Below are 60,948 nucleotides of genomic sequence, written 5' to 3' on the forward strand. Positions count from 1 at the left end.
ATAAAAAATATTTAATTGATATATGGAACAATAAAAAAATGGGTATGGGTATGGGTATAAGAAAATACCCGTTACCCGGTGGGGATGGGGATGGGTCAAAAGTTGTATACCCGTTGGGTTTGGGGATGGGGATGGGGATGAATTTTTATTATGGGGATGGGGATGGGATCATGATACCCGTACCCGCCCCGTTGCCATCCCTACAAACACAGTATAAAATCCAACCATGTTTTAGTTTAAAAAAAAAAGTTACAACTAAAATATCTATTCTACCACTATATTATAATAGTATAATTTAATAATTGATGAATAATATAAAATTGTCATGTGTATGTTTAAATAAAGTGTAGATAGTGTTTCTTCTAGCTTTTATAATCATAAGGAGAGATGAATGGAGAATAATTTGATGAACAGAATCCTTTCCATGTCCATGAATTTTTTTTTGTGACAGGTGTCATTTTTCTGTTCACTAAATTGGAGATCTCCCTCTACCGCAAATGAAGAGATCCGGAATCCAATCAGAATGGTGGTTTCAATAAAAACAAACATGACAGAGTTTGATAGGCACAAAGACAATGATAGCAATGTCTATGGTGACCGACAAATAATAATGACAGTGCTGTATCGATACAGATAAAACATAATATGCCGGTTTCTGTACTCGTGGGATGATTTAATGTTAATAATAAATTACTTTTTTTCATTTTCTTGATAAATTTTTAAATTTTTAATTGAATCTTTAATAAAATTTTAGGATTAATTAAGTATTTAATAAAATTATATATTTTAATTAAATTTTTAATGTTTAATTATTTTGTTAATTAGGTAATGCAGTAATTGTTATTTTATTTTGCTTGAATTGTGTGTATTTGTATAATTTTATAATTTTATAAATTTATTAATCACCAACTCACATAACTAATAAAAAAAAGTTAAACAATAATATTTCAATTCAAAAGTATAAATATTGTAATTGTTCCTGTGATAGAGATTAAGTATGTCGAGTCATAATGAAATCGTGATGTTTGAATTTGTGTTATACTCTTCAGTAAAAAAAGTTGTAACTGGATTAATGACTATAACTCTTAGTATAGTAATGAGCGCTTGATCCTAACAATCGGTACCAAAATCAATATCACTAATTCGACTTGTGTTTAAATTATATTAGTGGTAAGCTCGATCCTAACAATAAATTTATTAAATAACTATAAAATTTTATTAGAAACTAAAATAAAAACTTTTAAATTTATTATAGATTTGAAACTTAATTAAATATAAACACACACACACACATATATATATATATATATATATATATATATATATATATATATAATTTTGATTAATTATATTTGAATTAGAATAATAATAATAATAATAATAATAATAATAGTATATTAAAATAATGATAATTAAAGATAAATAAAAAATTAGTATATATATTTAAATGAATTACGCGTAAATATTTATTCAAAATTATCTGACATATGAAATGTATTATTTTTAGTCATCTTATACAAAATAAATTATCTGTGTGAAAAAAATTATTAATTGTAATAATCAATTGAATATCTTTACATAATAAATAATTACATTTGAAATAATTATATAAAAATTATTGTAATATAAATGACAATCACTAATTATTTAACTCAAATACACAGTTGTATAATTGGGAAAACATAATTATGATAATTTATAAAAATTGATAAAGTTTAGCAACCTGCATAAATCCATATGCTCTTTTAGAACAAAATTGTAAAAAAATTCTAACAATTTTGTCATTACATTTTGTTGGATTGAGTTTGCAACTATCAACTATACTTATATAAAGTCTAATCTACTTAAATTCATGTTATCTTAATATTTAATCTAAATAAAGTCATGTTATCTTAATATTTAATCTAAATAAACTCATGTTATCTTAATATTTAATCTAAATAAAGAGAGGTATTTTAGGTTAAGAGAATGTTAAGTTTCAGAGAAAAAAATTATTAGTATATTCACTGCTTCAGTCAAATTTTGATTCTTGCTTTTTTTAATAATTAGATTGAGTTGAAATTTTTACATTAAGTTTCTGGCATTGATTCTTCATCTTAATTATTGAAATTGTCAATTGGAACTTTTTAGTTAAAAAAATCAGTCTCGCACTATTATTTTATTTTAAGTTTCTCTTTTTTTTTTCACATTTGAGAATAAAATTGGACATAAAAGATATATTTCAACTTTTTAAATAAATTAACATTGACTCCTATTAATTGTCGTGACAAAACCTAAAAATATTGAAAATTGCCTACTTTAAAATTTGGAAGGTAGTTCACCAAATTTATTATTGGAAAACTATATTTTAACCTATGATAACAATATGTTTGCCCAAATCATTAACTAACAAACTTTTAAAAAAAATAAATATATTTATTGTATAAATTTAAGTTTATAAAAATATAATTAAAATTTAATGAAAATATTTTATTTTGTAAGGTTTAATAATAATATTTTATTATAAAAATATATTTAAGTTATTTTTTTAGTGAAATGCCTTTTACCATACAATTGTGTACAGTGAATAATTTTACATATTATGAGAATAATAATCATATATGTTATTTTGGTGCATAAAAATAAATAAGTTTTATAAATTTATATATTAGTCTCATATGTAACATCCCAATTTCAGCAGCTTAAAACTAATAAAAATAGGGAGTTTCATCATAGTTCCAAAACAGATAATCAGTCTTACAAAAGGTATGACTATAAAAATATATCACTTATACACTTAAACTAAACTAATAAACTCTGTACTACTGACCACTGCTAAAGCTCTCACTGGAAACCTCCTCTTCAACATTAACACGATGGCTCTTCATCCTCCAGAAGTGCCTTTGACACTGCAACCACATCTGCTCCCACCGAATAGGTGATCATCGCAAAAGGGAAACATACAACACAAGACAGGAACACAAAAAGCAAGGGTAAGCTAATCTGATTAAGGAATCATGCAGTTCAATTATAAACAGAAACCACGCAATCTTTCTTATTATCACCAGAATCATATAGACCACCACAATACATTTACATGACTCTAGACTCAATATCCGGATTATGTAAGCGACATCGGATCTCTTGGTGGCTTGCACCTGCGATGGTTCCCAAACTCTGCAGAGTTTGGACACAAGGGATTATCACCCAACCACTCCCAAGGTAAGTCCCATCACCTCTATGGCGGATCGGGGTCCATAGACCAGGACCTCCTGCTACTCCCCCCGACATAATCCATCATACTCTACATGAGTCTTAATGGTTACTAGGAGCGTCAGGATACCAACCAAAATTGAGTCCTTATGTCCTTACATACACTAAAACATTCCTCTTAGAATTTCCCTTGAAATCCTAGTTCAACCACTTCTTCTCATATTCCAACTTCATGCAATTTCACCGCACATATTACCAGTCATAACAATTCATGCATATCATAACTAAGTTCATATTTTAACATTCAAACATAACTTCATCCATTAGAAACAAAGAAATAACACTCAACTGCAGGGGTTCTCGCCCAAGCTAGAAGGTCTCGCCTAGGCAAAAAGGCTCTCTCGCTTAGGCGAGTCATTCTCGCCTGAGCGAGGCTCAAAACAAAGAACAACCCAAACTCTGGGCGAATTCTCGCTCAGGCTAAGTTGTCTCGCTTAGACGAGAGTGACTCTCGCTCAAGCGAGACTGGCTCGCCTATGCGAGATCTCGCGCAGGAACAAGGGATGAGTTTCTGGTGTTTTCGCTCAGGCGAGAGTTGCTCGCTTAGGCGAAAATACCAGATTCCCAATTTGTTCTCACATACAACAGTAAAGAAATCTAGCACAATCCAAGCATACACTCAATTACACAATTCAAGCACTCATACAACAATCAATCATGCAATTCAAAGTCATCATAATGATTTCTAGTTGAAATTCAAGTAAAACAGTTAGCTTCCCTTACCTGTTATCCTGTTTAGACAACTTTATAAACGTCAACGCCTTAAAAACGTCAACACCTCTAACTCCACAGGATGCTCTATCTACACATAGAAACATCACAAGAACGATCAGGACATACCGTTATGATCACTGATCAGCAGAGACTCATATTGATGATTAAAACGTCGCATGCAAGCGGAAGAGGGCCTGCATGCAACAGAAAACAGAAAAAGACTAAAATAAAGAGCGAAAACTCAACTTACGCGAACGGAGAAACTGATCGGTCCAATTTGAAGAGCTCGCCGAGAGGATCAATCCTACGGTCTCGGTTCTTCAATCAGATGACCAGAGAGACAGAACCTCTAGAGAGAAGTCAGAGAACTCTAGAAAAGTGGTTTCTAGAGAGATGATGTGTTTTAAAATAATGAAACTCGTTTATAACAATTCTATTTATACTAAAACCTTTTAATATTAAAATAATCGAGTCTCACTATTTTTAAACCACTATCACTTTTAAAACGCCATTTTCTAGAGTCTTACATTCTCCCCAACAAGAAAAATTTTCGTCCCCGAAAATTCACTCGTCAGATAGAAAGAAAACCATGTTATCCTCATGTTCTCTAGAACAACCACCTAGACATGACTAACTTAACGATTACAACAGCTAAACTGACTGAAAACTCTGCCTCTGTGCTAAGCGATATATGTTTAACAGTATAGATTGGATTAGTCACTACTTTCAAAGTAACTTTCCACCTTCCACCTTAAAACTTGAATGATCATTGACACCTAACCAACCCACTTACGTCTGATATGCTGACCCACCTTCCATATGTTCTCCACTACTTCTAGTAGGTGTTTACCAAAATGTAAAGATTTGCAACCGATCTCAACCTAGAACGCGATTGTTATCACTTCTCATTATCTAGTTTCTTCCTTGAGGTACCACTAATCTGACTTGGTCACACACAACTTCATAACATTCTTGACCACCCTATCCACCACCATCCTCATGACATCATGTTTCTCATACTGACTTTGACCAGGGCAGCAAAGTCCATAATAATGCTATCCCACTTCCAGAGTAGACCCTTCACTTGCGGCAACAACGACCCCAAATTCTGATACTTTCTCAGCATTTTATTAAACCCTTTAATCTTCAACCATCTCTCCACCAATTCTTACTCTTCATTGTCGAACCAACCACTGCAATTCCCTTTCCGCTTAAAACATATACTAGCACTTTTCCACTTCTACGGTGATAGCACAACTCAAAACCATAACTTGATTTTGCTCTCTCGTTTCCTATCCATTTCCCTCTATGCAACTTCATACTTCTAGTTATAATAATTGAACTACTTTAATGTTATTTTTGTAATTCTTTTTCAATAAAAAAAAAAACATAAATTACAATGGAATGGACTATTCACACCTTTCAAAGTTGCTTTGATATTTATAAATTATAATTCTCTTAATTAACCATAAATTTGGTTTCAATTAGAACCTACTTAAAGAATTTTGAAATAGGTATTTTGATAAAAATTTTGGTATTTAAATAGAAAAACTTATATGTAACAAAAATTATGTTTTTTTTATTAAAAAATAATTATATATAAAAAGTTGTCCTATTTGAAATTTAAAGACAATTCTACATCAAAAGAAATCAAATATACTTGGTATATATATATATATATATATATATATATATATATATATATATATATATATATATATATATATATTATAAGATAATTATATCATTGTTTTTTCTTAGTAACATAATATTTGAGAACAATTTATTTTATTCTTGGGAATGATTGCCGCGCTTCCCTTCTCTCATTCAATTTATTTTTTGTTTTATTTCAACCTCTCTATACATGTTTTTATCTTTGTTCTTACTACAATTTTTCTTTCATATCTCATTTTTTTCAGAATCTAATCACACCTTACACTAACTGAGAAATAAAAAACATTTTTACCCGATTATACTTTTAGAAAAGAAAAAAAAACATAAACTACAAAAGTAATTAAACTTAAATACAAATATGAAAAAAAAAATAAGAAAATTGAAACACGACAACGGGAGGAGGGAAATGATGCATGGTGACCCCAAGAAAGACTTGGTAGTTGAGATGCGTGATAGCAACAATAAAGATATGGGTTACATCCTACACCAAGTACATTAAAGGAAGAAAAGAATCTTAACTATTATTGAAAAAAAAAAATGAGAACATGAATACTCTTAAAATATTATAAAACCACACACACACACATATATATATATATATATATATATATATATATATATATATATATATATATATATATATATATATATATATATATATATATATATATATATATATATATATATATATATATGGTTTTTAAAATATTATTAAAGAATAAATATTTAATTCAATATTGATATATTTTTCTTTTAGTATATAAAAAAAATCAGTGTTGATAAAAAAAATTTAATTTCATTCATTTTGTTTGCACTTTATTGATAATGAAGATAATTCATGTGTTTGTTCTTTACTATTAAAGTGAAAATTAATGTAAATATACAAGGTTCATCTATAACAATATATAATCTTGTATCTATATTTCAAAATATTAATTTTACCCTTTAAAATATAATTATTTATTAAATTTTTGAAAAGTGACCATTACTTTTACAAACTTTTTCATAAAATTGTCTATCTCTACTTCTTCTCTACTTTTTTTATCAACCCTTATTTTCTCATCTTTTCTTATATATTTCACTTTATTTTTAATAAATATAATTTTATTTTATATATTAACTTAATAACATTACGTTATCATCACCTACTAATATAATATCAAATATATTTAAAAAGTGTATACACACATACGCGACAATGCTTGTATATACGATAATTATATAATAAGGCTAATTACTTTTCATTAATAAAATTTCAATAAAAATAATAAAATTACTATTTTTTTATTAAAAGTAGATTTCTATTTATTGTACTAAAAATAAAATATGCAAATACTAATTTTATTCTACTAATTATTTTTCCATTACTGAAATATTTATTTAATTTAAATTTTGACGTTTTAAAATTTAAACTAATAAAAATCAATTAGATATTATTTTCTTAAAATTTAAACTAATAAAAATCAATTAGATATTATTTTCATTCAAATGCAATCCAAAATGTTAAAAGAAAGAACATGAAATTATTATTTTTTATTGACAAATCTTAATTATTAATATTATGAAAGTGTGAGAAGTTGAACGCACAATCTTTTACATTTTCTTTTTCAATTTCAAAGTCAAAATAATCTTATAATTCTTTCACTCAAAATTAGAATAAGTTTAGAAAAATGGTTGTCATACATTATTAACCTTTACTGTAGGTATATATTATATATATTTTTTGTTATAAGATCTTTCAACATACTGATAAAAAAAAATATCTTTCAACTTGATAGTATTTCGTTATAACTCAAAATATTATATTTACTTTTATTATTGAAGAAATTTACAAAAGAATATTGTGCATTGTTTGTTTACAAATAAAGCTAAGGAGTAAATGAAGGAAATGTGTATATATAGAGAAAAGGAAAGAGAAGTAAGAAAGTCATGAAGAATATTTGAAAAGCTGTTACAGAAAACATTGACCACAAGATGTATATATAAAGAGGGTGAAGGTGAAGGCATTAGTGAGGCAGAGGAAGACACCTTCCACGTCTTCATTCACAAAGACACCACTTGTCTTCCTACTCTATCTACTACACCTTCTTCTTACCTACTAATTTTAATCTCTATATTCCGCAAAATCTATAATTTTCGTTTATAATTACTTTTATGCAATTTTAGTCTTTAAAATTTTTAATTAATTATAATTCTTAACTACTTTTTAATTATTTATAACTTTACTTAATTTTCAATTCTAAACGTGATATTTATTCAATGGTAAAATTATAACCTTATGTTTGGTGAAGAGATTTCAACGATTTCAATAAATTAAAATACTTAGTAATTGAATAATTTGTAATTGGATTCTCTTTATTTTTTAAATAATTAGTTTGAATGAAGTAATTAAAATATTTTAAATTTTAAATTTTTTTGGATTAAATAATTTAATTATCGTATGGCGAACTCAACTATACCTTTTAGCCCAACTTAATTCTACCTTTGAGTCTAACTTAATTTAGTTTGACTTTCAATTTGGTATAACTTGTCTTGACTTTTGGTTCAAGTCGCCTTCGACTTGACTCGACCTTCAGCTCGAACCAGCTCAGTTTGACATTTTGTTCGACTTGACTCGACTTGTTGGACCTGAAGACTTTTTTTGTCCTAACAAATAAACAATTTCACAATTTGAAAAATTGAATTTTTTTTGAATGAATTTCAAATTCTACTACTTTTATTATTTAAAATATCCTTTTATAAATTTTCAATTTCAAACTTCTATTAATTTTCTTGTTCAAACATATAATTTTTCTTAAAAAAATTCAAATAATTGTGAAATTTAAATAAATAAATAAATTATTTTGTTAAATTATCTATCCAAACATACCGTAAATGTTATAACGTCAAACTCACTTGAACAATCGATCTATCATTAAGAGAGATGTTTAAATATTGTAACTAAACCAAAAAAAAAACTCTATTGAACCAAAACAAACTCTTTTCAAAATATCGTTTTCTATTTAAATTTCAACTCAAAATAAATTTGTTTGAATCCGATTAATTCGATTTCTATAAATCTAGTCAAACTAAACACCAAAACCTCACATGTAAACAAACATTTCATAAATAATTGAGACAGAAAAAGATGTGTTTGTAATAGTGGTTTATATATATTGAGGCCACCAATTCACATCTATGTTGGTAATATCTGTTTGTGATGATTTGATGCAGGAGACATTGTTCCATAACCGGTATTAAAGTGTACGAATGGTAGTTATTTGGTAGAGATATTGGATGTTTAAGATGGTGACTCCGTGGTCTCTAGTAAAGTTTTGTGTGGTTGTAATGATCCGTGTTTTAATTTGTGAATAGAAAAGTGACACGTGTCCCTAAGGAAAATTAGTGTCACATGTTAATATCAATACAACATAGACCAAAACAGATAAAATTATTTCTTTAGGCTTCCAAGAAAAAAATGTCTCAAAACAAAGAATTTTAGTACTAATTATTTTTGGACTTTTCAAGAAAAAAGGGTTCAAAATATTTTTTAGTACTAATTGAGCTTCTAAGAAAAAAAGTCTCAAAAAGTTTTAAAAATAATTATGATAAAAGTGTCTCATTTTTAAGTTTGCCTTAAGTTTCTCAAACTCGATGAAGGGTTTTGTACTTAATTCAATTTATATATTTATTTTTTTAATCAACTGAGTCCTATTTTTTTAATTGAGTAATGTTTTTCTTCTTCAAAAGGAAACAAAATTAGTAATTAAACATAATTACAATTTATATGTCGATGTTAATTTATTTTAATTTATATATCAAATCACTATAAGACTAAGGGCCTGTTCGTTTGTGATGATGTTATTATGGAAACCGATTAGGGAGCGCAGATTCATGAATGGCACTGTGTTCCATTGTATGGATTCAAACCGATTACGGAGAGCGGATTTGAGGGATGTGTAGATTTTTTCATCCACCCTCTGTTGAGCAGATTAGAGAGTAAGGAGGGTCTTATTCCGATTTTGCCCTCGCTTTTTCACTTGGCTCACATGCACACTGCAGTGCAATATTCGTCCTTTGTGAATGCACCGGCGTGGGCACCGGTGTTGGCAGTGTTGCAGGGGCAGCCGGTGTTGGGGTGGTGAGTGGATGGCACATGTGAGGGTGGTGAGCGAGGCGGTCTGTCGCGGTGGTGGTGAGGTGTTGGGGTGTTGGGGTTGGCACTGGTGGCACCGGTGTTGTGTTTAGTGTGGTGTTGTGTTTAGTGGAGTCATGGCACCGGTTACGAAACTGGTGCCTTGTTTTTACAAAGGGCGACACCGGTGTCGTTGATTTTTTATTTTTTTTTATTTTTTTTTACGTTTTCCTTAACTTCTTTTGACTTTTTTTTTAATTTTTTTAACTTTTTTTTACATTCATAAAAAATTAATTTTTTTTATTTTAAAATTTTATATAATTTTAATATTTTTTTAATTCGTATTAATTAATGATAATTATTTTTATAACATCAAATTACAAAATCATTATCTTTTTTTACACAAGGGTATTATGGTAACTTAATAAATATATCTACTTTAACATATAATTTTATCTATCACATCAATCAAATCTTTCACTAACTTTCATAAAAATTATCTCCTAATCCACTCACTTTATCCTCTAAATCCACTAAAAAAAACACAAATATCCATCCACCTAAATCTACACAAATCCATCTTCACACTCTCCCCCATATCCATCTACACAAAGGAACACACCCTAAGTCCAATCATACAAAGCATTGACACCACTCTCAACCCAAAATCTTAAGACAATAGGTTTATGAGTTTTCATTCTTATACAACACTCTACTTTCTCATTCCTAGTCAATGTGGAACTTAGACTCATACTTAGATTCTTAACAATCTCTCCCTCAAGGGTGAGTTCCTTTTATATTGGTACACTCCCCCTTCAGCGGAAGCATTCAAGTACCCCTTCTCGTACCACCGTTCTTCTTAACGGGACACGCTTACCTGGAACCCTTTACTAGGAAGACTTTCAATACAGGGGGGACATTGTACTCGTCTAAGTTGGTCACCAAGACTAACCATGGGCTCTAATACCACTTGTTAGGTCTTTCGAGGAGGAGGTTCATTGGGGGATACAATACCAATGAGACTTGAGCCTAACCACAACCACTCTCAACCCAAAATCTTAAGACAATGAGTTTATGGGTCTTCATTTGTTGTTTAACGACAATAAAAGTGCTATTTGTCTTGCTAAAAATCTAATTTTTCATTCTAGACGCAAGCACATTCAATTGAAGTATCATTCTATAAGAAACTTGATAAATGATGGAGACTTATTTTTGTTAAAGATTTTAGGTGCAGAAATCCAGCCGATATGTTGATCAAGACTGTCACAACAACTAAGTTAAGGCTTTGCATTGTCTCAATTGGCCTTCAAGAAAATTGATAATGAAGACATTACACTAGGTGGTAATGTAAATCAAACCCCAAATGGAATCATTATTATGGTGTTTGATTTAGTTCTACATCTGATGATGAAGACATTATAGTAGGTGGTAATGTAAATCAAACCCCAAGTGAAAGAATTATTATGGTGCTTAATTTAGTCCTATATCGTCTAAGATTGTGAGATGTCCAATTTTGCTAAATAAGAGACCCTTTGTAAAACTTGATACACACCAAACTTTACAAACCCCAAGTGAGAGAATTATTAGTATTATAGTGTTTAATTTAGTTCCACATCGCTTAAGTTTACAAACCCCAAATGGAAGAATTGTTAGTATTATGATGTTTGATATAGTTCCACATCGTTTAGGATTGTGAGATGTGATTTCTATTTTGCTATATAAGAGACTCTTTGTAAAATTTGGTGTGTATCAAGCATCACAAAGGATCTCTTATATAGCAACATAGAGAACCACATCTCATAATAAGTGAAAACCACATCTCACAATAAGCGATGTGAGAATAGATCAAACACTATAATATTAACACATATTCTATAATCCGAAAATCAAGTTGACTATTTTAAAATTTTTGATATATTTAAAAAAAATAAAATTGTTATAAGAATTTTAAATTATAGAATAAATAATAATTCAAATGTAATAATTAGATTTTAACAATCTTATTTTAATAAATTTGAAGTTGGAAAAATTCCATATCTGAAATCATATCTGAGTTATATTAATATTAATCCATTCTTTCATAGATCAAATCAACATCTAGGTAATTTCTCAATATGATAAATCTAATTCATCTTTATACATAGCCCTATCATATTTAATTATTGCATATACCTAATACAATTAATTACATAAAATAAAACAAAACTTACTCTATGAATAATGTGTATTTTTGAGGAACGATAAGACACTAGTGCAGTAAGGGCTTTTTGCCCCGGTTGTTTTTCTCATTTTGCCTCGGGTCTGGAACCGAGGCATATTGGGACGAGGCCTAAAGACACCCCTTTTGGCCTCGGTCGTTACCCGAAGCCATAAAATTCCTTTTATGCCTCGGTTCTAAATGAACCGGAGCCATAGTGTTCTGTAACCTCGCCAGCGAAAAGCAGCAGCCACCACCATCTTCTTCCACCGTGACCGCGAGTTCCGGCACCGCAACAACAGCCAGCGTTCCGCAATAGCAACAGCATTGTCTGGACCTGCAACCACCAAGGCAGCACCTGCAACGTTCACCATCAACACAGATCCACTGCCTGCACGCGAGCCAGATTCGAACCATCATCAACGCTCCGCAGATCTGGCAGATCTGAAACTGCGACCAACGCCTCCATTGCAGCAACGTGAGCAAGATGCATTCTTCGCAATGCTCCAACACTGATATGCACCATTAACGCTCACGCAAAGCTTGATTGCGCCGCGACACACAACCTGCAACAGCAGCGTCAACGAGCCATGGAACCTGCACTAGCCACCGCAGCTCCACCATCTCCGTCGCACAGCCACATCACAGGAGAAGAAGAAGCACAGGCAGCAGCGCATCCAACCATCACCACTGCGCCTGGAACAACCATGCCAGAGGGAGAAGAGAAAGGGTACTGTTGCAGAGAGGGGCGCGGGGAAGAAGAAGAGAAAGGGGGCTCGCGAATTTGGTGCCCTAATTAAACCATATGGCCTCGGTTATTAATTGAACCGAGGCATATAGCCCTATTTGGCACCGATTCAGACCCACCCGAGGCCAAAGAGGTAACGACTAGTGGGTTTTTGGCTTCGGGTCTGTGTAACCGAAGCATATGAGCCTCCTTTGGCACCGGTTTTTGGCGAACCGAAGCATATACATCTCTTTTGCTTCGGGTTAAGCTGAACCGATGCATAAAAGTTGTCTGAAATTGCAAAAATGCCACCGCGCCATTATATGCTTCGGTTCCTGGACAACCGAAGCATATAAGGCGAGGTAAAAATCAATTTCTGCACTAGTGAGAGGTAGTAGTATTATTTCTTGCTAAGTCGTAGTTTAAGCTATAGGGATGGAAAATATTACTTGAACAATAACAGTACTTGGTCTTAATAATGATTTCTAAAATTGATGATTCAACCACTTTAGACAGAAAACCGATAAACATGACAAGTACATGACTTCTCTTTTTTGTTCTTCCGCAGTTTATTCATGTACCTGCTCAATTATATTAATGTTTGTCTTTCTCAGTTTTGGTTCCACATCAACCACATTAAAAGGTTATGTATTTTGGAAAATTATTTTTTAATGAAGTTTTTTAGATAAAATTTTAATAATGTACTTGTGATAAATAGATAAAAAAAATGTTTGATGTAACTTGAAAAAAGAAAATAAAAATTAATATATGTTAAAAAATAAAATTTATCAACTTTTATTAAAAAAATTTGTCAAAATATTATAATTCACGTATTTTTTTGCTATGAAGATCTATCAAAAATAAATTCTATAAATTAAAAATATAGGTGAAATATTTTTAAATTTATTGTAATTATTATAGTCTGTCGTAACCGAACACTTCCTTAAATTCAAGAGACCGCAGCAGAATCAAATATCCGGAACGTAGTGAAGAAGTGGTAAAGCTTTGAAACTAAGATTAATCTCAGAAGAAAAAAACTAATAATAATAGTTTACCTCGTAATTTCAAATGATAACTTTAATTATTTTATGGCTAAGAAAATTCAAGATTAGAAATTGCTAGCTCCCATAATAAAATTAATCATCCAAAAGTTTCATTATAAAAATCTGTATACTAAAAACCTAACTGCTAGCTTAATCTAGAATAAAAATATTATTCTTCAATTGATTTAGGAAGACACAATTCAAAACTCAAATATGCTAAGGAATATAGAAAATCACATGTGATAAAATCCGATCAATACTATGATTCACCTAACTTAATTTATACTCAAAAGTCTGATTGTTAAAAAAGATAAACAACCAAATCTAGAATTTTAAAGAAAATAATTGATAATTTAGAATTTTAAAAATACGAAGTTCTATAACAAATAAAATATAAAATATTATAAATCTATTTTTCAAAAACTAACTCCAAATAAGTTCATAAAAGGAAAGAAAAACATTCATTCTCCATTTATGTTATCTCTATTCTTTAAACTAAAAAGACAAATCTTACCATGGGTTTCTCAGTTTTCAAACTTGAGTTTAGTTATTTTCTTTACTCCATCAATCTATTTATATCGGAAAATAGACTTGAATTTTTCTTTTCGCGTTGATTTAACTTTTAATTTTGTAATTGTAGTAGGATATATTAATTTAAATTAATGACATTAATGTTACTTTAATATAATTTTGACAAATAATCATATTTTGTTATTAAATACTAACATTTTATTTACTAACTGATTCTATTTTATAGATATACTTAATGTCTCAAATACACCTAACTAAACTAGTTGAAAAATAGATGATCTATGGGAAGCCCACTTTCGTTTTAAAAATCTTTGGGTCCAGTTGATTAAAAAGGGCCAAAGTCATTCCACTTGTTTCCTATAAGAAATCTCTTCAGTTTTTTGCATTGCACTTCTCACTAAGTCTTCTCATTCACCATAACAGTTCTTTCACTTTTGCTCTCCTTGGAACAGAAACCGAACGTTCCCTCCATGTAAGTTGAACACCAAAATTTAGTGTTTTTTCTTCTTTTTCAGTTTGGTTGTGTTAGTTCAGGTTTAGGACCTTCCTTAGAGCCTCATTTCAGGCACCTTTGTCTCTGTTTTCAGCTCCTTAAGTTGTTCCAAGTTTAGGTGCTTTTCCATTAAGGATTTTCTCCTCTTATAGTTTTACTTTTGGTTTCGAGGTAAGGGAAGCTAGAGTATAAAGCTTTTAAGAGTATTGCATGTCTGCTGGTTGTTGAATCATATTTTTAAATGCTTGTTTGACGTTTGTGTTGATTGAAAATATGTTGGGTGGTGTTGTGCTTGAGTTTCTAGATCTGCATGTGTGAGCAGGTGAGAAACCTGCTATTCTCACCCAAGTTAGCAGTTCTCACCTAAGCGAGAGTAGCAGAAACTCACTTATGCCTCTGCTCGAGTTGTTGCTCAGGCGAGGAGCTTTAGTTTTGAGCGAGGAGCAATCTCGCTCAGGCGAGAAGGTCCCGCTTAAGCGTGAACTTGCAAAAAACTCACAGTGCCACTGTTCGAGCTCTCGCTCAGGCCAGAATGCCTAGCTTAAGCGAGAGAACTTCTATCGCTCAAGCGAAGGCTTCTAGCTTGAGCGAGAATGGTGCATGGATATGTGCTATTACTTGCTCTCTTCTATGATTGGCTACTTTAGGTATGATAAATGATGTTGTGCATGTATTGTGTGGTATTTGGAACTATATTTCATATGTTGGGAATGAGATGATAATGTCATGAGATAATATGTGAATTATGTGTGGAAATTTCATGGGGAAATCCCTTTTGATGATAAAGTAGTGTGTGTGGTGACTTAAGGATTCAAGTAAGGTTGCATCTTGACACTCTAATGAATCGGTCAGACTCACATAGAGTAGACCAGTTCATGTGGTGAGAGAAGCAAGAGGTCCTAGTCTTTTGCAGGATAATGACCTTAGATGATCGTGAACTAACCTTGTGCGTGATAGGCAATGACTCTGCAGAGTAGTAGAGGCCAACATAAGTGCAAACATCTAGTGAATCCGATTTCACTACATGTATCAGATAATTGATAATTGAGTTAGAGGGTTGTTCATTGTTTGTTATCACATGTTTTGTGTGATTACTGATTTGCCTGTTTATAATATGCTTGCTTAGTTATATGTTAAAATTATTTTTCACTAGCTTATCATTTCTCTGTGTCTATTTCTTGTTTGGCTTCTTCCTTTTTGCGATGATCACCAATGTTAGTGTGAGCAAATGTGAAAACTTCTGGTGATCGTGCAGATGACAGAGATGTTGTTGTTTAATTTAGGCATAATTGTTATACCTATTTCAAACACCTTTTGGAACTGCTTTTCCCCTGTAATTCCTTGCTTTGTGAGTAATCTTTTGCGAAATTGTTTTGCTTTATGAAACATGCTTATGGCATTTTTCTATGCCTATGGTACTTCTATCTTGATATATTTTGAATAGTTGTAAAAGGTTGATTCTTATATACTTTATGTCGATGCTCTATTTCATATATTATGATTATGTAATGTTTTGTTTATTAAAATTTATCCATTAAATGGGATGTTACAATCTACATAACTTGTTATACAGAGTCCTAAATCTTGGAAACATGTGTTTTTAAAAAGTATATACAATGTTTATATACCAAACCAAAAGACTAGTAGGATAATTAATAATCCTCCTAGCTTAGATACATATTTTTTGTTGTTGCTACTAGTAGAGTTAGTTGCTTTCATGTCAAATATAATCATAACTTCACACTAAAATGATATAATTTAAATAACATCAATCTCACAACACAATTTTATATTCACATCAAAATTTCATCATTCACATCTCATATCTCATATCTCACAGTACTAATATTGTACACACATTCTTACATTATATAACAAACACAATAAATCACTCATTCAAAATATTAGAATTTTCAATTACATCTCAATTATTCAAAAACAAATTCATTACGTTCTACGTATTTTTTAAGATATTTCACCAGAGACTAACCACTTGACTCAATCGTCACTACAATCAAAGTGACCTAAAGTTTTTATGTTAATGTGATCACTTACACCTTTCATGATAAGCTGTTATACAATAACTCTCTTCATTTTCTCACCACTTTATGTCTTATTCATGTGAGTACATCGTCACTAACATATTTCTTTTTGTAGCATGTTTTATATTTAACATTACAAAATACAATCCCAATTATCCTCATTGCATACTCACAAACTGACAACACACCAACAAATACTATATTATCACATTAGATATCTACATACAACATATACATCATTATGTATATCATATAATTACATATCACATGCATTACAATTATACATTTCTCTATGTACATAACATTATAAATATATTTTCATATTACTTTGAAGATGATATACATAATAGAATAATATCATAAAGTACTTAAGAATTTTATAAACACAAATCCCTTGTACTAGTTGACACATAAAATATAACACGACTTATCATTAAGAAGACACAACATATCTCACATCATTAATCAATAACATATTTAAATATTCTTGTTTATTATATATAAATATAATTAACATTTATCATCTGAAAATCATATCAATTTCATTCTATAAAATTTATTTGAGCCATACCATCTCACTTAAATGAAATCCAACAACAAAAAGGAAGATTGGCTTTTGTTAGGATTTCTAGCTTAAACAATAAAACATCAAAGAAAAGATTGTGTTCTCTACCTCTATTGAGGGATTTTTTTTCCCACGTAAGGAAACTCCATATAACAAGTCTTATGTTTCTATCTTATTTTTGTTTAAATGAAAATTTCTCACTTGAAAAAAAATAAATCAAAAACCAAAGTATGTAGAATTGTAAAATAAAATTCTACAATAATCAATAATTTTTTTTAAAACATTTCCCTCAAGAAAATAAAAAACACCACTATATACACATTTTACCATTTACAACATCAATATAATATTGCAATCTCAACAAAGCTATCTCTAACTCCAAATGGTTACTCAATATATAAGTTCAATACCAAAATAAAACCAACAAACTAACTTATTTCAAGTTTTGTCAATTTCAAAACTCAATCAACTTCTAATGTAAAACCTCAAAAAATTTATAAATTCACGTCTTTCCTCCAAACTGATTATCTTAAATTCAATCGAAACATAACCACATCACAAACTAAAAGTAGCTAGTTTCTAAACTCTTATGCAATATTATGATCGTATTTACATATTTCATTTCCAACCAAATGTTAATATTTACTGAATTCTCACCGCAAGAAAATTATTTAATAGCAACTAAATTTAGAAACAAAAAATAATTTGTCATTATATTGACTAAATTAGAGACTATTTTACAAATTAAAAATTATTAGTATCTAAAATAATTTCTAATATTAATAAAATATTATAATTGATTTGTAAATTAGAGTAATATTAGCTACCCAATTTCAGTTACTTAATATAATTAATTCTAAATTAGTCTCTAACATTAGTTGTCAATGTTGTAATTTAGAACCAAATTTACAAACTAACTATTATTATTTATTGGGTTAAATATATTTTTGTTCCTAAACTTGAATGTAAAATTAGAATTTGTCACTGTCCCAAACCTTGATACAACTTGATCTTCAAATTTTAAAAATGAATATATATATATATATATATATATATATATATATATATATATATATATATATATATATATATATATATATATATATCAAACTCTTTAAAAATAAATGGACATAGACCTTCGAACCTAATTGCGTGAAACTTTTTTGACATTTTAAACGACACTTTAGGTTGACATATAAGTTTATTACACCTTTTGACACTTTCCAACTCAAATGTCAACTTTGAAAACCTTTTAACATGTAAAAAAAAATTGATATCGTTGAGTTAAAAAAAACTACATTCTTTCATATTTGAAGTTTGAAGACCACCAAGATGTATCAAAATTTGATGCAAAGACGAATTTCAATTTCGCGTCCAAGTTTAGGGACTAAAACATATCTAGCCATTTTTTATTTATAATAGAGAGTATTTTAGATACTAATAATTTTTAGTTCATGAATTGGTATCTAAATTAGTTAATATAGTGACTAATAACTTTTTGTATCTCAAATTGGTTGTTATTGAATGATTATCTTGTAGTGACTACTTGTTATTATTGATTATACTCAAAAAATTTATATATATATATTGTCACTCTAATATAACAAAATTATATATAATTTAGTATTGAAATCTCCTTGTATGTTTCTCCTTAGAAAAATGATAACTTTGAAGTTGTATTTGCTATGAAATCTATTTTAAATAAGTTTTTCTAATTTCATCTCTTTCACTCATTGGATATTATTTGATACTTTTTCTGGAATTTCCAAAGAATTAAAATGAAACTCCCCTGCCTAATTCTTTGAGTCTTAAAAATCTTAAAAAAAGGTTTCTCTAATTCAACAATTGGATGCTTGATATCATTATTGAAAATATGTGAAGAAGTAAATTTGTCTTGTTTTTCATCTCCATGGGTATCTTCTCTTTTATCACTTCAAAAAAAATGATTCTATTATTTTATTCTTCATCAATATATATATATATATATATATATATATATATATATATATATATATATATATATATATATATTTAAAAGTTTTAAGACTAAAATATAATTTATTAAAATCTAATAAAAAAATTGAGAAATGTAATTACTAAAAGAAAAATGTATGATAATCAAGTTACAATTAAAAAATGTTTATGAAAAAACATATAGTACATAACTTCTTATTCTATATCCATAAAAAAAAAATATACAAAAAACTCATGAGATGAAAAAAAAATCATTAAAGATATTTAACTATTAAGACACAAGAAAGAGTTATCTTTTTTATCTTACAAAACAGAAGAGAATAGATCAGAAATGAGAAATGAAAGTAGAAAGAATGAATTTGTGTCTAACTTTTTTTTTTTTTCAAAAATAAAAAAAGACATGCAAGAATAGAAGATGAATACAATATATGAGAAACTTAAAAGACAATAAAAGATAACATAAAAAATATCTGAATAACTTTTTTATACTTTTTATATTTAATTTTATGTCTTATTACTTATTAAAATTAAATATTATACTTTATATAAAGAAACCTATCTAATTTAATTTCTATAAATATTATATAGTACACAAAATTTAAAAAATTTCGAGGAGCCATACTCCTGGAGGATAACTAAGATCCATCCTACCTGATACCATCCATAATAAAAAAAAAAAAAAAAAGATAACTTGAAAGAGCTAAAATGAGAAGGATAACTTATTCTAAAGTAAAATCAGATCAATAATAATCTTTGTTATATTAATCTACTTTTAATGAGAAAGAAAATTTGAAAAATTAAAATTTAAACTCTAATTCATAGACTAATTATAACTTTTATGCATAATAAATATTATTTTAAATACCAATAAATTTTAATTTATAAAATAATATTAAACTTAATCAATATAATAACTATTTTTTTTTCTAAATAATTGATTATTATTTAATAATTTTTTTGTCTGTTTTATTAACAACTATAATGATAATAACTCACTATTAAGTTTTGTTATAATAATTAGGTTTCAAACCAAAATATATTTAATATTTACTATACCATTTTATTGAAATTTTAAAATGTTGTGAATATATAAATTCAATGATAATATTAATTATTATATTAATATTAATTATCACTTTTTTCTAATTTAAAATATATTTAAAGAAGAAGAATGGTTAAAAATAATGATTTCATAATTATGACTTAAAATTAAAACAACTCATTATATTTGGATTCGATTTATAAATTAATATAATATATTATATAATATTTCCATCTATTCAAAATTTAAATTGTTGTAAATATATAAATTCAATGATAATATTAAACGTTATATTAATATTTATAATTAACTTTGTATAATTTTTTAATTAGTTGCATTAAAATATTTTAAGAAAAAGAAGAATAGTTAAAACTAATGATTTCATAAACAGTGGTTAAAATTAAAACAATTCATTATATTTTTATTCAACTTATAATTGATAAAATACTGACCATTATTTCATCCTATTCAAAATGTAAAATGTAAAAATGTAAAAAAAAATGTAAAATGTTATAAATATTTAGTATTAAATGTTATATTGATATTATTTTCAACGTTGCATATTTTTTAAATTAGTTGCTTTAGAATATATTTAAAGAAGTAGAATAGTTAAAAATAATGATTTCATGAATATTGATTAAAATTAAAACAATTTATTATATTTTTATGACTTATAATTAATAATAAAATTAAGTCTCTAAAGAAAAAATGTGTCTAATCTTTAAATTACATTATAGAAGTATGTCGTATCTGTATTTTTATGAAAATTACGTAAAACATTTTCTCAACAAAAAATTATATTTTAGTTTATTATGAAACTCCATTTGTCATCTTATTCCATGTATCCTCTAGGTCAAGAATGATGTTTTACATTTACTGTCATAAAGTATAATAATTTAATTTAAAGGCAAAATACAATTTCTTATAATATTTTAATAAGAAAAACATCTTGAACTCTTAATAAAATAACGTTATAAATTATTTTTTAAATTTATTAGATAATCTTACAAATAATTAATAATAATAATAATAAATATAGTCCTATTAAGTTGATAGTAATCAATAGTTGTATACTTTTTTATTGTTATAAATTTTGTCCATCATAATGAAAAATAGTACAATGTTTTTATCTCTGTCATTATACCTCTTATTCTTAAAAGTGTAGACCTTAAGGAACAAAAATTGGAATGTACACATGCAACAAATGTATTAATAATTATTATATTTTCAAAAACTATATAACTAAAATTAATATTTTCAAAATAATTAAAAGATAGATATCTACAATAAACACATGTCCAATTATTAATAAGAAAGTAAAAATGTAGTACACGTCAACATAGAATCAGTGACGATAAAATTGAATATTTTAAATTATTACTCATGATAAAAAGAATTGGTGTGCTTTAATACTTTCAATAGTATTATAAGGTTACCATATAGAGTGCTCGAAGGTGAAGGTTTTATGGGCCAAAAGAAAAGGGGGAGTTAAGCACTTCGTTCACATACGATAGGAGATTCTTCATCATTCGTCTTGGGCATTCGATGGCGATGATTTTTTTTCATGAAAAAATATTAAATTTTATTCACCTAGTATATAGTGTTTCTTTTCTTCAAAGTCCAACTTTTTGTGCGAGTTAAAACTCTTCCTCAAACAAAATTACCATTTAATCCTGTGAGAAATATAAAAACAGGCATTAAGAAACTTTTGCCCCAAATTAGGTATCCAATCCGACTTATAGTTCGAACCAAAGGTTACTTTTAGATAACAGGAATATTAAATCCAAAATCCAAAGAAAATTGTCATATCATCCTAAAACATTTTACACTAAGTAAAAATTTGCTACCATGATTCACCTTGTCAACAATAGCTTTTCGGTCCTCATCGCCACCAGAGAGCTTTGAAGGTTTGTCATCATCAGCCGGTATCATTGACAAAACTACCTCATGGAATCATCTTTACGTCAACCACATTAAGTGTAAACCCATGTAGCTCGATTACACAACATTAGACGAGAAAATTTTCCTTAGAAACCATTCAGCTACTGCTATTACGGGAACCAAGACACTGGCTTAAAAATAAAATGAAAAAAAAAAAAAAAACATCGAAAATACAACCGATGACCATCATTCACACCTTTAACTGTAAATAGAAAACGGAATCAAACGCATGTGTGCGAGCTTTAATCTATTATTATAACATGATTCACAGTGAAAGAGATACCAAAAATACGCCTGTCAACCTTTCTTCTGAATTCAATCATTTCACTGAAGCTGGACAACTTTAGCCACCCCCAGATTTGAGTGTGTTGCTCAACCTATATAACAAGCTCACATTAATATTGCCCAAAATTATAACTACGATTTGTAAAGAAGGTATGATGTATTATAGTTAGAGGCAGCGTAATATTTAAAAGAAGATATTATGTTAACATTGTGTACAATATTTGACATCTGCAGATAAGAACCACATAAGGAAATGATACAAATTCAGATTTTCGAAAAACCAATATAAGCAAAGTTACCATTCATATTTTCTAAACCTTGGTAGCTTCATATTTACAGGAATGACGAAAAATGAAAACCTCACGCCAGGTCAGTGATATTATATTATTATATAGGGTTCTCTGTCAGGAAACATATGTACTTTCAGCCTTACATATTTTGCTCATTAGAATATATCTATTCAGGTAAAATGACATAAGTAACTCGACAGTCATGTATTAGAAAATAACAATTATCTGCACTTTATTCTATGGAGATAAGAGATCCATACAAATTGTTATAGTTTTTCCTTTTGTCACAAAATAAGAGAGTAAAAGGAAAGGGGATATACGGAGAGAAAAAAATCCTAAAAATATAGAAAAGAAATGAAAACTAAAAAGCAATTATATAGCAAAGGTACCTAATATCTATGGACATTTCAAATCATAATTCCCTTGAAACAACCTTTAGTTTAGTTTGACTTACCAGTCCAGGCCCTCAAAAAGTCCTTCTCCTTTTATTGCAGAAGTTTTGAAAATAGACCATTGGCGATTTTTTATCTTGTGTAGCTCTAGAGCCTCCGTCACTGCAGCATCATCAAGTGCACCAGGAAGGTCCTGTGTACGGAGAAAAAAGACAATTTAAAACAAATTGATACATTTATTTTTCAAAATTTCAGTTTTCCACACAAGGTATATGGCATGCAATAGTAATTAGGCACAACTTAAAACTATCCTTTTGCATCACAAAATTGTAGTTTGCAATAAATTTCAGCCAATAAAGAATGTGTTGGAAAGTTTGTTGCTATCCATTTTCCTCCTACTGAGAATATCAGCTTCCTAACTTTTTTACATACTCATTATCTCCTTATTTCCCTAGGGAAATACGAGAATCCAAAAAAATATGGATCAAACTCTGACCTGTTTGTTTGCAAAAAGGAGAACAACAGCACCTTTTAGTTCTTCCTCCTGTAGCAACGGTTCAGAGACAATTTAGTATTAAGTATTATTTATGAAAACCTGAAATCACAATCACAGGCAATAACCAGGGCTACGGAAGAATAGAAAACAGAATCAATTAACGAGAGTACAACACATCTAAAACTCAAAATGATATGTCGAATAAAAAAAATCAATTATAGAATAACTAGAATGAAATTGAGAATCAATCTGTATATTGTATGAACTTTGAGTGGTGGAAACCACTTCAGAACCCTATTATAGTTACTAAACCTTGAACAACAACAAACTCTTTCCCAACTAGCTGTAAGCGGCTACATGGAATGATGCTCTCTACGCAGATATATTAAATCCCAATTCTTCACAAAAAAGCCATTTAGATATAAATAATTTGTATCGGTTTTATTCTAAGTTTGTCTAGGTGTTCCTCTAATTATGGTTCTATCCTATCTGATCATCCTGTCGAAGTGAAACTTCCATTAGTCTTTTTTTCATATATCCAAACCGTCTCTCAGGCTTGTTTGTACCCTCTGATCCACAATAGATTCAACTCCTACTTTCTCGAAACATTCATTCACGATGATCTTATCTTTTCTTGTATGATCATTTATTTATCCATGAATCAAACTCAACATTCTCATCTTTGCAAAATATTACGCTATGCTCTTGTTCACTTTAATGCTTAATATTCAATACCATATATCACTTGATGTTCTTATAGCTATAAAAAAATATATCCTATTTAGCTTATGGATAAATTTCTATTCCATATAATACATGAAACATTACTCTATTACATCCTAAGCCATTGTTGAAGGTTCACTAAACTAATAAAGCTTAGAAATGCAATTTAGTATCACCACTCTTCTACAATACCGATTACTTATGAGTACAGGAATATTATAAGTATGCGAACCAAGTTCTTAGATCAGTATTCAAAATGACAAGTAATTGTAGAAATGTAATGTTTTCTTTTATTATTTTTTATATATGTGAACCCAATTTTAAGGTTAGGGTTTTAGGAAGTGCCTTGCCTCTTCTATGTATCTTATAATTACAATTATCTCTAATGATAGTAAGTATCGTACAATACAGGATACAAACAGTACTATACAATACGAACCGATTGAAGACTCGTTTTGTTCCCTTATCATGTTAGTATCACACAATTCGATCTCTGAATTTCCCTGAATGGTAGCTTGAGTCGCAACATCCATGGGCAGAGAGATGTTACTCAGGTGGCAACTCTTGTTGCAACGACTCTTGCGACAATGCCTGTTGTAGTGGCACCTCCCAGCAATGATGGAAAAGAAGCCAACAGACCTCGGGACAACAAAGTCTCTCTCAGTGGCTACTCTCACGGCCTCAAAGTACCTGGCAGTGGCATGGCCTCGACGCTGCTTTGTGTGTGTTCGTGAGTAAAGATAGACAGCCCTAGGGCTTTTTAATGGGTTGGAATTGGGACCCATTTTTAACCTAAAATTTTAGCCCATTTCGTTTAAAACATTTTAAAGCCCAATTAGTAAATGGTGTCTCCCTCTAAAACTGCTACTGCACCCAAAAAAAAAGGTGACTCTGGAAACTCTCACTGCACTCAAAAGAATTGAAAAAGGTCACTCTCTGAAAACTACCACCGCACTGAAAACTGTCATCTTTCTTTCTTATTCTCTTAGGGTCAAATATTTATCAACCCATACATTTTTTTTTTTCATTTACCAAAGGAGTTGGGTCATACAATCATTATAATATTAACTTAATTTACCCACTATACAATCACTATACAAATGTGTCAATTGCATGCATCAATCAATCTATGGAAGATCATAGTCTATAGATTCTTGACACAGGTACCTCATACCATGTCTTTTGGTAATATTTCTTCATTTTCCTCCATTTACTCTCCAAAAATTCCCCATTTTATACTGTCGCTAATGGATCCAAAGTAACATCTCAAGGAATTGGCAAGGTTTCTTTATCTCCTTCACTAAATTTAAATTATTTTTTGTACATTCCCATTATCATTACAATTTCATATCCAAGTCATTGACTCGTTCTTTGAATTGTTGTGTGACCTTTATTACAAATTCCTTTGCTATACAGGAATGTGGTAAGGGTCTGATTGGAGAAGGATGGGGGTCTTTATTTACTGAAACCAAGTTCCTTGGTATCTTATTTTGCAATTTCAGTCCAAAAACTTTTGCATATTCATTTGGACCACCTTAGTTTGCCTAAGTTGAAGATGATAGCTTTAGATAGAAAATCTTGTCAATTAGGAAAGTGTTAGGTCTTCCTTTCTTAAAAAGTTTGAGACACAATGTAATTTTGTTTTTTCTACTATTAATTCTGATATCTGGATACTATTTGAATGAATTCTCTTGATGTATTTAATGAAAATATACACCGTTTTTATTTTCATCACATTTATCTAAGGATAATTAAACACTTTTACACTCCAAACCTAGATTTATTCTGAACAAGTTGTATGTGCCATGTTCACATGCACACTTTTCTCATCCTAATTCTTCTTAATACAAAGATCGTGATATGTGTGTGTTGTGAGTGTGTCAATATAAATATACACACGATAGAAATCAAGAATGACAAATACCTCCAGAATTGCATGGAATTCCTCCTTAGCAATCACAAGCCTATCAACGTCACTTGAATCAACAACATATATTATTGCCTGAGTATTTGGAAAGTAGCACCTCCAATATGGCCTATTTAAAAAAAATTAAAAATAATCAAATAACAAAAGGTTGGAGAAATAAATTGACATTTCAGCTATAGTATATATAAAGGCAATGCAACATGTCTGGGTATGGTTTCTTTTTTTCATAATTTTCCCCTTCAACTTCAAACTGCTACTGATCCAACTTTCCCATTTTTTATTCATCCTGCTCCTCCTATTAATAGCCTTACTCGATGAGATCAATCATATGGATGACACAAAAACCAATAAACTTAGCTAAATACCAAATTCTCAACAACATTAGTCAATGAGATTAAATTAATATTTTTCCTCCAATGCACTTAGCTTGTCTCAACCACTTTTCACAAGACACAGAACAATAACCGCTCTCCACACCAGTGTCCCCAATACCCTTATTTACACATCTAAACCATCTTACCCAATTTCATGTTATCTTTTGCACGATGGTTGTCTTATCAATAACTCATACAATCCATTGTTTCAAATCCCAAATAGCAGCGCTGAGCTGCTAAACCCTAAAACACTCTAGAGGGATAGCAACTACTTTCAAATTTTTATATAGGTTCCAATTTATACATATAAATTGTCAAAAATTATACAAGTGCTTCAAAATCAATGACTTTCACAATTAACAATAAAAAGTCATAGATGTTTCAAACAAAACATACAAATTAATACCCGCAAAAATCAAATACAAGTTTCCTATAGGAACCATCAATATTCATCAAAATCCAAGTCTTTTTTAGAATGTTAAGTATTCATCACTATTAGATTTCAATTTTTGATGAAATCCACAAATATATTCCTCCCTGTAGCAGAGGGTAGCTAGCCACTACAGCTCGCTATTTAAAAAACCTGATACAATCATTTGGTATCATGTGCCTTCTAGTGTGACAGCTTAACATACTCTGAAAGCACAGCAATGTCACAGTTACATTGTTTTCCCGTCAACTATGACTACTAAGTAACTCTGCCTACAGTTTCATGGTCAGTAAGCCCTAAGCCTAAGTAAAGGAGGAGGGTTATGTTAGGTGCTCAACAACCAATTAAAACCTGTAGTAACCTTGAATAGTTACACATGTCAATCAAGGTTATATTTCTTATCCCATTTTATGGTTTGACCCCTTTAGTTTTCAATATGCAGGTAGTTTTTGTCCATTATGATGGTATCTACACATACATTTTTTCATCCTATCATGTGACAAGTAATATAGGGAAAAAATGAGGTTGTCATTGGGTATAGAAACTCCTTGAAACAGAGAGCATTTTAAGATAACATGGACAGAAAAGACATGTAGATGGGCTATATGATTACAAAACAGCCCTTTAAAGAATAGAAAGTTCAAATTTCAATGGCAGATTATAATTGAGCCAAAGTGCAAAACTACAGTGGTGAAACTTCATATCATGTAGGAATTAGAGTGGTAAAATTTATAAACTAGTGACATTATAGGATATCAAAATTCACAGGTATGTACTAGGAGCTAAAAGTAAATATTAGCAGAAACAAAAAAAGATCATACACCTACACTCAGTCAAACGAAGTAAGAATGATGCCAGAGTGTTTACCTGATACTTGTTTGCCCACCTGTATAAACAAAAGTTTCACATTTGAATTAGCATTTAACATAATCCCTCCTATGCCATTGCATATTAAGTCTCAGGAAATAAATTCACTTGCTTGTAATTTATGAACAACAATGTAAACATGGAAGCCAAAGAGTAATCTTTAACCAACAACACATAAAAAGTAGATATGTATAGAAGGTTATAGTCTAGGTTTTTCTTTTATCTTCACTTGGACTGTATCAACATTCAAAAAAACTTATAGATAAAAATATCTATGGCCAAAGGAGGGCATAATTATGCAAACTAATTTGTAATGTATTGCACTCACTCAGTAATGAAACTAACAAAGTTCAAGTCTAAAACACGGCTATGCATGTTTGCTTGTATTTAGCATGACATAGAAGAATATCATGGAGAAAAAGACAGAAAACTTACACAGGGACTGTGGAAGGGGGAGACAGAGACTAGATACCACCGACATTTTAAAAGCAATGGGTCAAACGAAACTTATAGCATTTAGAAAGGCTAAATGAACATTTAAACACTTTAAATTAATATATGTTCAAACATATTCGTGCTTATTTGTTGAATTAGTAGTACACCATTTTTAATTAAAACTTATTGAGTATAAAAATTTGAACCTTGCTCATTGATCATGTTTGTAAATTCTAAAACTATACTCTGGTCATCTCTATGACTCTAATACTGGTCCTAGATTTTGTTTAGTTCAACATAGGCAGTGGTAAACGGAGAAAACATATTCATAACAAGTACCAAAATGTACAGAACTTGATGAATCAAGATGACAAAGGTCGTTACCTAAATCCCAAACTTGAAATTTGATGTTGTTATACTGCACAGTTTCGACATTAAACCCAATAGCTGCACCAAATAATATAATCAATCACTATACAATGCCATAAAAGCAGTGGAAACGTTTACCAGCAGCAAGCAATACATATAGAGATAAAATAACTAAAATAACAGAATTCAAAATTTTGTCTACATTTTTAGCATTTTAATATAGTATAACCAAACAACTATATTAAATAAGAAATGTGAGCGAGCTCATATAAATATAAAAGGAACCTAAAATTTAAACAAGACCGCTCATTACCGCTCATTAGTCAATAATTTCCAAAATCGAAATATTGCCAGCAACGAAACCAATAAAAAATTACAAAAATAAAACCAGATAGAAAAGACGGACGTTAAGATTTGGGTCAATATAAAGCAAGATCGAGTACGTACTTGGAATGGTGGAGACAACTTCGCCCATCTGAAGCCGATCTGAAAAGGAAGGTAACAATTCAAACGAATCAAATCGAGAAACAGCAGATTCAAATTGGACAGTGAGGGTGAGGGAGAAGCGAAGAGGTAAGAAGCATACAAAGGATGGTGGTTTTCCCGGCATTGTCGAGGCCGAGAACGAGGATTCGAGCTTCCTTGTTACCGAAGAGAGAGGAAAACAATTTTGTAAACACTAATCCCATCTTCCGATTCGGCAGAGGGACGCTCACACAGTGCAATTGCAACTACCACATCAATCAGTAACGGAATGAATTTTTCTTTCTGGAAAAAAAAAAGAATGAGAATGAGATCAGATCTCGAAGCAGAAAGGGTGAAGCTGAGGAGAAGTGCATGTGAGTGTGAATCTAAATGGCGTCCATGGTGGAAGGAAGGAAACGAGGACGATACATTGGAAACGCGAAGAAAGTAGAAGGATCGATTCGGTTGGGCGAGATTTCAGTGAGGGAGAAAGGAATGGAAAATAGAAAATGGGAAAAGAAGAAACGAAGACGAAGAAAATGAAGATAAATAGTAGATGGTTTCGATTCCCTCGCCCTCCACCTTTCGGTTTTGGGATCTCGCACCTATAGCAACCCGTTTTCAACTCAACTGTCATTTCCTGCATTTAGAATTAGAATTAGCCTGCCACGATGAAATTTGGGCCTCGGCCTTTCTGTTCCATTTCCAGAATTGATATTTGGGACAATTTCTTTGACAACCCACTCTTTTTTCTTTTTATATATATCTCGAAAAGAAAATTAAAATGCCCATGATTATAAATCATAAATAGTATAATTTAAAAGTTTATTTCGAATTATATAATTTTAAATAAATTTTTTGGAATCTAATTGTGAATAAACTTACATTACATAAAAATAAGAGACCAAACCACTATGTAAAGAAAAAAACCTAAAATATATTTTTTAAAATTTTTTATTCAAAGTGATGTCGATTTTTTATTTAAAATTTATTATTTAAAATTTATTGATTATAGAGTATAAATCTAAAAATATATTTTTCATTTTCTAATTCAAAAATAGGAAGGGTAGTTAATTAAACTTTTCCAAGACTCATGTAAAAACATATCAGGGGTTAAATAAAGAAATAGTGTCAAAGTGGTCTCAGTGTCAAAGTAGTCTCTTTCCTACCTCTCACAAATATGTTCCTGCAATTTTTTAATTTAAAAAAAAAAATCTAAAAATACTCTTGACAACTTTCATTCTTGAATGTATTTTTAATTTATACTAATATAGAAAGGAGATGCAATTTTTCTTAACATTTTTAGTGTACATAATTTTTGTACAACTTTCTATTTACTCTGACAGAATTTTAATATCTTTTATGAAAACTGTTGTACCAATTACTGTTTTTGTTTTAATAATTATAAAAACATAAAATAGTTATAAACGTATTTTTACTAATATATTAAAATTAGAATGTCCATTCTAAAATGTGTTTTTATATTTTGGAATTTAAATGATATATTTGCATTCAAAAATATAAATATTACACACCCAATTTAAAAATGACAATTTTGAATATATTGAAATAATGTTTAAAATGATTTGGGACAATAAATTAAAAAGTTGTATTTAAGATTGCGTAATCTAAATTTGAACATGTTTAACTTGAAAGAATAATTCAAAAAAATAATATATAGAATGAGGCTGGTGTAAATATGCAAGTAAGATATTAAGATAATTAAAAAAAATTACAAAATTCGTAAAGTTTGTACAAAGTAATATAAATTAATACAAAAATTATTAAATCATAAAAACAAAGTAGTTGAAATCATTTCCAATGAGAACAAATATCACTAAAGGGAAAATTGTGGTTATCAATCGAATATGTAATATCATCTAAATATTATAATGAGATGAATTGAAAAAACAAATTATTATTTCAACAGAAGTGTGACGTTATCTAAAAATTACTGAAAGAGAACGGAAAATCTAGAAAGAACCATCTTTAAAGTGACACAAAATTTCATCTAAAATTTGTGAGTTTCATGTATTTTTCTATAAATGGACGGACTTACAAGAACTTGGTGATGTTAATAGTCATGCGCTATCAATGAACAAGTAGGGAGAAAGAAGCGCTCCGTTTCTGTTAGTAAGAAGTAAAAAGTAATACGAGTGGGTGGATTGTGGAATACAACTAAGAATAATTTGAAGAATGTACTTACAGAGAGAAATTAGTAAATAAAGAAAAAACGTGAGACAAAATAGAAAGTAAAAATATGTACGCTTTGTATATAGTTGGAGATAATAAATAAAACATTAGTCACTCTGAAATTCCTTTTATTCGTAAACTTAACATGTTGAACTGTTCCTAATATAATAAAACGAAAATAGTCGTTGTAAAAGTCTAGATTCTGATTTCTACACAGCAGATTGGAAGATCATCTCGGCTAGCTCCTGTAACATACGGCAAAAGACCTTTATTAGAATCTATTTTGTCGACACGTAAATACTGAGAGAGCACTAATATGTTAACAAGTATAGAATAAAACAGCATGTGCTAAAGCAAATTGATTAGTCAATTAGCATGGATATACAGGAAATATTTTCATTCTTAAAACCAAAACTAGTAACATATCTGGAAAGAGAATTGTTCCATTTCATCGTGTGTGTGTGTGTGTACAGCAGAGGAGCAAATGCATTTCCTTAATCTCAGTTAGTTAGGCTCAAGGAAAACATGCATAAGGAAGGGTATGGTTTCATATAAAGCTCTTAATTGCTGAAATGGTGGTATAGGTGGCATTATCCTCAAAAGGATAATATTGTCTATTTCTCAAACAAAAGGAAGAGTGGAATTCAGGTTATTTGGGGTTTACAACTGGCTGCAGGGATGTCTTTCCTGATAATTCAGGTGTTTGAATCCTGGTGTTTACTACAAATTTGGGGTCTTGCTCTATTTTTCAAGCTGAATAATCAAATTTATATTTGTTCATTACACATTGGGGAATAAAATTACTCTCAAGCAAAAAATTTAATGCTTGCCCTTTTTAACAGAAAAACTATATTTGGAGTTACCTGTTTCGCAGAAGCAACCTTTGGTTCTCCCCATTCCTTGACTTTCTTCTCCAAATATTCAAAGTCAGCTTTACCAGCCTATGTTAACATCCATTTCGATAAAGTTAATCAAAAGGCACTATTAAAAGAGAAAATAAAAATGTTGGAAGAATTTTACCTCTATTTGAGCCCCAATTTCAGTGTCAAAACTCTGGTATCGTTTACGGACAAGCTCAGACAGAGAACCATCCTTCGAGCCAGCATAATGAGAAAAGTTCAGTTTGATTCTCAAAAGAGATTTAAAGGTTTTCATTGAATTTGCGCATTTGAATTATGAGGGCATAAATAGATGTAAATTGGTCCTGTGTTACCTCAATTAGCTTGACAGCATTTCTCAGTCCACGGGCCAGGGTATCCATTCCAGCAATGTGGGCTATGAACAAGTCTTCAACATCAGTGCTCTCTCTCCGCCTACATATTGTTCAGTAAAGAAAATGAGAGAAAAAAATAAAACCAACAAACAGGAATGTAAGTACATTAAGATAGAGAAGGACTGACAATTTCGCATCGAAGTTGAATCCACCTGGTGAAAGTCCTCCCTGGAAAAGACAAAAACAAAACAAAAAGAAACTGGTCGGATGAGATTGAATTTCTAGGTATGTAGCATTTCATGGTGCAAACTCACTGAAAAACATTTTCTTACATTTCTGATCACACTGAGCATAATCAGGGTTGCCTCTTGAATATCTACCAGAAACTGATCAGTGTCCCAGCCTGCAGTAATGATAACAGCTTCACGTTACAACATTCATTCATGTGACATGTTATTGTTCCTGTTTTGATGTTAAGAGTTACAAAATTTATTGAATGAAAAAATGCACACATACCAACTTGAGGATCGCCAGTGTTAGCATCAATATTACCCAGCAATCCGTTAATCCTTGCAGTTTCGAGCTCATGATGACAACTACATATTTCGGCAGAAATTGAAAGTACAAACATCATGTTCAGCTTCAGTTAAGATTTATGAATGTCAAATTTAAAAGTGAAAGTAAGATCAAGAACAGCCCATGTAAATAAACACAATATACAATGTTCAATTCACCTGTGGCCAGAGAGGGTGGCATGGTTGCACTCTATGTTGAGTTTGAATTCCCCTGCAGAAGGAAAAGAAATGACACAGAAATTTGTAAATTGTAATAACATTGTTCTTAACAAAGAAAATTAGAGCAAAATTTTAGGTGTGTATATATATGATGAAGATAGTCATCCTGCTTGGTTAGTTTGGCATTGGGTGAAAAGGACAGGTATATAATTTACCTTCAAGTCCATATTTTCGCAAGAAATTTGCTGAGGTTGCAGCATCCCAATCATACCTGTAGAAACATAAGTTTAGTATGGGTAACAGGTGCTGCAAAAGTATTGACTGAACAGGTAAGATTCTTACTGGTGTTTCGTAGGTTCCTGTGGCTTAGGCTCAATTAGCAATGTCCCTGAAATGGCACAAGGAAAAGGACTTACAAAAGGGAAAAAACCTTTATAAGTGAAAGAATAAATTTTTCATTCAAATTTTAGTGTAGTGACACAAAACAGAAATTTTTTTAAAACACTTATATAACCTTGTAAGCATCCATATTTCACAATTTAGTGCTATAAAATGATAAATAGTAGGCATTCTACAGAACGTTACCATTGAATCCAATCTTCTTTTTGTATGCTACCGCAGCTTCAAAAAACCTAGCCTGTAATAAGGTAATAAACCGCATTAAGAAAGTCGGAAGAGGCAAAAAAAACAAGCTTGATTCGGAGTAGGCAATGGATTGTCATAAGCTTGCGATTCATGTCTGTCACTATGTAGGATAGAAAAATTTACTTCATTCAAGACATACATCTCATAAGGTCAATTTTTGCCTTAAGGCTTTATGATGTGCCCTTGCTTGAATATATTTCTTTCTTATCCACATTAAAAAGTGGTTAGTTGTAGCATGCACATAGAACTATGTTTCATTAATTTCAAGGAGACTCCTTATATATTGTTCAGTAATACAAGAAATAAAAGAAGGCAGTAATGTAAAATTATTAATTCAAAGCAAGAATGATTCGCATACCATATGATTAAGCTCTCGCTCCATATCTGTGTTCAAAAGAGATTGATAACCCTCACGGCCACCCCAGAAAACATAATTTTCTCCTCCCAAATAATGAGTCACCTGCAATATATATATGTTTAAATCAGAAAAAGAAGAATGGTTCTTCAGATACAATGAACCTTACACGCACACAAAACCTTACCTCCATGGCTTTCTTCACTTGAGCAGCAGCATATGCATAGACCCCTAATTCAGAGCTGTAAAGCAGTTCATTTAGTCAGCAATGAACCCAACATGCATAAGGACCATAAAGACAATTCAGGAGGAAATTGTATTATATGTTACCTAGTAGCAGCTCCATGCATGTAACGAGGATGCATGAACAACTGAGCTGTTCCCCATAATACTCTCTTTTTAGCCTACAAAACCATTACATGTAGTATGGTTGTTTAACTCAAGACATAAAAACATGTGTGTAAAACACTGCTCTAGCAGAGTACTGAATAAAAAGGATGACAGGAATGTAAATAACAAAAAAGTACTTAGTGAACAAGACAGACAAAGGGGAAAAGAAAAAGAGACTCCATGTATCATTTCTTCCTTATTTACCAACTCTAAATATATTGATTGCATTGCACACTTGAAAAAACAACGGGGTATGGGTGCATGTTAAATGACTAACTGGAAATGTACACCATTCAATCATGTGAAATGGCTAACTGGAAATACAAGGAATTCAGCAATCATTTGGGCTTTGGTACAAATTGCTAGTGTTTTTTCCTACTTCCAAATAATGTAGGTGAAAAGTAATATACCTTGGTCTGGAGCTCTTGAGCCAGGGCAACCACTTCATCCAAGTTTGCATTAGATTCCTATGATAAAGACAACAATAGCGGTCTAACAGCTCAGAAAGCAGATTTATAAAATGTAGCAACAGGGTTTTAATAAAAAAAGCACATTCCACTAACTATGATCATGTCTGAATATTCTAGAAATAAAACATTAGTAAGCATATGCCACTGCATCTCCATTTTGATCATCTCTAATTAAGTGGAGAAACATTGACTCACCTCAAGAGTTTTTCCATCAGGGGCAATATCCCTGTCGTGGAAGCACCAAAAATCGACACCAAGCTTGCTTATGAACTCAAAGTTAGCTCTCACTGTTAATTAAGAGAATTTTATTGTCACAAACAAATCAGTGAATGTAAAGCATATCTGGAGAGCAAGAACTAACATACTTCTTCTTTTGGCCATGTTTAATGAGTTGGTACCATCCTCCCATGGCCAATACTTAGTAGGTGCCCCAAATGGATCACCACCTGTTCCACGGAATGTATGCCAAAATGCAACACTAAATCTGAACCAATCCTGAAGTTATTATAGAACAAATTCAAGTCAAAATCCTGTTGATGTCGGTGGACAACAAGGTATAAATAAAAATGGCAACTTCTTGGAATATAGATGAAAACCCACCTTCATTTTCTTTCCAAGAATTTCCTCCTCTGGATTATACCATTTAAAAGAAAGTGGATTCTTACTGGAAGGCCCCTGAAAATTAAATACAAACATGCACTAATGAGTATTCACACAACATATAATTCTAGAATACACATGAACATAAAAGAAGAAACAGCCCCCATAAAGAATTCCCAGATAATATTTTCACGCTAAGATATAGCTGCAAAACAAAATATAAAAACTAATTCAGTTGAGAAAGGTCAACCTCTTTTTCCAAAAGAGTAGTCTTTTTTGCAAAGGGTATGAGCATACAATAAACATATTATTTAGTTACCCAAAATCATCCCCTCTTTTAAAAATAGTCGTTAAACTATTGAAATTGTATAAGTAGTCCCTAAAGTACTGAATATCCACCAATGTAGTCCTTGAATTGATATATATATATTACTAGCATTGAAGGCCTAATTTGAAGAGTTCTTCAATACTTGCCGATGTGGCTCAATTTATAATACTTTGGAGACTCTGCATATAGTTCCAAACAAGTTAATAATCAAATAAACCCTTTCATTTCATTTCATTGATCTCTTTACTTTCCATTCAATTTAGAAAATATTATATGTCATGGTTATCTTGTATGGCATACATAGATAGATTGAAATAAACAAGTGTACCTCGTATTTAATCTTTGGAATTCCAGGGAAAAACTCCCCTTCCCATCCATCTGAATCGCCGCATTGATCCACATTGCTAGCAGGACAAGTCGGAGGAGTAGCAACCTGCTTGCAACATACAAAATAAATCATATTCACATATCATGATCCAGAATCCCAAATGATAATATACAAACGGAGTAAAACAGAAAAAGTACCGCTGCATAACAGAAGACTTTCAAACAAAGAAAAAGTAGTAATGTTCTCCCCAATTTCATTTTCATCTTGACGTCAATACCTGCGCAACAGAGAGAGAGATAGAGAGAATCGATCAGCAGATCAGGAAACGTCACCCAATCGCTGTATAAGAATTACTAAAGATAATAACGTCATAGATGATCTATAAACAGAGATCAGATAGCAACAACTTCAGATTACAGAGGGAAAAGCTGCAAACTTTGATCAAAAGACAAAACTCATGGACCAATAATAATGTAAAATAGGAAATAAAGGGTGAAGGTGTGAAAGAATGAGCTTACCGATCAAAACTTGTTCTTCACCGATTTCAATAGAATGAAGGGGAGGAGAAGAGTGTTTTGATTTTATAGAGAAGCTAGGAGAAGAGTGTTTTATATAAAGAAGTAAGAGATATCCGCAGTTCTGGAATTGTTGTTTATTTTCCAGTTTGGATAAGCATGCGGATCCATTTGAAAATACTTTATATTTTAACAGAATAGTATATAATATAATATATATTCTCCAAAATATTTAAAACTGTCTAGAGAATTGTTATGTGAATAATCCAACATAAATTTTATTAATTAAATTAAATTTATTAAAAATTCAAAAATTATGTTACTCAGCAATTTTAACCAACCAATAATAAAGATTGTTGCTAAGATATGGTTTACCATTTCAATTTAAAATTAATTTGTATCATAATTTAAATAGATTATTTTAAATTCAAAATATAATTTAAATAATTAAAACACACAAGTTAAATACATAGATTATATTTTATATTTGTAGCTGATCATTTAAATCGTTGTTAATGGTTGTCGATTATTATTTTTAAATCATTAAAATTCAGTTTAGAGAGGAGACGGAAAAAGTAAATTGATAATGATAGAAGGTTGAGAATATTAACCAGAAAGATAGAAAAAATGTAATTCGAAATTATTAATTAGTGGAACTTTTTTACCAACTACAAATATGAGATTTTTACCTGAATAATTCCACTCCCCACAAAATTTCTCCAAATAAAACTCAACTCAACATTATTTGGACAACTAAAACTAATCATTATTCACGTTGAAAGATACTAAATCGTATCAGAATTCGTTTCCTAAAAGCCAAATTCTTTTCTATGTCTTTTTTTAGAATATCATATTTATAGAAAAAAGATAAAATATCTTTTAAAATATTAAGGAAAAAGTATTAATATATTTAAAACAAAAGTTAAACATAAATTAAATTTTAATTCATAATTAGTTATCCAAATTGTAAATTAATTTTGTCTATATGTAGCTTTTAATGCTAAAATTAGAGTTTAGATTTTCTACTCAATTTGTGTGATGTCTTTCTATAGAACCCTTTAAAATAGTTGTGTATTAAAAAATTTAAATTTTAAATATATTTTAACATTAAAATCAGATGTTTTGACAAATAGAACAAAAAAATTAAATGGAGAATCAAAATTTTTAAAATTATAAGACATTTATTTTCCACAGCCATCTTCCATTTTCTTTTCTTTTTTTCTTCCTTCTTTCTGCCTTTTTGCTTTCCATCGTCATACTACAAAAACAGATTTTATCAATAAATAAGAGATGTTATTTTCAACACATAATTTACCTTCCAATAATCAAAACTTATGAAAATATCAAATTCTTATTATGAAAAAAAAAAAAACCTTAAACAACTCAGGAGTCCACACTCACATTTACATGCATTATTACTTAGGATACATATATATTATCACAACAATTGTACATTCAATCTCTAACTAATGTCGTATAAAGTAGATGTATAGTCAACTCCCCCCCTTAAAGGCACATACTTATCAGCGATTCTTCATTTCTATACTTAAAAAAATGCAAATAATTTATTAGTAAAATTTAATTATCAAATTCTACACCAAAATCTCCTTTTACAAAATATTCAAAAGAAGAAGAAATTAAATTCTTAGTAAAAAAAAATAACTACTTAATATTGAAAAAGAACCCGTGCGTAAGCACGGGTTAGAAGTAGGGATGTCAACAAAGTGAGTAGGGTACGGGTAGTAGCTCCCTCGTATCCTACTCGCCGGATAAATATATGTTTCGTACCCGTACCCATATCCATCGGGTATCCGTTATGCGGGTACCCATTTAATTTTTTCATATTTGCGAGAATCTACGAGTACACGCGGGTATTCACAAAATTATTTAAAAATTAAATATTTAATCATAAATTCAAATAAAATAAAATAAAATACATCACTGTCATAAATTTTAATTAAAATTCAAACAAACTCAAGTCTATACAAGTCCAAATAATTATAAAAAAAAAAATATATAAAATAACGTTCAACACAATGAAAATTCTTTAATTAGTGTTTTGATCAACAAATCCACTCCTCCGATTGATTCTTGAAAAATAATCAAATAATAAACCTCAACTGCTATGTGCCAAGTATTCTTATTTTGATTTCACTATTTGACAACAAGCATACCATAAAGATCACTGTCTATATAGAGTTTGATGTATATGTCAAATTTTAAAGAAGGAAAAGAGAAGAATGTCAAAGGGTGTATTTGAAAGAATACAATGTACCAATACTTAAAGTTAGAAGAATGAAGACAAAAGACAAGACAAGATGTGCAGCTTAAAAAAATTAAATCATATATATATATATATAAGGGTATTTTTGTGAATTAAAGTTTAGTGGTATGGGTATCCACGGGTATGGATACTATGATACCCGTACCCGTCCCGTTAACATGCGGATATCAAAAATACTCGTACTCGCGAATAGCGTGTATCCATCTTTAATATATGTTTTCTACTCATTGCGAGTTTTATCTGCGGATACTGGATACGAATATTTTTGACATCCGTAGTCAGAAGACTAGTTTAAATAAAAAAATTTGACCAACTCAACTTAAATAATTATCTTATTACTACTCCTCATAAGTTTCGTGCCAATATAACAATATCTTGATTATCTTTATAATTTAATGATAATTAAAAAAATAAAATCTGAAAAGAAAAAGCTTCATTAAAATAAATAAATTGATGCAGTAATTTATTTATTTATTTAAAATTTATCTATGGTCTTATAGTTTTTAATTAAAATTGTTATTCAACATTCAACTTGAGTTGGATGTGGGAAGTAAGTCGTTAAGATATCAAAATTAAGTCACAAACTTTCAATCCATTTTATTTTTAATTTATGATATCATTGGCATATTAATTTTGGATCTGTGTCATGAACCGTTTGTCGAGTTATCATTTATTTTTAGCCTTCAATGTTCTCATAGTACACACTTAGTACACTACTGTTGTTTTGATATTTGTAATTTAAATTAGTATACTTTATAATATTTATAATACTAGACAAAATTATTCATTTTTTAATATTATTTTTAATCCAAATATTAATTATAATTGTAGAATCGGACTACTTTAAATATATATATATATATATATATATATATATATATATATATATATATATATATATATATATATATATATATATATATTCACAATTCACACATTTTATTGGTTCTATGATCCACACATATTATTCGTGTGACGCAGGGGTTAATGACGCAAAGTAAATGCGTATGTGGTTTTAAAAAAATAAAGCTTTACGTAAAGTAAACATTTCAATTAAACTAAAATTACCATATTATCCGGAAGGCACAGGATCTATCGCTAAACCTAAAACACAGGTTGCTACTTTTGCACCCCTTTTTTTTCTTGCATCTCCTAATTTATAATATACCTGTTCTACCCTTGAGTCGATAATAAAGTGAACCCATAATTTTTTCCTCCCCGAACCTTAAGCTTGTGTCGCAGTTAGGAATGACAACGGGTCGGATCGGGTAAGATAGTGCCTACCCGCAAAAGAATATCCGTCTGTTATCTGTCTGTTTATCCGTCGGGTACCAATTTAAAAAATATTCATAGATTTTTTAAAATTCGTGGATACCCGTAGATACCTGCATACCCACAAATATTTAAATATATATATATATATATATATATATTATAAATTTTTTAATATAAAATTATAAAAATAAAATAAAGTATAATTAAATTAAATTAAATTTTAATTAAATTTAACCTAATAAAATATAATTTTAATTTTAATTTTAGTTAAATATAATTTAATAAAATATAAATTAAATTTTAATTTTAATATTTTATGGGTAACGGATACCCGCGAGTACGGATAGTGTGATACCCCGTACCCGACATGTTTATAAATATCCGCTACCCGCTATTTATAGATAATAAATATTCGTAGATATTAACTATCCGTCACGGATTTTATCAGTAAATATCTGCGAGCGCGAATATTTTTGCCATCGCAGCTCCTCCCTCACCTTATCACCTTATGCATCCCTGCACCTATGTCTTGCATCCCCTTTTTCCATCATATCGGATACTTCATTCTCCTTCTCACTCACCATTCACCATGTTTTGTAGCATCTCCAATGACTTTCATTTTTGTTAGAAGGGGACTCCACTAAAACATTGAGATAAAATGAAATGAAGTCTTAATCATGCATTATTGTATTCCAGAACAAGTCTTCCAAAAAATAGCTTTCAGAATTTTTATTTTTTATATTTTGGAAATTATTTTCAAATATGAAAATACATTAATATATTCCAGAATTCAAAAAAATAAATGTTGGAATGGGTAATCGGAATGTATTTATGAATTTATAAATGTTTTCTGGAATTTGGATTAGTTGTTTCAGAATTTATAATATATTTCGGAATAAATACTCTGAAAGGTAATTTCGAATTTAGAAATACTTTCCGGAATACTTAATTTATAAATTTCTTTTTTATATTTTAGATTAGATATTTTTCAAATTTAAAAATACCTTTTAACATTCAATTCAAAAAATATTAAAAATAATGAGGTGGAGGGATTGTTATTATATTTTTGACGAGGAGTAATTTAGAGAGTATCATTTCTAATGGGAGTGTAAAAGAAAAATATGGAGGTACATGAAAAAACTGTCTAAAACACATCATTAAAAGTTTAATATGAGACCAGGTAGGCTAAAGGCTCAAATAAGTAAAGTCTGAGAAAAAAATCTAAAAAAATTGTTTTAGATTTTTAAGAAAAAAAAATCTAAAAAAATTTTGTTAGTACTAATTGTTTTAGGTGTTTTAGGTCTAAACAAATCTCATTCTTAAATTTATTTAGTTTTTTCAAATCCTAGAGTAGTCCTTGTATGAAACTTAAGTTATCCTGTATTAATATTAGCACATAATAGAATTCAAATAATAATAAAAAGAGTGAAAAGACAATTTATTGAATCGATTAAAATAATAAAACAAACAGAAGATATTCATTAATTTTTGGGAAAATTGTATTTATTTCTTTTGATATAATGATAAATCACTCACACCATTTATATATTTACATGTTTTGTGTACACCCATCTTCTTCACATTCTTAATAAATAACATTCTCTTTTTTTTATTTGTATATTTTTAATCAATTGGCACTCCGTTCTCTTAATTTATTTGAAATAACATTCTTAAATTTAAAAAAACATTGTGAAATTAAAAAATAAAAGTTTGAAAATGTAAAATTAAAGATTCTTTTTGTAAAAAAGAAAACGAATGATTGAATGATGGATGAACTGCTATCATACTTATTAAGTTTTTCTTAAATAGGATTCATATATTATGGAAGGATTCAAGCACTGAAAAAATTGATCTCATCTTGTGTAAAATTAATCTTGTCAATCGACTCGAAAATCCTTACAAGATAAGAAAAATGTCATCATGCTAATTTAAAAATAAATATTAGCTGTCCTTGTGCTACTACTAAATTAACAATCACTTTTCTTATTTTATTTATACTTATATTTGCATTAAAATCATATCTAAATGTAATATATTTTGTATCAATTTATTTATTTTATATTAAAATAGTGTTTTCTAAAAAAATATAATACATATTGTCATATATAATAATTAGCTAATTAATTTTTATGCTGTTTATACTTTAAAACTTTAATTTTAAAGTTTTATAATTTTATTTAAATTTTATTCATTGATATTTTTAAATAAAATAAAAATGTGTGTTAGATATATATATATTTTTTTTTTAATTTTAAGATGGTTAAGGTCTATCTCTTTATTAAGATACTAAGATATTATTAAGATATAATTAATTAAGATATCAAGATATTATTAAATGTAAAATAGATGTCATTTTTAATTATAACGGATTAAGGTCTATCTCTTGATATTTTTTTAGCTATAAATTGCAATTTTTCTTTATACTTATAATGAAAAACTAAAAGAAGAAAGTAATTAATTGATAACAAACTAATTTAATGAGGAACTAACAAAAAAAAGAGCATTTCATAAGTCAATAATTTATCGGTAGCGATATTGTCATGACTAAGAGGACGTCAACCTAAGGAAATGAATAATAATTCAATATCAGCACCTCTCCAAATATATGGTTCTTAATTTTTGAGGTCACTACCAAACTTAGAGGGACAATGTTTTTCTCTTGATTTTTTTTGTTTTCGGTATTTAACTACCATTCAAATCACGTTCGTTACTCTAAACAACTAGCCAACCTACTCCCGCGCACACTTCTACCTTCCTTTCCAAGTTTCTACGGAACCACAATTTTTCTGTAATTAACTTCTCCATTAAAACTCATATACTTCGCCATTTTTTGTGGTTCTACAAGAACCAGCTAATGGCGGAAGATATTTTTCAAACAATATCATTTTCCAATAAATTGGACTCAAGTCAGCAAAATGATATAGCAGGCATTCAGGGAGAAAAAAATTCAAAAGAACCAGTGTCCTTGGCAAGGGGAGCAATGGGGTTTGAAAAAAAAATTGGGAAGTATCAGCTTGTTAGGACCATTGGAGAAGGTAGCTTCTCTAAGGTTAAGCTAGCTGTCAATGGCAACAATGGTCAGAAGGTTGCGATCAAGGTCATTGATAAGCATATGATCTTAGAAAACAATCTTAAGACTCAGGCAAAGCCTCACCCTAGTACTTTCCCTTTATCAACTAACAACCGTTTATTTAACTTTCTTAATCAAGGATATGATATATGTTTCAGGTTAAAAGAGAGATCAGAACAATGAAACTTCTGCATCATCCCAATATAGTTAGCATTCACGAGGTGTATATCATGCATATATATATACAATCTGTCGACAGAAAATTTTAGTGAAGTTTATTTAATTAATCCCTTTATTTCCAATGAACTTCTTGAAACAGGTTATTGGCACGAAAACGAAGATATACATCGTGATGGAATATGTTACAGGAGGACAACTACTAGACAAGTTGGTGAGAATCAACATCCACAAATTGAAAAACTGATACTATATATATGTGTACTTTATTTTCTGCAATTTTCAACTGTGATAATTGATTTGCAGTCCTATGGAGAGAAGTTGGATGAACGTGAGGCAAGAAAACTGTTCCAGCAACTCATTGATGCCTTGGAGTACTGCCATAACAAAGGGGTTTATCATCGAGATCTCAAGGTAAGTTCGCATCAACCTGCATTTTTGTTTCTTTGAAATGGAGTGTTGAAACGTATAAATGAACGTTGACATGCTATTGTAGCCAGAAAATTTGCTTCTTGACAGCAAGGGAAATCTCAAAGTGTCTGATTTTGGATTAAGTGCATTACAAAAGGTAGCATTAATTGTTCCTTTGAATCTTATCCTTATTAGTTCCATCGCAAGTACTTTTTGACTGATTCCAATTTTGATACATGATCATTAGTGTAATGATGTCTTGACCACGCGGTGTGGATCCCCATGTTATGTAGCACCTGAGGTAAGGTTTAATCTCTTTCCTCGGAACATCAGAAGAAAAGGTCTGGCACGTGTGTATTGATTCTAGAACTCCTACACGTGCAGCTTCTACTGAGCAAGGGGTATAATGGAGCAGCTGCTGATGTCTGGTCGTGTGGGGTGATCCTTTTTGAATTACTTGCAGGCTATTTACCATTTAATGACCAGAACTTGATGAACTTATATGGAAAGGTATGGTAAACAGTCAAAGTAATAAAAATTACAGAACACCTTGTTTCTGATACAAACATTACACATTTTCTAATGACTTAATTTCTTTTGTGAAAAGATATGGAAGTCAGAATATAAATGTCCCACATGGTTTACTCGGAGTCAAAAGAAACTAATTGCCAAAATACTTGAACCACGTGCTGCAAAGGTAAAAATTCAGGAACTACTACGACACTGTACTTAAAAAGTGTAATTAGTAGATAATATGGTTTCTTACCATTCCTGTGTCTCATTCAGCGGATAACTATATCAGATATTATTGAAGATCCGTGGTTTCAAAAAGATTACAAGCCTGTTTGTGCATCTGAATTTGATCAGAACATTAACTTGGAGGATGTTGATGTGGCTTTCAATTCAATTCAGGTAATTTGTTGGCAACTAGCACGTTAGAAAATGTTGTAGAAAAACTCACTTGGAGTGACGCACCAAATTGTGTAATAATCTGTGCTACAGGAAAATGTCAGAGAGACGACGGTATCTAAGTCCTCAAGTTTCATTAATGCGTTTCAACTAATAGCTATGTCTCAGGATCTTGATCTATCGGGTCTTTTTGTAGAACAGGTAATCTGGAAGAGGATTCAACTTATTTGTAAAACTTATTATTAAGCCATTAAAAATGCTAATGTTGTGAGTTTCTGGTTTAGGAGGAAAAAAAGCAGACAAAAAGGATGGGATCCAAACACACTATCAATGAAACGATGGAAAAAATAGAAGCTGCTGCAACCGATGCAAGACTGTCGGTAGAGAAAATTAGCAACTTTAAGGTATAATATAAACGATGCTACTCGGATTCTTTAATGCATTCATGAAGTGTGGTACTTTGATTCTGAAATGAATGCTTGTTAAAGTGTTCCTTCTCTTTTGGAAATGTTACCAAACAAAACCAATTTTCAATCCTGATGCCAGATAAAATTGCAACCGAAACAGACAATGGCCACGACCAGGTGTTCCAGATCATACTTATCAGCTCAGGTAATTTATTCATAGATAATGATACGGTGATTACCATTTTTTTATTTTCATTATTTTTTTTTATGTATTTTAATAAAAATTATTGATTAACATATTATTATTTTTTTAGAAAGAATTTTGAAATCCGTTAAATTACGTCAGAAAATAAAAAATGATAATAAAAAAATAAAAATCATATTATAATTTTCTTTTATTTATTTTATGACTTCAATGGAAATAAGAGTATAAGAAAATTAGACTCGTATAAATCAAATTAAATTATGCATCTTAATTTTTTATATTTTTGTATGAGTTATTGCAAAAGAAGCTCAGAGCTCTCAAAATGGATCGAACCTGCGAGTCAACCCAACTTATTATGGATTCGGATCGTGTTGGGTTGAAATTTTTTTACAAATTTTAATATGGGTTAATTTTTGACCCGGCTCATTTAGAATCCGACTCACTTGGGTTGAACCCGTGGTGAGCCGGGTTGGCTCACCAACCTGTAGATAAAAGGGTCACACAAGTATTTTTTATTTGTTTTATTAAGTTGGGCTTTACAGTTGGGTCATGTTAGGTTGTTTTTTTTATCCAACACATAAATAATTTGTATTTTTTTATATTTTGGTTTGTATTTGGATGGTATTAAAGTTTATTTAGATTTTAATTAGAATTACAATTTAGTTTTGACTGAAAAAAATAAAAAAAAATTATACTTTTTTTTAATTAAGTGAACCCGTGAGCCAACCCGTTTAACTCGTCAATCCGTGATGGACCGGACCGGGTTCAAATTTGGTTGGTTCAATAAAAAGTGAGCCGGGTTGAGTTAGCTCACTAAATCATCAACCCGTAATAGGTCGAACTGAATTACCCGTTTTAACAGCTCTCAAGAAGCGAATCAATTTTAGCCTATCCTTTTGACAAAGGGTGGTCGAAGGATTGAAATGAATTCAGCCCAAATTTATATAAATGGATTAGAATTAAATCCAAATCTATATTTAAAAAATAAAGTAAAACTTTTATAAACCTAAATCTAAATAAATAAATTGAATTTTAAATTTAAATATATATATTTTTAAAATAAAATATTTCAGATATTTCAAAATTAATTTCAAATTTATAATAATTTAAAATTAATATATATATATATATATATAATATTATATTATATTTTAATATAAAGATGTATAAATAAATATAAAACTAACATGTGTTTCTTAAATATTAAGATATATTTAGTTAGGTTGATTCAACAACTTTTATGTATATGTTCCTCTAAAAAAACATGAAATAAAATATTATAATATCTCTATGTTAATGTATTTCTTATCTTTGCATTAAATTAAAGACATGAAACACGTGACGTGATATGAAACATAATATAATATATGAACATATTATCTTTAGAGTTAATAATTATGAAATTGAATCATCTTTGCTATAAAGATGTTTTACATTAAATATAATTATTATTATTTTTATATCTTCTTGTTGCTGTGTTGAATAAAGTTTGTAGTGTACTAATTTTAATACATAATTGATGTATAATATTCTTAATTCCTAATTTTTATATGTAATTTTAAATTGTTTTGAAAGGAAATACCAATTTTAAAATCTGTAAACATTCAAAGTATTGTCATTAAAAAAAAATATGAATTATAATTTAATTATTTAGAAAAAATGATTTTTCATCTAAATATAAGTTTGGATTAGTTTGTATCCAATTATTCAGATGTATGGGTACATACATCCCTAACATAGTTTGGTACACCATTAAATATAGGCCTGAAAAATTAGAGGAATGAGCAATTTTCCTTATTAAAATTTGTTACCACTAAAAAAATTAATAAATTTTGATGAATTTATTTTTATTTTTTCTAAATTCAAAGTCATCATAAAGAATTTAAAAAGTGAAAGCAACAATTAGTTGCTTTGAATTGAACAGAATACCGACGTGTTTTTTAAAAGAAAAATGAGTAAAAACTAATTTTATCAGAAATAGGTCATAATCTCCCTAATTTCCTTTCTTTTTTGTTCATTGTTAAAGAAAGCTCAATTGTTGTGTATATTTGTGAGAATTATCAGGTGATTGAAGTTGCTCCAACTCACTGTGTTGTAGAAATATCAAAATCTACTGGAGATATAAGAACGTACAACAAAGTAAGAAAATTTCTTCTTGGCTGAATATGCAAGCTCATGAATTTGGTTACTGATTTTAATTTTGATTATCAGTTTTGTGAAAGTTTATCAAATCTGGTGAAGCAAAAACCCGGTGTGCCATCACAGAGCGAAGATTCTGTAGATCAATGTGCCTCTGAGAGAAAAAAACACGACGCTGGATGGTAGTTATTAGCTTATAACTCAATGGTGATTATACTGTCCACTGCCACCATATGCTGATTATTGGCCATTTTCAATTATCAATTTCAGCTATGAAGAGCCAAAAAGTGAAGATAGAAAACTTTTTCGTGGCTACGAATCTTCTTGAAGGTGGAGTGAATCCATGTCTCCCTGTTTTGGTGAGTTCATGGAAGTTCAACAAGAAGGATGAAACAAAGTGTTTCATTTATAGATGGAAGCAATAAGTACTTTTTTTTCTTCTTTTCTCCTTTTCATCTATCTTCTTGTTGGAAGCAAATTTCCTTTTCGGTTTTCTTTTCTTTTGTTCTTCTTCATTCATCTTCATTATATAAAATAACGAAAAATGCATATTGGCATTTCCAGAGCACATCCTGTAAAACTAATTCACTTGCTATAATTAATTCAAAGAACTAAAACCAAAATGGCCACTTATGAAAATCACTTATGAAAATCATTAGTATACTTAACAATTTTTCATATAAAAATTATAACAAATATGACAATGTCACATTGCAACAGACACAGCATAAACAATGCCACATCGCTGTTCTGGTTTGTGAGCTGCTAGTTTTTTTACAGCAGAGAGAGATGTGGAGAACCGATTTAGGAGCTCACTCGTGACAAAAATTTCCTTGAAGAATGTAAAACTATCAGCTTTTTACATTAGACATGTGGAAGTGCTTTGGGGCTTGAGTTGTGACACGTGTCACGTGGTTAATTCTAGAACATACCATGGTGGGCACTAACGTCGTATAATAAGGACAAGAGAACTCACGGGCAGAACAGAAACCTGGCTCACGGGGGAACCTACAATCATCGATCACACAGCATAATCTTTGTCTACATTTCTCACTCCCACACTTCACTTGCGTTTAGCTAACGCTCGATATCTCAACAATCTACAGCATCTAGAAGTTGTAGTTAATAGTAAAATATTAAGCAATCACTTAAACAATCGGCGATTATTCCTCACGGCACCTAAATGGCAAGTGATATAATATAACCCCTTCCAACACTAGCTAAACTCCAACCACATTGTTAAACCAAGTTCACTCTATAAATTAAGCTGCATAGCTAAAAATTTGTGCCACACACCAACCCAAGTGATGATAATGAAAACCCGTTTGGTCCTGTTCTTGCTTCTAGCTCTTGTCACCTTCATCAGCAATGCTAACACTCTCCCAATCAGTCCTCAATTGAGCCAACAGAAAAGGCCTGATAATGAAACCATATACAGGGTGTCGAAGCAACTATGCTGGGGTTGCATGGCGGAGTCGGTAGAGTTCTTGTTCAGGCACAACTTGGTGAGAGCAAGCAAGTGGGAGCTTCCACTGACGTGGGACTTTGAGCTGGAGCAGTACGCGAGGTGGTGGGCCGGTGAAAGGAAAGCAGATTGTAAACTGGAACATTCTTTTCCGGAAAATGGTTTCAAGCTTGGAGAGAACATTTTCTGGGGTGGTGGCTCGGCGTGGACACCTTCTGATGCTGTGAGAGTGTGGGCTGATGAAGAGAAGTACTACACGTATGCCACTAATTCCTGTGTTCCGGGTCAGATGTGTGGCCATTACACTCAGATAGTGTGGAAGAGCACCAGAAGAATCGGATGTGCACGGGTTGTATGCGACGATGGAGATGTCTTCATGACTTGTAATTATGATCCCGTGGGCAATTATGTTGGAGAGCGACCCTATTAAATTATATAAACTATGTGTGCTTGTATATTAGATTTATATAAACTATGTGTGTGCATGATTATGCATGTAGCTAGAATGAAAAAACAGTGGTAGATTATGTATTGCTGAACTGCTTGCTATTGTGAGTGTGAATTGAGTATAAATTGTACTAGTATATATACATGAGTGGGATAATTTTGTGGAATTGATTAAATTAATCATTAAGCAGTACTTGGGGCAATAATAAATCAAAGTACAAAAGAAGTGAGTGTTGCTTCTTGTTAAATTTGGAGTAAAAAGTGACATAAAATATTTATCCTGCCATGTGATCTGCTTCTGATTTGTCAACTATGGCAGCTTGAGTTGTCTGATATGCATGGCTTACTTGACTGCATTTTCCAGTGCTTTTAGTTTATCGGGACACCCAACACACAACCCATTATTTATATAACCTTAACCGCTCACTTTATTAATACCAATTGAAGTTGTTAAAAGTTATTAATACCAATTTCATTTTAATTTTGTACGCAAGTTTATGTCCAACTCAATCAATCTTGGTTGTTAAACATTCTCTGTTCAATCACTGAGTTAATAAAAAGTTAATTATATAAGTGGAATCAGTGTTTGAGCAGCAAATGTGAGAAAATATGACACAGTAAAAGAAACACGCCATTTTAGTCGTAAAAGATCCACGCATCATTAGCAATGTCATCCACCGGTTAACAGGGGTGGGTAAACTCACCGGTACATTTTTTGTTTTTTAAATCGGTCTATATGCCATGGTTTTTGCATAAATCAAATATATCAAAATGCAGTAGTAATTTTACAATTTAAATGAACTTTTATGTTTCGATTGTCTTAATAACTTAATAACAGAGACAAAAAAAAGTTTAATGTTTCGATTTTTCGAGAACAAGTCTAATGACTCTCAAATTTATAAAAAAAAATTTAATATTTTATTTTTGTTTAATTTGAACTCAAAGGTTTAAATTTCAATTCTTTCAAAATCAAAGTATTCGAGAATAGTTTAAGTATGAGTCTAAAGTTTCACATTAGATATAGTAGACAAAGTTAAATACTATATAAAAATAAAAATCCATCACACAATTGTCTTAAAATTTTATGATAAAAATAGTATCAAATGTCTTATATGTGTAAGATTAATGTCATATATATATAAAACTACCAGAATGACTAATAACATAACTATAATTAAAAAGGATCACCATTCTCTTAAAGTTTTTGAATTAAAAATGATGTCAAATATTTTATATATATAAAACAAATGTTTTATATATATATATATATATATATATATATATATATATATATATATATATATATATAAACCCAACCGAATAAAACCTATTCTTATTCAATTTCTTTTTGCCCAAGACCTATAAATTGGTTTAATTTAGGTTTAATTATGTTTTTGTCCCCATTTTGGAGTCAAAATCTCAAAATGGTACCCAAAATTTTAAAAGTCTCAAAATGGTCTCCTTTTTTGTTGAAACGTCTCACATTTGCCCTTCCCGTTAAGTCAAGGTTGACGCCGTTAGAAGGAGTGTCACGTGTCAGTTCCTCAATTTTTTGAATTTTTTGATTAATTTTTTTTGAATTTTTTTTTTTATTTTTAATTTTTTTTTGAATTTTTTTTAAAAAATCAAAAAAATTACCACGTGTCAAGCTGTCATCGTGCCACGTGGCAGTGACAGTGACATGTGTCAGTATTACGCCATGTGTCATTTTGTTAGTCTCAATTTGGTCCCTTTATTTTAATTTGTCTCAATTTAGTCTCAATTTTTGTAAAAATGAGCAATTTTGTCCTCCTTCAAATTGAAACAAAATTTAATTTTATATAAATGTTATACAAATATTTTTATTCAAATTGATATTTTTATTATATATTTTTAACATAGCTAAGTTTAGTTAAAATTATGTTTCACATTCAACTTTACTTAAAATTGTTTTCAAATTTTAGATTTATATGTGTTTTATTGTAACATGAACTAGGTAATTTATGATTTTTTTTCCATTAACATTATTTTCTATTAACAACTTTTAAACCATTTTAAATAAAGTTCAATGTAAAATATTAATTAAATGAACTTAATTTGGTTAAAAATATTTACTTGAAATATCAATTTTGATGAAAATATTTGTGTACATTTATACAGAAATTAAATTTGATTTCAATTTGGAGAGGGACAAAATTGCTGAATTTTTACAAAAATTGGGACTAAATTGAGACAAATTAAAATAAAGGGACCAAATTGAGACTAACAAAATGACACGTGGCGTAATACTGACACGTGTCACTATCACTGCCACGTGGCACGATGACAGCTTGACACGTGGTAATTTTTTGATTTTTTTAAAAAAATTAAAAAAAATTAAAAAAAAATAATAAAAAATTCAAAAAATCGAGGAACTGACACGTGGCATTCTCTCTAACGGCGTCAACCTTTGACTTAACGGGAAGGGCAAACGTGAGACATTTCAAAAAAAATGACCATTTTGAGACTTTTAAAAATTTAGATACCATTTTAAAATTTTGACTCCAAAATGAAGAACAAAAGCATAATTAAACCTTTAATTTACAAATGACATTTTTTTAATTATTTTATACGCTAAATTGTCTCGATTCACGTAGAATCGAGACATGACGAGAGCATATACTTTGATTTTATTAATAACCGAGATAGATTAGACTTTAGGTCCGATTTTCGAAGTAACTGAGGCCTAAAGAACGTTATTGGATAAAAATTTTCAAATTTGGTGCAGAGTTGACCACTCTTTTGCAGTTTTCTCTTGGACTTACTCCTTTTTCTTCTTCTTTGAGAAACAATGCCATCCACCACCACTTCTGCGTTGCCTCATTCCGCCACCACTTCCGCCAGTGTGGTCGCGCTGCGCTTATTGTCTGTCGCTGAACCCCGTGCCTTGGATGGTATTTTTTTTGCATTTTTCTTTCTTTTTGTTTTCATTTTGAGTACATTCTTCTTTTGCGTTTTTGTTGCAGTCTAACGAGGTGCATATATATATATATATATATATATATATATATATATATATATATATATATATATATATATATATATATATATTTAATTTGTTTCTTATTTTATTTTAAAAAGATGTTGACATGTTTAATTATATTTTATCTATAATAATATATAAAGAAGTATTTATATTTTATAATATCAATTTTATTCTTTATAATATAACTATTTATTAAATTTTTAAAAAATATTTATTTTTAAAAAATTGTTTTTTTTAATTCATCAATAATTAATTTTTCTATTCATTTTATTTTATTTTTAATAATTAATAAATATAAATTTATTTTATATATTAATTTAATAATATTAAATTATTATCAGTTATTAATACATTATCATTTATAGTTAATAAAAAAATGTGTAATAACATTTGTGTGTACAAAGGTCTATAATAATAAAAAAAGTTTTACCTTCATTTGAATCCTTCATAATAGATGTTTGCTTTGATGGTTGATTTTGAAAGTTAAAATGAAATTATTGATATTTTAAAATGGTAAAATATATAAAGAACCTGTTACTATCTAATGATATTTATTTACTTACAAAATTAACTTTGATTTTGTACCCGACTGCAGTAATTGAAACATGTTTGTATACAACAAATTTGTAAATAATGAAATGTATAGTTTTATTATAAATCAAAGGTTAAATAATTATTAGATTACATCTATGGTATAAAATTCTGGAAATTGGACTGACCTCTTTGTAGCATGTTATTAATTTATTTATAAATTAAAAATATAATTATGCATATGAAATTGGTCGGCATGACATGGTGTGCACTATCTAGTATAATTTATCAACCAGCATGCTCCGAAATATTATTTAACTCAAGAAACCTACTTGTTAAATTGACAGGAAGCATTAAAACATTTCATAATAAGCATCATAGAACATTCTTAAATTTTTTATGCGTTAGTACATTGCATGGGTTGTTGGGCATGCGTTGATGAGATAGTTAAAGATTTAAGTGAGTTCAAGTCTTATATTAATTAAATATAAAAAAGTTGAATATTATATAAAAATGAAGACATAAATTTATTGTTTGAAGGTGGTGTCGATTTTTATGTGTAAGTTGAACTTATGTTTCATTGATATTATATCTTTTTCAGTGGTGGATCTTGAACAATAATTTTGGGAGAACCAAAATAATATACTCAAAATTTATATATTTAATTATTGTCACTAACACAATAAAAACGAATAAATAATTTAGTATAAATGTACTTACAAAAGAAATTACACATATACAAAGGATTATCTTTCGTTTTTTTAAATTTTTGAACTCATCAATAATTGAACTAAAACTAACATTTTAAACTATTTATTTTTCAATGTAAATATAAACATGTTTCAAAGAATTAGTATAAAACACATTCTTCTAATTGAACAATATAATCATTTGTATCATGATTCAGGATACGTAAAGATAAGATATTGAATTCGTATTGTTTTCATCGTCGCGGATAACTTTCTTTTAATCACTTTTAAAAAATACAAATATTATTTTATTCTTCATCAATATACCTACTTCTTTTTGAAGTTTAAGACTAAGAAATTATTTATCATAATTTAATTAAAAAAAAATAAAATAAAAGTTACTAAAAGAAAAATCAATAACAATCAAGTCCCAATTAAAATATGGTTATGAAAAAACACATAGTATAATCATTTTTCTCCCATACCCATGCCCCAATGAAGCTCCACCGCTGATCTTCTCGATGATCCTGATTCCTATCCTAAAAGACCCATCGAAAGGTATGTATGCTCAATAACTTATTTTGTTAGATCTTAATGTGTTGATCTTTGTGTGTGGTATTGAGCACTCATCATAAGATTTTGGACCGAATGTGGTGTCAAACTTTATGTGTGGGTTGATTCATATTACATTGGTATTATATCTTTTCGGTGATCCTCTTTCAACAGATTTATCTAAAGGTAGGTATGCTTAGGAATGACAAAAATATTTGTGCTCGTGGATATCTGCGGATAAAATCGATAACGGATAGTTGGTATCCACAGGTATTTGCTACCCGCGGGTAGTAGGTAGCGAATATTTTAATATCCGCTTATAAACGGGTCGGGTACGGGTATCATATTATTCTTACCTATGGGTACCTGTTACCCGTAAAAAATTAAAATTAAAATTATGTTTTCTTAAGTTATATTTAATTAAAATTAAAATTTAATTTATATTTTATTAGATTAAATTAAATTTATATTTAATTTAATTTATATTTTATTTTACATTTTATTTACGGGTATCTGCGGGTCTTAAAATACTTGCGGGTATTTTTTAAAAGGGTACCTGCGCGGGTAGCAGGGCAAGTAACGGGCATAATTTTTTATTGCGGATCAGGTTGCGGATAGGCACTATCTATGCCCGACCCGACCTGTTGCCATCCCTAGGTATGTTTAACAATTTATTTTGTTAGACCTTCGCTGGGTTGACCTGTGTCAATCCTTATGTAGGTTGATCTTATGTGTGAGTTGAGTTGAGCACCTATTACCTTAAAGTTTTGTGTTGAAGATGATGTTAATCCTTATATGTCGGTTGAACACTTATCTTAAGGTTTTGCACCGAATTTTATATATGAGTTGATCTTATATTTTATTAATATTATATCTCTTTGGTGATTTTTTATGAAAAGATCTGTAAAAAAGTAAGTACATATGGTCAATATATAACTTATTTTGTTGGACCTTTATTAACACTACCAATGCTTCCTCGGTTAAACCCACAACTTGTGGGTCTGTTCACTTGAGGGTAATTATTATTCACGCGGAAGAGAGATGACTGATTTTTAGGTGATTTCACTTGTTCACTTTGAGAGAGGAAAAAAGGAAGGAATAGTGGGATTCCTTTATTTTCTTGTCTTATCTCTTCTGCAAAGATTTGATGGTGATATTGTCCAAATTACAATTATGTCCTCCATTAACTTTTTCGTTTTTTGTAATTAAAGTTAATTCACGCAAATATTTTATACTGTACACATTTGAAATTGTCACGAAAATTTCTTCTCAATAATAGTAAAGAAACTACAAGTAATATTAATTTTAAATTTTTTTATTAAAATATGTTATTTTAATTTATTCATTTTAATATTTTTGTAAAACAAATATAACTCATCTAATTATAATTTTACATTATTTCTAAAATCAAGGACAATTTGGTAATCATATTTTTCTTTTCACTAAACTTAATCTTTAATCTATCACATAAATCAAATCACTTACGAATTTTCAAAAGTTTTACTTCTAAATCCACTCACTTTTACCTTTAAATCATTTTTAAGTGAACAATACAAAAATTACTGTCTAATCTACTTAAATTCATTCATTCTCCTCCTCAATTCGATCTTCAAAATTAAACATATACAGTATCTTGTCTAAACAACTCAATAGAGAAAGGTCTGATAGTGAGAACATATACAGTGTGTGAACCCAACGATGTTGGGGTTGCACTGCAATGTCACAAGAGTTCTTGTACATTAACAACTTGGTCAGAGCAACCAAATGGAAATATTCTTTCCAAAACATGGTTTCATGCATGGACAACACTTGTTTTTCAATTTACTTGTTTTTACGCATTGTGTTACTTGAAGAAACACTTAAATCCCAGCATTGGAGTCAAGGTTGGAATAAAGTATTTATCCTTCCATGTGAAGTGTATCTGATTGTCAACTCTGCCAGCTCGAGGTGCTCGGAGTTTCTTTTTTTTTTTTTTTAATGAAATTTAATTTAAATAAGATACCAAAATGATATTTCAAAACTTAGGAAACTAAAAAATAACAAGACACGATGCAGAGGTGTATTTTATCATAAAATCTTTATAACTACGCAAAATTGGGCCTATTCGTGTAAGGAATTAAGTACTCATGTGACAAATAACTAAAATCTAAACTACCACTATTATGCTTTTCACATACTAATACTCATACTCTCTAGTCTTTAAGCATATATATAAATTTATTTGATGGTTTTGAAAAAAATGACACTCATCACCTCCTTAATTATAGCTAAAGTTAACATATTTAGTATTAAATAAAAAAATTTAAAAAATAAAAATTAGTTTTAAAACATTAAAAATATTTTTTTTATTAAAAAAACCGAATGATGCAATTATTATATATTTACAGTATAAAAAATATAATCGCTCAGTTATAAATTATCTTATGAAAATATAAAAAGTCATATCATTCAGGAAAATATTATTTTAATATAAAAATAAATAGTTATAAAATACATACTTAAATTTATTAAATAATTATTTTAAAGAAAATTAGTGGGTAGGCATTATTTTATTGAAAACATAACTTCCTGAATGTCATTTATTAAAAGTATTTATATATAAACTTTTGGAAGGTAATTACAATTTTTTATTTAATAAAATCATTTTCTTCTTTAAACGTATGAGTTCATTAGAGTTGGGAGAATTTATTTTATATTCTTAATTAATTTAAATAATTTATGTTTATTAAATGTATTTTTTTAATTGATAAGGGATAAGACTATCTTTTAAAACTTAAAAAAAGAAGGATTTAGTTAATTTATACAGTTCTTACTTTAAAAAATTGTAAAACGTTTTTGGGGTATCTTAACCTAAATTTTCTCATTTGATGAAGCATATGCTTCTTTGGTTTTTTAATCAACTTTTATGTCAACTCATTAACAATCGGTTTAGTCCAACACTAACGGTATTCAAACATTATATATACTAAATTGCTAACTAATTCAATTGAAAATAGATTAAATTAAAACCACTACAACAAGTCACAACTTTATCTTCCATTTTTATCTGTGCTTACCACCACTACCACCACTTGGCCTTTACCTTCCATTCTTTCTATTTTGATAATTTGATTTAATTTTTTGTATCAAAAATTACATTAGCAACATTCTTTGAAAGGAAATAATGAGACCAACCAGACACAAGCTTATGATGATCATAGTACGACACAAATCTAGCTAGAAGCAAAAAAAAAAAAAAACTTAAAATGCTACGTGGGACTCGCTTAAATAAAAACAAAATCCGAAAAAGAAACGAAAAGAAAACATATTACTATGAGACATTTAGATTTGATATTAGACAAGCAATAAAAACAAGGATACAGAGTAGCTAGCTACACGATTGAAGACACGAGAGACAGAGCCACAATTAAACCCACATGGCAAACAGACAACACTAATATGCCAGAGGAGAACATGGGCAAGATCCTAATACATTATTGACTTGTCTCAGAGCTTATAATTACAGAATTTTCAGTAAGGTTTTTCTCCATAGTAATTACCGGGAGGGTCGTAGTTGCAGGTCATGAAAGTGCCCTTCCCTCCAGAGCAAACAACGCTAGCACAACCAACCTTCCTAGTAGTGTTCCACACAATCTGGGTATAATGTCCACACATCTGTCCATCCGCACAAGAATTGTGCCAATAATTGTACCATTGACGCTCCTCAACCCATGCAGTAACAGCTTGTGCTGGCTTCCACCCCGTGCCACTGCCCCAGAATATGTTCTCACCGTAAGGTCCATTCGAATGCTCCAGCGCACAATCACTGCGCCTCTGGTTTGCGTACCACTGGGCGTAGCGTACCAGTTTGTAGTCCCACACCAAGGGACGCTGCCTCACCGACGCACGTGCTGCATTCTGGGGGATCAGAAACTGGTTTGCGAAGCTTCTGGGTTGGTTTTGGGTTGGCACAACAATGGCATGGGTGGTTGTGGTTAGCAACAGGAACAAAGCTAGTGTGGAAAAACAATGTTCCATTTTGATGTTGTGTTGGAGATTTGAGGATGTTCTGTGGGTAGGAGGAAGGGGTGTTATATAAAGTGGTGGGGGCTGAGATTAGAGTTTGAGAGTGGTTATGTTGTCAACTGTTTTGGCCTTGGTGGCATCCATGTTCGACCATGATTGCAATTTTTAATTCTTGGTTAAAGGAAATGTAGTTAATTGAAACCATAGTCAGTTACTCTGTTTTTTCATTCCCTAGATTTTCATTGGCCAGCTATTCATTAGTTTCCACGTTTGTAGGCCAAAGACGTTGAGTTGAGTTGAGATTCCCTTCTTTTTGCACATGGGATACTTTTATGGTCCGAGTGATTGGATAATGTGTACCAATTTTATTAACCTTTCAAGCAAATTGAGCTCCACTATTGGGAACGACTTTCGATTTGAAAATAATAATGATCTCATTCAAACCATAGAATAAAGGGCTTGACTAGAATTTTGGTTCTTCATTATTTTTTTTTTTCAATTTAACGAATCGATTTAAATTTCCCGTGGCTTTATCATTTTTGACATAAATAATTTGGCCTGACATGTGATATGATATGTTAGTCACATGATTAGTTAAAGGGACTCATTTTGACATGTGTGATTATATTACATAAGTTACGTTTTGCTATCTAATTGCATTATTTAATCTATTTTAATCTTGTATATATGTAATAATATTGATGAATTTTGATGCATTAGTAAGTATAATTTTCTTTTAAAGAAATTCAAAAGAAAAATATAAGTATATACGTAGGGGGAATTTAAAGTATTTCAAAGTACAAGTCGTTAAAATTTTAGATATGAAAAAAAATGTTGTAAAAAAACTAAAGCAAATAAATCTTAGATTAAATCATTTCAAAAACAAATTTCATATAAAATCTATACATAATACAAAGATTATTTTTAGATGAAATAATAATTTAGGAGCATGTAAGGACACAACAAAAATGTAATAAGATCTTAAGAAAATACTTTAACGATCCATGATGAATAAAGAAGTAGTACAGTGTATAGATATGTGCCTAGTTTGTTAGAAAGCTAAGATAAAACATCAAATATCAACAGAAATACTACAATCTTTGGATATACCAGAATGAAAATAGGATAGTAAATAATTGAATTTTGTAGTTAGCTTACCACGAACTATTCAAAAGTTTAATTCCACATGGGTTATTGTTGATAGGCCAACAAAGTCTACTAACATTTTACCCATTAACATTATGTAGTCATTGGAGAAACTAACTAAATTATACATAAGAGAAATTGTAAGATTGGATGAAGTTCTAACTAGCATTGTATATGATAGAGATCTTATGCTTACTTCAAAATTTTGTGAATGTATGCATCAAGTCTTGGAAACTAAACTCCATCTTAGCTTGGTTTATCATCATGATGGACAATGACAAAGAATCATTCGATCTTTGAAAGATTTATTAAGAGCTTGTTGTACTAGAGGATTCTAGTAGTTAGGATCAATACTTGCTCTTGATTAAGTTCACTTATAATAACAGTTCCCATTCTAGCATAAATATGACGTCTTACGAGGCATTGTATAAGAAAAAACGTAGAACTCTTTATGTTGGTTTTATATGAAAAAAAAAATCTTAGATCCTGATATAATTCAATAAATCACATAGAAAATCAAAATGATTAGAGATGAATATATATATATATATATATATATATATATATATATATATATATATATATATAATAAATAAAACTATGTCATGACTTTTAGGGCATAAATTGTTTAAGGAATTTTGTGTTCTTATATAAATAAATGGGTTAATCTTTTTATACCAATGGTATCAGAGTTTTTCAATGAATCCAGTGTTTTGAGTTCGAACCTCCTCCTCTGAAGGAGGGCGATTATAAAAGAATTTTGTGTCATTGTACAAACGGGTTAACCTTTTCATAACTAGGATTGACACTCCTCACATAATATATCTAATAGGTCTCGTTAATGTCACTGATCTCTAACTAGAAAATGTTATAATTATGGTTATAATTCTTATAAGATACTAATGTAGAATAAAGTTATGAAATATATTTAATGAATAATTAAAATTTTATACGTAATTTATAAATTGAATCATTGGATTATAAATTAAAAAAAAACTAAAATAAAAGTTTTACTTATAATCTAATCAAAATTAACTCAAGTTATTAACTACAAAATAATGTAATAAAAACATCACAACTTTCATTTTAAATTAACAAA

The 60,948-nt window shown here is 29.7% G+C and overlaps 4 protein-coding genes, 1 long non-coding RNA gene and 1 pseudogene across 6 annotated transcripts; 2 read left to right on the forward strand and 4 right to left on the reverse strand.

Moving 5' to 3' along the window:
- Positions 1-2,671: 2,671 nt before the first annotated feature.
- Positions 2,672-4,356, reverse strand: LOC146888008 (uncharacterized). Its single transcript, XR_014993335.1, has 2 exons — positions 3,976-4,356; positions 2,672-2,900 (listed from the first exon to the last, which is right to left on the reverse strand). It is a non-coding gene; the product is annotated as an uncharacterized LOC146888008 (long non-coding RNA).
- A 17,748-nt stretch (positions 4,357-22,104) lies between these two features.
- Positions 22,105-29,994, reverse strand: ARF3 (ADP-ribosylation factor 3). The gene is made up of 9 exons (XM_028064613.2): positions 29,792-29,994; positions 29,484-29,665; positions 29,345-29,383; positions 28,913-28,975; positions 28,094-28,112; positions 26,420-26,531; positions 23,773-23,820; positions 23,339-23,469; positions 22,105-22,686 (listed from the first exon to the last, which is right to left on the reverse strand). Exons 2-9 carry the CDS (start codon positions 29,584-29,586, stop codon positions 22,653-22,655), a joined length of 549 nt encoding a protein of 182 aa, XP_027920414.1. The 5' UTR covers positions 29,587-29,665; positions 29,792-29,994; the 3' UTR covers positions 22,105-22,652.
- Positions 29,995-31,610: 1,616 nt separating this feature from the next.
- On the reverse strand, positions 31,611-37,303 carry LOC114175323 (xylose isomerase family protein). The gene is made up of 21 exons (XM_028060103.2): positions 37,137-37,303; positions 36,816-36,895; positions 36,619-36,723; positions 35,963-36,037; positions 35,728-35,857; positions 35,558-35,649; positions 35,303-35,359; positions 34,833-34,906; positions 34,690-34,744; positions 34,506-34,607; positions 34,088-34,139; positions 33,845-33,890; positions 33,718-33,773; positions 33,503-33,554; positions 33,285-33,364; positions 33,101-33,171; positions 32,956-32,996; positions 32,769-32,868; positions 32,576-32,647; positions 32,419-32,496; positions 31,611-31,800 (listed from the first exon to the last, which is right to left on the reverse strand). Exons 2-21 carry the CDS (start codon positions 36,879-36,881, stop codon positions 31,765-31,767), a joined length of 1,440 nt encoding a protein of 479 aa, XP_027915904.1. The 5' UTR covers positions 36,882-36,895; positions 37,137-37,303; the 3' UTR covers positions 31,611-31,764.
- A 6,226-nt stretch (positions 37,304-43,529) lies between these two features.
- Positions 43,530-50,089, forward strand: CIPK21 (CBL-interacting protein kinase 21). Its single transcript, XM_028062829.2, has 15 exons — positions 43,530-43,834; positions 43,921-43,983; positions 44,082-44,153; positions 44,246-44,353; positions 44,436-44,507; positions 44,598-44,651; positions 44,735-44,860; positions 44,958-45,047; positions 45,137-45,262; positions 45,353-45,460; positions 45,544-45,663; positions 45,806-45,871; positions 47,936-48,010; positions 48,083-48,192; positions 48,281-50,089. Exons 1-15 carry the CDS (start codon positions 43,547-43,549, stop codon positions 48,336-48,338), a joined length of 1,536 nt encoding a protein of 511 aa, XP_027918630.1. The 5' UTR covers positions 43,530-43,546; the 3' UTR covers positions 48,339-50,089.
- On the forward strand, positions 49,232-50,089 carry LOC114176520 (pathogenesis-related protein PR-1 pseudogene; annotated as a pseudogene). Its single transcript, XR_014993976.1, has one exon. The product of XR_014993976.1 is annotated as a pathogenesis-related protein PR-1 pseudogene (transcript).
- Positions 50,090-58,005: 7,916 nt separating this feature from the next.
- Positions 58,006-58,868, reverse strand: LOC114176791 (CAP (Cysteine-rich secretory proteins, Antigen 5, and Pathogenesis-related 1 protein) superfamily protein). Its single transcript, XM_028061952.2, has one exon. It carries the CDS (start codon positions 58,713-58,715, stop codon positions 58,209-58,211), a length of 507 nt encoding a protein of 168 aa, XP_027917753.1. The 5' UTR covers positions 58,716-58,868; the 3' UTR covers positions 58,006-58,208.
- Positions 58,869-60,948: the final 2,080 nt, after the last annotated feature.

This window comes from Vigna unguiculata, chromosome 3, assembly GCF_037176805.1.
Source record: "Vigna unguiculata cultivar grain cowpea cultivar isolate G323 ecotype 2 chromosome 3, ASM3717680v1, whole genome shotgun sequence".
NCBI lineage: Eukaryota > Viridiplantae > Streptophyta > Magnoliopsida > Fabales > Fabaceae > Vigna > Vigna unguiculata.

Excerpts from the sequence above, each read along its gene's own strand:
- ARF3 (XM_028064613.2), bottom strand. The coding sequence starts at position 29,586 with ATGGGATTAGTGTTTACAAAATTGTTTTCCTCTCTCTTCGGTAACAAG. Across the intron at positions 29,384-29,483 it reads CGGGAAAACCACCATCCTTT|ATCGGCTTCAGATGGGCGAA; the intron begins GTATGCTTCTTA and ends CTTCCTTTTCAG. Across the intron at positions 23,470-23,772 it reads TCCTTTTTGCAAACAAACAG|GACCTTCCTGGTGCACTTGA; the intron begins GTCAGAGTTTGA and ends CTCCGTACACAG.
- LOC114175323 (XM_028060103.2), bottom strand. The coding sequence starts at position 36,881 with ATGAAAATGAAATTGGGGAGAACATTACTACTTTTTCTTTGTTTGAAA. Across the intron at positions 35,858-35,962 it reads TTCTTGGAAAGAAAATGAAG|GATTGGTTCAGATTTAGTGT; the intron begins GTGGGTTTTCAT and ends TAATAACTTCAG. Across the intron at positions 34,140-34,505 it reads AGCGAGAGCTTAATCATATG|GCTAGGTTTTTTGAAGCTGC; the intron begins GTATGCGAATCA and ends ACCTTATTACAG.
- CIPK21 (XM_028062829.2), top strand. The coding sequence starts at position 43,547 with ATGGCGGAAGATATTTTTCAAACAATATCATTTTCCAATAAATTGGAC. Across the intron at positions 43,984-44,081 it reads ATATAGTTAGCATTCACGAG|GTTATTGGCACGAAAACGAA; the intron begins GTGTATATCATG and ends TTCTTGAAACAG. Across the intron at positions 45,263-45,352 it reads TGGCTTTCAATTCAATTCAG|GAAAATGTCAGAGAGACGAC; the intron begins GTAATTTGTTGG and ends TCTGTGCTACAG.
- LOC114176791 (XM_028061952.2), bottom strand. The coding sequence starts at position 58,715 with ATGGAACATTGTTTTTCCACACTAGCTTTGTTCCTGTTGCTAACCACA.